The sequence below is a fragment of the Pipistrellus hanaki genome (assembly GCF_964339955.1).
Source record: "Pipistrellus hanaki genome assembly, chromosome: 12".
Lineage (NCBI taxonomy): Eukaryota > Metazoa > Chordata > Mammalia > Chiroptera > Vespertilionidae > Pipistrellus > Pipistrellus hanaki.
The window spans coordinates 40,425,276-40,476,255 of record NC_140514.1 but is presented as its reverse complement, the minus strand read 5'-3'; the positions used below and the strand labels follow the sequence as shown (position 1 = coordinate 40,476,255).

Genomic DNA, 50,980 nt, shown 5'->3' with positions numbered 1-50,980 from the left:
TCACTCATTGGCTACCTCCTGCATGCCCCCTACTGGGGATCAAGCCTACAACCTGGGCTTGTGCCCTTGACCAGAATTGAATGCAGGACCCTTTAGTCCACAGGCTGATGCTCTATCCACTGAGCCAAACAAGCCAGAGTTACATTTTTTTCTTATAGGCCAAGGGTACAGAACCAACATAGGACTTTCCTTGTGGCTCTCACTCCAGTATCCTAGTGATATAATATCTCGGTGGTTTTTCCACATGGCTGTCTTGTAAAAGTGTTTGGGAAAGTATCCACCGACACTCTATCCACTGAGCCAAACCGGTTTCAGCATATCTTGCTTCTTCTTCTTCTTTTTTTTTTTTTTTTTTTAACAAAAAAGGAAAGTTAAGCAGAAACCGGGTTGGCTCAGTGGTAGAGCATCGGTCTGCGGACTGAAAGGTCCCAGGTTTGATTCCAGTCAAGGGCATGTACCTTGGTTGTGGGCACATCCCCGGTGGGGGGTGTGCATGAGGCAGCTAGTCAATGTTTCTCTCTCATCGACATTTCTAGCTCTCTATACCTCTCTCCTCCTCTCTGTAAAAAATCAATAAAATATATTTTAAAAAATAAAATAAAAAAGGAAAATTAAAAAAGAATATAAGTATTTGCTTACTAGAATAAAGTTGGAAATTTAGAAAAATAGAAGAGAACATAAACTACAAAGGACAGGAAGGCAATTCACATGTTGATGAAAAAAAGCAAATATTTGGTAAATAATTGTTTTCTGAGACATCTTTAACAATGGGACATAGAAAGGAAGTTGATTAGTGAACCCTGATAGGTTCTTTCCTGTCTGTCAGGCTTAATTCATATTAAACTATAGTTATATATGACAATAGGTTCCTTTCTGGAGCAGGTTCTCTCAAAATTCTTTTAGGGGAGTTGGGGTAAGGTTAAAGGTTCTTTCTGAGTCTTCTGTTCCTCGAAAATAACCCGCTTAAAATGATCAATATCTCAAAAGGCATATTTTGGGGGCCAGTGTAGACATGTTCTACAGAAAAAGAGTCACATTATTCTTTTTTTAAATTTTTAAAAATTAAATTATTATCTTTGTACATATACCACACATTATTGTTAATAGTGAAAATGTGGAAATGGAAATATCCACCAACAGATGGATGGATAAACGAAGTAAGGTATATTCATGCAATGGAATATTACTCATCTGTAAAGAGGAATGAAATGCTGGCACATACTACAACATAAAGATGCATCTTGGAAACCATTGTGCTAAGCAGAAGAAGCCAGTTATAAAAAGAGCACATGATTCCATGAATATCACATGTCCCGATTATGCAAATGTATATAAAAAGAAGGTGGACTAGTTGCAGCCAGGGCTTGAGACTAATGGGTACGGGTTTCTTCATGCGGTGACAAAAATATTCTAGAATAGTGTGGATGGTTGCACAGCTCCCTGAATATATATTTTAAAAGAGTGACTTTTATGCTCTATGCATTATACCTCAATAAAATGAAAACTTTTAGAGGCCCCCACGCTATCTAGGGAACTTAAACCAACAGCAACAAGCTGGGCCAAACACACAAGGCCAGCCGCTCTCCGCGGAACCAGGACCGCAATGTGACCACGCCTCCCAGGAAAGGAAGTCCTGGCCTGGGGGCTGGTGATTGGGTGATCTGCAAAGAGGGCGGGGCCGTGCGCCGCTTGGCTCGGGGCGGGGCGGGGCAGGGAGCAGGCTATTCTCGCGAGATTATGCTGGTTCCGCATTTCCTCTCCGCTAGGTGGGGGCGGCGGGTGAGGTGGGCACCGCGGCTCGTACCCGCTTACACTGGCCCGACCCCGGCTCGGAGCAGCGGCTGCCAGTCCTTCCGCTGTCGGCGGACCGAGGCCTCTCTGCTGCCTCCCAGCTCCCGAGCGAGCTCCGAGCCTCGACTGCGACAGGGGCCCGCGGCCCCTCCCCTCCCCTCTGAGGACAGAAGATGAGCTTCCTCTTGTGAGTGCGGCCGGGCCGAGGGCCCGGGGCGGAGGGCGGAGGGCGGAGGGCGGCTGAGGGGTGAGGGGCGCCTGAGGTGGGGGCCGGCCCTGGGGCCCGGGTGGTGGGCGCTTGGTTTGCTCCGGTTTGGGCTCACGGGAGAGGCTAAGAGGACGTGGGCCGAGGCAGGCGGAGATGAAAAGTCGACGCAGAGGAAGCGGAGCGGAGAGACTTGGGGAGTAGAAAGGCCCCGGGGCCGTAGCGCCTCCAAACTTTTCCGCCCGAGCGGCCCTGAGGGCGAGGGGGGGACCCGGGGGCGGAGCCCGGCCCCCCCCCTCCGCATCCCCCCACGGGCTCCCAGTTTCTCTCCAGTCTGGAGCCTTCTCCTGAGGATCCTTGCTGACTTAGCCTTTTCCTCCACCGTTTACATTACCGTCAGTATTGGGTTACCCCGGGGAAAAACGCCGCCCCAGGAAAACGGCGAGTGAGTGCTGCGGGGAGAGAAGCATTGCGCTATAGCATCTTGTTGATTACTCTCAGGTGGCTCCCTCTAACGTAGTACATTGCTTACGTGTGTGTTGTCTGAAGGAATAAATACCCATTTTTGGTTTCAGACATTACCCACATACTTGACGTTTTTATTTATTTTATTATTCTCTTTAAAATACATTTTATTAATTTTTCACAGAGAGGAAGGAAGAGGGATAGAGAGCTAGAAACATCCATGAGAGAGAAACATCGACCAGCTGCCTCCTGCACACCCCCCACCGGGGATGTGCCTGCAACCAACGTACATGCACTTGACCGGAATCGAACCTGGGACCTTTCAGTCCGCAGATCGACGCTCTATCCACTGAGCCAAACCGGTTTCAGCTTGACATTTTTATTAAAATTCAAAACTGCATGGTGTTTCATAACCAGCGTTAATCTAACTAGCTCCTTACCGTCAGAAATTTGGATTCATTTCGCTATTTATAAAATAGGACGACAGAGCATACCTTAGTCCGGTTCGCTTTCCCCTCTTGATTATTTTGTTAAGGGTCTAGTCGTCAAAAGTATGATTGTCAGGTCAAGAAATCTGTATGATTTAGATTTTAATGGCAGATTTCTGTATTGCTAGAACACTTTCTTCCATCCCTCCTCCTCTAGGTCTCTTTCATATGAGTTAATGTTTATTTAGTGGTTTGTTTGTGTGTGCACGTTGCTTAGTTGCTTTTGGATGTAAATGTGAGGCTTTGTATTTCTTCTGAACTTTGTTTTGTTGATGGATATTTGGGTTTCCACCTTTTGGGTTTTACGAATAATGCTATGAACTTTTACGTGCTGTACACATTTTTGTATCCGTGTGTTCATTTCTCCTGGGTATTATACCTGAGCCAGGAATGAGGTACATGGCAATTATGTTTAATCTTTTGGGTAACTGCCAAACTTTTTCAAAGCACTGCACCATTTTGCGTTTCCAACATTGATGTATGAGTCTCATTTTCCCCACTCTCGCTAGTATTGGTCTTTTTTTTTTTTTTTTTTTTTTTTTTATAACCACCCTAAGTGGGTGTGAAATGTGATTTTAATTTGCATTTCCCTAATGACTAAGAAGGTTCAGCATCCTTTCCTGTGCTTATTGGCCATTTGTATATTTTTGTTTGGAGAAATGTCTATTCAAATCTTCTGACCATTTTTAAAAAAATTAGTTTTATTATAGTTGACAACTTTTGGCCATTTTTTAAAATTGGGTTTTCTTTTAGTTTTTGAGTTGTAAGAATTCTTTATCTTTGATACAAGTCACTTATCACATCTATGATTTGCAGGTATTTTCTCCCATTTTGTGGATTCTTTTCACTATCTTGGGTGTCATATGAATCACAATTTAGATGATGATAATATTTGAATATTGAGCCATCATTCTATGCCTTCCAAATTTAGTTTTCTGTTATTCACAGCTTTCTAGATGTAAAAGGCAATTCCTTGTAATTTAGTACTTCCCTAATAAATGTAGGTGTTTACCACGTTGAAAAACTTTCCATATTTGAATTTGTGTTTTTATAATTCATTTAATGTCTTTGTGTGTGTTTTTAAAATCAATTTTACTTATTAATTTTATTTAAAATTCAAATTACTGGGGTAAAATGAAAGCCCACAGTTTATTCTTTTCTTTGTAGAAGTAATTAATCACCACTATCAATTTGATTTGTATCCTTTCCATACATTTACAAAATGGGCAATACTACATTTACATGGAGTATTGTGTTGTTCTTAACTACAACGCAATACTCCATGGCACAGATGTGTCATAGTTTGTTTATTAAATCTTCTAATTAGCCTTGTTGTGTTTTAGATCAGCGAGCTGGACAAGACACCTTAATCAGCCAATTAGTTAGGAATCATCTTTATTGAGCAGATTACCTCTGTCAAATTCTGAACAAACACAGGAGGGAGTATTTCCTTTTTATATGCTTTTAATTCTTTGTGTAAGACAGCTTGTAACCTTGAATACATATCGTATCTAACACCTGTCATATCTATACAGACAACTTATAACTTTGAGTACACATATCTCTATAGACACCTGTAATCTTGGATGAACAAACCACTTGGCAGAATATGTGAATTAATATCAGTTATCAGTGTATCAGCTCCTTTAGATGGCTGCTTGCAAGGTCAGACAGTTAAGTTTATCTTTTCTATTATTCAAGCTAAAAAGAAAGTTGTATTTTATAGAATAAGATACTATCTAAAAATAGTAGAGTAGTTCAAACAGCAGTTTTAAACAGCAGTTTTCCAAAGGAGGGATCACCATGCTTCAGCCTTAGGATTGTTTCCAGATTTTTCACTATTAAAAACGCATCCTTACATATCTATCTAAGAGAGATACTTAGTGGAAGGGATAGATTGAGGAACATTTCAGTGTTAACATATACAGTACTGCCATGTTGCCCTCCCAAAAACACTTTGCCCTCTCACCAATGCTGTATTAAAGCACTAATTTGTCTATACCACACTTAAGGTAATTGTTTTCACTTTTGACACTCAGTTTAAGGAAATATTTTAATTAAATAGTTTTTCAGATGTTCTTTGGTCATCGTAGTTTTCCTTCTGAATCTGTCTCCTTAGCCCATTTCTCTAAAGGAACGGTTTCTTACCTTTTTCTTAACAGATTATGGAAGCCCATTATTAATCCAGTTTATCTTTTGTAATCCATATTGCAAGTACTTTTTTTGGTTACTTGTCTTCTTGCTCTGTTACTGAAGTTTTAATTATTATAATTTGAAACTCATCCATTTAAGGTTTCTGGGGTTTTTTGTGATATGTTTGGAAGACCTTCCTTGTGGATGGTGTGAGATAGGAATAAAAATGTATTTCCCCCACAATAATTAGTTTACTTTTACTTTTTCTGCTTAAAACTTCAAAAAATGTGTTGCTTCCCCTATGGTTTACTTTGATGGCATCCCAAATATATATAGAAACTTTTTCTGTTTTTGTTTGTTTTTTTAGCTATTAGACCCTTAGGGCCGCTTCCCTTGCAGCACCATTTTGGGTAGGTGGAAATTGAGGCCAAAAGGAGGTTAGGTTTCTTTTCTTTCTTCTTTTTTTTTTTAAATATATTTTATTGATTTTTTACAGAGAGGAAGGGAGAGAGACAGAGCTAGAAACGTCGATGAGAGAGTAACATCGACCATCCGCCTCCTGCACACCCCCCACCGGGGATGTGCCCGCAACCAAGGTACATGCCCTTGACGGGAATCGAACCCGGGACCTTTCAGTCCGCAGACTGACGCTCTACCACTGAGCCAAACCGGTTTCAGCAAGGTTAGGTTTCTTAAGCACCCACAGAGATAGTGGCAGATCAAGGACTAGTATTCAGGTTTTTTCTTTTTTTGTTCAAGTGCCTTTTCTATTACACCAGACTGCTTCAGGAGGCATAGTTAAATTGCTTTCTGTGTGACATTGTGCTGCTAATACTGTTTCTACATGAGAAAAAAAAAAATAATGCATTCTTTTATTGTGATCATCACCCCCTACCCCCAAATCCTGGCACTTTTCAGGGATTGTTTTTTTATTTATTTCACAGTTTATATTATGCCATTAAAATTCTGCCTCTTTCTAGTCCTAAAAATGTATATACTTTTTCTTTTAACCTAACAGCAGCAGCCGCTCTTCTAAAACATTCAAACCAAAGAAAAATATCCCTGAAGGGTCTCATCAATATGAACTCTTAAAACATGCAGAAGCAACTCTAGGAAGTGGGAATCTGAGACAAGCTGTTATGTTGCCAGAGGGAGAGGATCTCAATGAATGGATTGCTGTTAACAGTAAGTTTTTAATAACATTCTACTTTGCTGGTTTATAGGAATGCTTTGCTAAAATATTTTTGTTAATGAGTTTTATTTTACAGCTATGTGTAGGTTGTAATATAATAGACTATCTGTAAAGAAACACATAAATGCATATATAATAAAAGAGTAAAATGCATATATAATAAAAGAGTAATATACACATCAGTCAATCAGAGTGAGTATGCAAATAAACCCAACCAAGATGGCTACAGCCACAGAGAGCAGTAGAGAGGTTTGGGTTTCCCCAGCAACAGAGGAAGCCAAGCTTTCTGCCTGCCCTTGCTGGCCTAGACCTCCACTCGAGGCTACAAAGTTTCAATTATAAAAGGTAAACAAATCCAAACAGAAATGGCTGCAGGCCACTGAGCGAGCAGGAGGCTTGGCTCCACTCCAGACTACAAAGTTTCAATTGTAGAAGGTAAGTAAATTCCAGGTACCAGGGCCTCCCCTTGGGTCGCCAGAAGAAGTGACCGGCCTGCAAACCACCACAGGCCCCTTGTCCAGGCTGCCCCATGCCCCAAGGGAAGCCCCACTCTGATCCAGGACACTCTTCAGGGAAAACCAGTTGGCCCCCACCCATGCACCAGGCCTCTATCCTATCTAATAAAATAGTAATATGCAGATTGACCATCACTCCAACACACAAGATGGTTGCCACCATGTGGTCAAAGATCCTGCCCCCTTGTGGACACAAGATGGTCACCACAGGATGGCCAGCAGAGGAGGGCAGTTGGAAGAGATCAACCCTGCAGGGGAGGACAGTTAGGGGTGACCAGGCCGGCAGAGGAGGGAAGTTGGGGGCAAAAAGGCTGTCAGGGCAGCAGTTATACATCAATCAGGCTGGCAGGGGAGTGGTTAGGAGGTGATCCAGCTGGCAGGCAGAGCTGTTAGGGGCAATCAGGAAGGCAGGCAGGCAGGCAGGCAGGCAGGGGAGCAGTTGGGAGCCAGCAGTCCTGGATTGTGAGAGGGATGTTCAACTGCTGGTCTAAACAGGCAGTTGGACATCCCTCGAGGGGTCCCAGATTGGAGAGGGTGCAGGCTGGGCTGAGGGACACACCCACCACCACCCCCATCCCCGGGCCTCTAGTAAATACATATAAATTAAAAACTGTAGTGTTCTCTTCAGAGTACTTGGTTGTAGCTTTTGTGGTTGAGAAAAGAGACCTAAGAAGGAATGAGTGCTTGGGAGAATGCAGCTGAGTTAACTTAGGTAAAAGATTGATAAATGCAAAGATTCTACTTGTGGTGGACCGTGACTTTGTAGGGAATCCCATCTGTATAATTGTGTTCCCAATCCTAGCAGCTCTAATTTGCCTACTATGTATACAGAAAAGCCAATTGCTATTTAAAGCTTTTATCACTTATTTGTTGTGACTTGAGTAGTCATAGGAAATTTGAGAGTTTGGGGGGAAATGGTGGAATCTATAAGCTGAAAGTCACTCTTGGAATTCAAGAAAGTGAGGGCATGACATGGAAGATTATGCTGATCAGGACTAGAGATTTGAATATTAAGGTTATATCTGCCGAGACCTGTTTGGCTCAGTGGATAGAGCGTCGGCTTAGGGACTGAAAGGTCCCGGGTTCGATTCCGGTCAAGGGCATGTACCTTGGTTGTGGGCACCTTCCCAGTAGGGGGTGTGCAAGAGGCAGCTGATCCATGATTCTCTCTCATTGATGTTTCTAACTCTCTATCTCTCTCTCTTCCTCTCTGTATAAAAAATCAATAAAATATATTTAAAAAAAATGAATATTAAGGTTATATCACTTCTGAGATAAGATCAGCTCTGGGTGATAAGCTTTAAGTCTATTAAAAATTTCCGATGTTTTAGGAATTTGGGAACACAACTATACAGATGGATTTCCTTGTGCTCAGTGGTTGAGTATCAACCTATGAACCAGGAGGTCATGGTTTAATTCCTGGACAGGGATTGGGAACACAACTATATAGATGGGTTCCCTGTGTTCAGTGGTTGGGTGTCAACCTATGAACTAGGAGGTCATGGCTCAATTCCTGGTCAGGGTACATGCTCTGGTTGTGCGTTTGATCCCCAATGTGGGGTGTGCAGGAGGTAGCTAGCTGATCAGTGATTCTCTCTCATCATTGATATTTCTATCTTTCTCCCTTTCTCCCTGAAATCAATAAAAATATATTAAAAATAAGTAAATAAATTATTTAATGGAAAATTTCAAACATACAAAAGTAAAGAAACTAGCATGGTGAATTCCCGGGTAACCGTTATCCAGCTTTAACAATGATCAGATCATGGCCAATTCATGACTCTTCTGTGTATCTCACCGTGATTATTATTATTATTTTTTAAAAAAATATATTTTATTGATTTTTGTACAGAGAGAAAGGGAGAGAGATAGAGAGTTCGAAACATCAATGAGAAAGAGTCATCGATCAGCTGCCTCTTGCACACCCCCTACTGGGGATATGCCCGCAACCAAGGTACATGCCCTTGACCAGAATCGAACCCGGGACCTTTCAGTCCCCAAGCCGACGCTCTATCCATTGAGCCAAACCAGTCCCAGCATCACCGTGATTATTTTGAAGTAAATCCCAGACATATTATTTCATCTATAAAGATTTCAATATCTCTAAAAGACAACTCTCTTTTTAAAGATAATGACAATACCACCATTCCTTTATGGTATCAAATATGCAATCAGTGCTCACATTTCTATTGATTGTCCTATAAATGTTTCTTTAAAAAAAAAGTATGATTGCCCTGGCCAGTGTCACTCAGCTGGTTGGGTGTTATTCCATGTACCAAAAGTTTGCCAGTACTATTCTCAGCCCCAGGTTGTGGGCTCAGTCCCCAGTAGGGGGCATGCAGAAGACCACTGATCAATCTTTCTCTCCTCCCTCTCCCCTCTCCCCTCTCCCCTCTCCCCTCTCCCCTCTCCCCTCTCCTCTCTCCCCTCTCCTCTCTCCTCTCCTCTCCTCTTCCCTTCTCTCCTCTCTCCTCCTCTTTCCCTCTCCCTCCCTTCCTCTCTTTCTAAAATCAATTTAAAAAATATATTTACAAAAAATGTATAGCTGGCAGACCGAATGGTCCCAGAAAGGTATATACCTCAGTTGCAGGTTCCTCTCCAGCCTGAACCCCAGCCTAGTCCCTCAGCCTGCCTGGCCTGATGTGTTTCTTTCACATCAATATTTCTCTCTGTCTTTTCCTCTCTCTCCCACTCTCTCTGAAAAATCAATGGAAAAATATCCTTGGGTGAGGATTAAAATAAATAAGTAAATAATAATAATAATAAAAAAAAATGTATGGTTGGTTTAAATTAGGATCCAGGAAGGCCCGTTTTTTTTCCTTCTTTTTTAAAATTTTAAAAATACATTTATTGGGGTCACAGTTAATAAAATTATATAGAGATGTTTTACACTTTTATACACTTTTATAATACATCATGTGTATATTGCCTTGTGTACTCACCACTCAAAAGTCAGATCTCCTTCTGAAATCATACATTTGACCCCTGGTGGTCATTGCACATCGTAGCTACTGGTCAGATGGTCACTTAGGCTTTTATATCTGTCTTCTATGTGCATAAAAGGCTAATATGCGAAGTGTCCCCTCGGGAGTTTGACCAGGAGACTGGGAGTTTGCTCACTATGACGTGCATTGACCACCAGGGGGAGGTGTGGCCCGAAGGAAGGTCCTGGCCAGTGGCTGGCAGCTGGGGAAGGAAGGCCCTGGCCGGCAGCCAGGGAAGGAAGGCCCCGATTGGCGTTGATCCCCCGCCGGGCCTAAGGACCCTACCCTTACATGACTTTCGTGCACTGGGCTTCTAGTATATAGATAGATGAGTGAAATCATATGGTTCTTGACTTTTTCCATCGGACTGACTTTGCTTAGCATGATATTCACAAGATCCATCCATATTGTTGTAAATGGCAATATTTTATCTTTTCTTATGGCTGAGTAGTATTCCATTGTATATATGTACATGTTTCCCCTCTTTATAGTCTTTTCTCTTTTGCTGTTTTGTTGTTCTTAAAGACATTAGTTCATTTGTTCTCCACAGTGTGAATTTTACTGATCATCCCAAGACACCAATTATGTTCTGTTCCTCCTTTTATTTCCTGTAACTGTTAGATCTAGAGCAACACTGTCCAGTAGTACTTCCTGTGATGATGTAAGTGTTCTATATCTGCACTGTGGCCACTTGAAATGTGGCTAATGTGACTAAAACTGAATCTTAAATTTCACTTAATTTAATGTAAGTGGCTACCATGTTAGCACAGATTTGGAGCTTGGATTAGTCAGACTTGATTTTGTTTGTAAGGGTACTTTATAGATGCTAATTTTATCTAATAAAGAGGAAATATGCTAATTGATCCTCATGCTGTTGCAAAGATGTTGGCGCCCCCAGACACAAGATGGCGGTGCCCAGTCCCCTCTGCCCCTCTGGGGTGGCAGGCATGGCAGTGCTGGGCCTGCCCCACGCGCCTGCCTCCAGAGTCTCCCAGTCCCATAATCCCCCAGCCGACCAGGGGTGGCCCTAGGCGCAGGCAAGCCTCAGATGGTGACTGCCCAGCCGCCCAGAGCCTATCTGAGGTCAGGTAGCCAGGGTCGGCCAAGGCTTGTGCTGCTGGCAGTGGCAGCAGCAGAGGTGTGGTGGGGCGTCGCCTTTCCCTGGTCGCCAGGTCGCCTCCTGACCCTGAGGGCTTCCGGACTATGAGAGGGGGGCATGCTGGGCTGAGGGCCCCTTCCTCCAGTGCATGAATTTTCATGCACCGGGCCTCTAGTGCTACTATATGCTTTTAATGATTTAGTGACTTCCATAGTTTTTAGTTGCCTTTATGTGGTATATTATTAATCAGCTGTTGATAACTGTTGTCTTGATCAGCACATCTGATAGAAATATAATGTAAGATCCAAATTTAATATAAAATTTTCTAATAGCCACATAAGAAAAATGTTGCTTTTTTTTCAACTCTCTTAAAAAGCCATTATTTATATCACTAAGAGAAAAAAACAAGGTGCAGCCCTGGCCAGGTAGCTCAGTTGGTTAGAGCATCATTCTGAAATGCCAGGGTTGCAGGTTCAATCCCCAGTCAGGTCACATACAAGAATCAACCAATGAATGCATAAATAGGTGTTCCTCTCTCTTTTTTTAAAAAAAATATATTTTATTGATATTTTACAGAGAGGAAGAAAGAGGGATAGAGAGTTAGAAACATCGATAAGAGAGAAACATCTGATCAGCTTGCACACCCTCCACTGGGGATGTTCCCGCAACCAAGGCACATGCCCTTGACCAGAATCGAACCTGTGACCTTTCAGTCCGCAGGCTGACACTCTATCCACTGAGCCAAACCGGTTTCAGCAATTTCTCTCTTTTTTTCTAATAACAAACTTCTCTCTGACAATAAACTAATTGCTAAAATTCTGCGGCAGAGCAAAAAATTTATTTTTGCCTGACCAAAAACAAAACAAAACAAAAAAAATAGGTGTAATTTTGAGTCATTCACACCAGACAGCTATTGAGTTGACTATTGTCATTTTTTAATTTTATAATTTAAGGGGAAAAAAGGTCAGTGCCCCTGACTAGTCAGGTATTGCATGTTTTAAAATTTCTTGCAGCACACTGGTTTGAAAATTGCTGCTTTAGACTTATAAACTAAACTAGCATACCATCTGAGCATACTTTTGTTTTGAATGAATATTGAGTGCCTAAGTATTGCTTTCTTAGAAACATGACTAAAAGTAAGGTTTGTAAGTGAGGGAGTTTTGTACAAACTTCCTTAAATATGTTTTTAAGAAACTTGAAAAAACCCAAGTGGATTTTTAGGTACTGCTTTAGACAGGGAAAGAAACCATTTTTAAAAAACTTGAGTGGTTTTAAGGCTTATGTGGTTTGCTTTGTACAGAGGGTAATATGCTTCACTCAGTTGTTTCACTCTCCTTCCTGTTCCATTTTTTTTTTCTTTGCAGATCTAGCTGAAGCTCCTTGACAAGTACTCCCTGACGACTTCAACTCTTTAATATGTTACCTTTTCTCTGAACTCTCACAGTTATTGTTGGCCTTTGTATAACTATCTTCTTCTTCTTTTTTTTTTTAAATATATTTTATTGATTTTGTACAGAGAGGAAGGGAGAGAGATAGAGAGTTAGAGACATCGATGAGAGAGAGTCATCGATCAGCTGCCTCTTGCACACCCCCTACTGGGGATGTGCCCGCAACCAAGGTATATACATGCCCTTGACCGGAATCGAACCCGGGACCTTTCAGTCCCCAAGCCAACGCTCTATCCACTGAGCCAAACCGGTCTCGGCACTAACTATCTTCTTATATTGTATTATTCATCTCTTGTAAATTTGCCCCTTCTGGGAGAATTCAGGGTAAGGGACATTGTCCTGTGTATTTTTTTTTTTAATGTCTTCAATATGTATAGCCTCAATTTTTAAGAAATATATATTTTTATTTATTTCAGAGAGGAAGGGAGAGGGAGAGAGATAGAAACATCAATGATGAGAGAGAATTATTGATCGACTGCCTCCTGCATGGCTCCTCCTGGGGATCAAGCCCACAGCCCTTGTGCCCTTGACTGAATCGAACCTGGGACCCTTCAGTCTTCAGGCCGATACTCTTATCTACTTAGCCAAACCAGCTAGAGCTAGCCTCAAATTTGTTATGATGAATTGGACTTTTTTAATGACTGTTCATAACTGCCAGTACACCTCCCTTACAGTGTATTTCATAATACTCTTCTGATGCAAATGATAATTGTCTGGTCCAGCTGAATAGAAGCTATGTTTTTTTTCATTCCCTTGGATGTATAGTCACCATTAAGTTAGAATTATCTCTGATTTTTATTTTTCTGCTGTTACATGCTGGTTAAAAGCTTAGTATATTAAAAATGAATGTAAATTAAAAGTTAACTTTACTTAGGTGTGACAACTTACAAAGGAAAGAGAATTTACAGTATCCTTGGATCGTTGAATTTCCCAAGGATTCAGCCAAGAATTTGTCTACTTTTCTTTCATCTGAGAGGTCTGATGGTGGTGTGTTTACATAGATATTTTAACACAATTCTGTTATATTTCTAGCTGTGGATTTCTTCAATCAGATCAACATGTTATATGGAACTATTACAGAATTCTGCACTGAAGCAAGCTGTCCAGTCATGTCTGCAGGTCCAAGGTACATATTACTGCATTTTATATAGGAGTACTAAGTAAAGGTAATCACTAGTTGATAGAAATGAAATAATGAAGACTTTTTTCTTAGCTCTGTAAAAGCAGTTCGATTTTATGGATTCTTGAATACTTACCTATAAGCTTTTAGTTATTAAATACTTTGGCATTTGGTACTTAGTGCTTGATTTTGTAATTGCATTAAAGTAAGGAGTTGTAAAAGGAAAAGAAATTTAGAACTCTGTTAACATTATGATTTTTTAAATTAGTTCTTGAAATCGAATTTTTAGTTAACTTTTTAATATTTGATTCCTTTTTCTGTGCTTATTTAGTGTTAATTACTTCAAACTGTGCTGTGTTATTTGGCTTAAAGATGCTAGATTTTTTAAAAATTGACTATAATAAATTTCAAGAAATACTGAGAAAGAGATGGAACTCTGTTATCAAAGTTTGATGGTGTGTGATTTAGGTGTTTCCTTCTAGTCTTTTCTAGATAGTATGAATTTATGTCATGGTAGTTGGTGTCAAGGTATTTATTCACCTCTTGGGGGGAAAAATTGTCTTTTCTGAATTTTCTACAGGTGTAAAGGATAGATCCCCAGGCAGTTGGTAATCCTATCTTCTATACTAATAAAAGCCCTCACCCTGTCACAATCCATCACCAGGGTGGGCGGGGCTTGGCACCGCGTGTGCACGTGGGGGTGGTTCCCGCCTGCACACACCTGCTGTGGAGGCGGGAACCCGGCTCCGGCCTACCTCTTTGCGGCAATCCATCAAGGAGCCCTGATGGGTGGGCGGGGCCTACCTCTTTGGGGCTATTGATCACAGGGCTCCCGCACTGTGAGAGGGCACAGGCCAGGCTAGGGGACTCTCTCCCCCTCCCTGAGTGCACGAATTTTGTGTACTGGGCCACTAGTTTTTATTATGGTATTTTAGGAATATCTTTAAAAAATACATTTTTATTGACTTCAGAAAGGAAGGGAGAGGGAGAGAGGGAGAGAGAGAAACATCAATGATGAGAGAGACTCATTGATTGGCTGCCTCCTGCACGATCCCTACAGGGGATTGAGCCCACAACCCGAGCATGTGACCTTAACCAAATAAAATCTGGGACCCTTCAGTCCACAGGCTCTATCCATTGAGCCAAACCAGCTAGTGCTAAGGATGTTTTTATTTTGTGTTGTTTTAAGTTTTAATTCTCAAGCATCCTTAAATTTAAATAAGAAAATTAAACTATCTATGGCTAAATACTTTATATAGTGAAGTTTCCTGTAAGTCTTTTAATCATTCTAGTTAAGCACACCATCTGAGCATACTTTGTTCTGAATGAATATTGAGTGCCTAAGTATTGCTTTCTAAGAAACATGACTAACTTACACCCTTTCCAAAAAACGGGGTTTTATAATGTTTTTAAAAAATGTTTTTATTGCCCTAATCGGTTTAGCTCAGTGGATAGAGTGTCGGCCTGGGGACTGATGGGTCCCAGGTTCGATTCTGATCAAGGGCATGTGCCTTGGTGTGCAGGAGGCAGCTGATCAATGTTTCTCTCACATTGATGTTTCTAACTCTATCCCTCTCTCTTCCACTCTGTAAAAAATCAATAAAAAATATTTTTAAAAATGTTTTTATTGATTTCAGAGAGGAAGGGGTATGGAAAGAAAGATGAACATCAGTGATGAGAAAGAATCATCCATTAGCTGCCTCTTGCATCTACCCACTGGGGATCAAGCCCACAACCCAGGCATGTGCCCTGAATCAACCATGACCTCCTGGTTCATAGGGCAACACTCAACCACTGAGCCATACTGGCTGGGAAGGGTTTTATGATCTTAACTCTATTGGTGATAACTTGGTGGCCAAGGAACTCAGAATGTGGTGATCCATCAGTCCCTTCCCCAGTCCTCACAGACAGAAATACAGTTCATTTATCTTTCCTAAGGCTATGCTAGAAAATATCCATTCTGGCACTGCCAGCTGCCACATTATCTTCTCTTTTTCTTCTAACTATAACCATCACTTTTCAAAATAATTCAATGGGAAGCTCTCAGTAATCTTAAGTAGAAGTTTAGGTAATTTACTAAAGATATGTTGACAAAATGTGAATCTACTTTGATTATAAGTTGCACATTTGTTAATGTGAAAACTATGAATAAAACCTTTCTCTTCAGATATGAATATCATTGGGCAGATGGTACTAATATTAAAAAGCCAATCAAATGTTCTGCACCAAAATACATTGACTATTTGATGACTTGGGTTCAGGACCAACTTGATGATGAAACCCTTTTTCCTTCTAAAATTGGTGAGTTAATGTTGTAGAACTGCTTTTCTTTTTAAATGATAAATGTGTGCTTTTTAACGCTCTATTTTTTAAAAATGTAACAGACTGTCAAAATTTATCTACAAAAGATTATAAATGTATATTCCTTTCAGAGATGTTTGTGTCTGCCTGTGTTTCTTCACCAATACTGGTTGTTAGTCACTGAAAAAAAAAATTTCTAATTTAGGTAAATAAGTTAGTTTTAAGGTACATTTTTAAGCTGTTTATGAGATTGAGCATTTTTTTCTTGTATTGATCATTCTGTTTTCTCTTTATATTCTTTGTTCATTTATTTATATGTTAAGGATATTAGCTTTTTGTCATAAATGTTGTATGTATTTTTCCCTAGGTTGCCTTTTGTCTTACTGTGTTCATCAAGTGATTTGGCTATATATAACTTTATTTTGTCTTATTAATTTTTTCTTTAATGATGTCTGGGTCTTAATCAATGATTAGAAAGGTTTTCCCTACTTCACTATTATAAAAATATTTATCCATGTTTTCACTTAGTGCTTTTATAGTTTTGTTTTTACATTTAAATTTTTGTTCTGTCAGGAATTTTTTTCTCATTGTTTCCTTCATTTTTTCCTCACTTATAATGGTAGTCAGTTTGTCCAGTACTATTAATCAAATACATGTGTCTTTTCTTCCCTGATCATCAAATTGTCACATATTTTGGAGTCTTTTAATCTCTTTATCTGTTCCTGTAGAAATTCCATACTGTGTTAATTAACCATGGGCATATATCTTTGAGCATCTTATAGGGCTGGTCTCTCTTCCTTGCTCTTCTTTTTCAGAATATTCACGACTATTCTGGGATATTTGTTCTTCCAAAGAACTTAGAATCATTTTGTCAAGGTAAAAAAAAAATATGTCTTTGTGAGATTTTTATTATTTTATTCAATTTGTAGATTAATATAGGGATTCTTGTTCTCTTGACAATCCTGTACCTTCCTATCCTAGAATAAGGTATATTTCTTCATTTACTCATGTCTTTTATTTGCTATATCCTCTTATAAAATTCTATAGTTTATGCTAATCCTTCAAGTTTCTTAAGTTTATTCCTAGGCATTTAATTTTTTTAAAATTAATATTTGGTTTCCAGTGGTTAGTGTTTAATATATAGAAAATCTGTTGATTTTTATATAAATTTTATCATTGACCACCAGATTTTGATTATTCCTGTTGTTTTGGGTTGTTTTTCTTGAGTTTTTAAAAGTATACAATTATATCATACTAATGGTAATTTTGCCTTTTTCTGATAATGTATATTTCTTAACTCTTACCTAATTGTACTTACCAACTAGTACTTCCAGTGCTGATTAATGGTGATGATGGCAGACATCCTTTTCTTGTTTCCTTTTATGAGTGTCTAATATTTTAGCATTAAGCAAGAATCTTGCTTTTGGTTACAGGTGTGTGAATTGTGTTGCTAATGACCATCAAATTTTCTCCATTTTTTTTTTTTTTTTTAATGTTCTCCTAGAAGAGGATTTTTATTTGCTAATATTTTGATTAAGGTTTTGGAATTGGATTTATGAATGAGATTGATTCTTGACATTTTCAGGGTAAAGGTGTCTTATGAACATGTTGGATTCTGTCTTGTTTGTTAAGGCTGTTATAATAATAAAAATGCCAGGAAGTGGATGGCACATAAACAAGAGAAATTTATTTCTCAAAGTTTAAAGGCTGAAAGTCTGAGGTCAGGTGCCAGCATGGCTGGGCTCTGGTGAAAGCCCACTTCAGACTGCGGACTTCTCACCTAGTCCCCCATAGTGGAAGGGCAGCTCTCAAGCCTCTTTATAAGGCCATTCATCCCACCCACGAAAGGCTGGCCCTCGTGACCCAATCACCTCTCCAAAGCTCCACCTGCTAACGCCAGCAACTAGAGCCGTGGTCGGCAAACTGCGGTTCTCGAGCCACATGCGGCTCTTTGGCCCCTTGACTGTGGCTCTTCCACAAAATACCACGGCCTAGGTGAGTCTATTGTGAAGAAGTGGAGTTAGAAGAAGTTTAAGTTTAAAAAATTTGGCTCTCAAAAGAAATTTCAATTGTATTGTTGATATTTGGCTCTGTTGACTAGTAAGTTTGCCAACCACTGAACTAGGGGATAGGACTTCAACATACGGATTTTGCCAGGAGGTAGGAGGAAAACAACACAGACCATAGCAGATTCCTTTTTTGCAGTCTAAAGGTTTTCCAGAAGTTATATCTTGTTACATTTTTCCTGTTTGCTATTGGTCAACTTTTCTATTAAGCATTTTATTTGCTTAATAGCAAATAAAGATTTGTTACTATATAGTGACTCTGCTTGAATGTTTCTGTCAAATTCAACCTGAAAGTGCTTAGATTTAAACAAATAGTTCTTTATTCATTAAAGTTTTCTTAAGAATACTTTTGACTTCATTCTCTTTTCTCAGCTTCCCATTCATCAGTAATTTATCCTAATGTTCTGGCATTCTTTTCCCACTCATTACATTATTACTACATACCACATTTATTTATGCCAATTATCTGCTTAGATGAAATTGTTTATTCACTTTTAAACTAGTATATCCAAGTTATATCTGTTCTTTTTATTAGCAAGGTGCCCATTTATAAATTTTGAAAAGAATTTGACATAAAATCCATCTTTTCAGTACATTTATACAAGACCCATTTCAGAAAAACAGGCCCATAAGCTCCACAATAATGTTTGAAAGGGCAGGTTGTTAGCCAAGACTGCAGGTGGGGAGGGGAATCCCCCCAAAAACCAGCTTATAAGAGCAAAATATACTAAATTTCAAGATAGTAAGAACTATTGAAAAACAAAACAAAATTCAGGGAAGGAAAATGGTTTAAGCTTTTGTTCTTGAAAATTTAAAGAAAATGTTTCAGGAGTAAATGTTCTGGAACAGACGGTTGTGGTTATTTACTGTACTCAGTGCCAATTGTATTGTCTTTCTCCTCTCCCTGCCTTCCAAGAGACTTTGTCTTGTTAATCAAAATTTTCAGGAATGTGACCAGTTGCATCCCTACCTGCGCTGCTTGGAAAGGGATTACCAAACCCTCTCCCTGTTATTTCCTAAGGAGATACTGATTTTCTTGGAAAATAGGGAGCTGCTCTTCCTCTTTTTCAGAAAATATATTCCCTTCTTAGACTATAGAAAAATGAAAATAGCACTTTAATAAAATAAAGTTAATACTCCTAGTTTAAGAAAACTGGCTTTTCAGAGGAATTCAGGAAGATAAAACTATTGTAAAACAGTAGGTTATGATGACCTGAAGGGTGCCTTTTCTTTTTCTTAGGGGAGTTTCCAGTCCTAGTTGAGTGTGTAATTTTTTTTTTTAGTTACAGATTACAAAAAGCAAAAATTTTCTATTTATAGTCAAATGCTTAATATTGTTACATTTTATCTTTTTTTAAAAAGTGTTGGTTTTTAGAGAAGGGAAGGGAGATGGGTAGAGAGAAACACCAGTAGGCTGCATCAGCTCTCCCTATTGAGCCCACAACCTGGGCAAGTGCCCTGACCAGGAATCACACCTGCGACCTCTTGGTTCCTGGGTCGATGCTCAACTGCTAAGGCACACCGGCTGGGCATTCAGTCTTAGGAAGAAACTCTTCAATATTAACCACAAATAGGCTTATTTTAATTTTGATTCAGTAACATTTTGAAACCCGTGCCTGCTATTTTAAGATACAAAATGTGTGGTATATGAGCATACCTCATATGCTTATGTTTGGAATTACTTTTTCATTGTCTTTAAAAAAATGTATATATGGCAGTTGACTTGTATTTGTGAATGTGCATGTTTGTCTTTTGGAGTTAATTATGACTCTATCTAAACTTTCTGCCGTTCAGTTAGATAAAAGACTAATGGATATATGTGTATATTTATTATAGGTGTCCCATTTCCCAAAAACTTTATGTCTGTGGCAAAGACCATCCTGAAGCGTCTGTTCAGGGTTTATGCCCACATTTATCACCAGCACTTTGATTCTGTGATGCAGCTGCAAGAGGAGGCTCACCTCAACACCTCCTTCAAGCACTTTATTTTCTTTGTTCAGGTAAGTTGAACCATGTTGACTTTTGTGTTCTTCGACTTGAACATACTTGGTTTGGTAACTTTAATAAAGAATAATTTATAGAGTTTTATTTATAGATGCAGAGCTAAGAGTAAGCAGTGTTCTCTTTTCTACATTATTTCATTGATGTGTGTAGCAGCATAGAAAGCATCATCTCCATCTGGGTTTCCTGCCTCTGGCTGCCCAGGTCTCTGGTTAGGCTATGACAAGGAACACCAAAAGCTCAAGACCGCTTGTCCACACCTTTCTGATCCATCGCCACTGCTGGTAAAGGGACGCATGAAAAACATCAAGTTGGGTTGTTTCATGAGATGTTTATGCCTGGAAGAGAAATATTTAGAAGAATCTGTTACATGTTATCTTAGGTTAAGTGTCTAGAAGTCCCACATAAGGCCACATGTTTTAGCAGCTAGAATCTTTAAAAATCAAAATAATCACATTGTTTGAAAAATATGTGGAAAAATTGGGACTTAGTCTTGCTTTAGAAATATATAATTCTGTATGCAAAATACAAATGTCTAGATATTTTTTGGTGGAAAACTCAGAAGCTTTATAATAGACTAGAGTCCCAGTGCATAAAGTTTATGCACTGGGGTGGGGGAGTGTCCCTCAGCCTAGTCTGCGCCCTCTCACAGTATGGGAGCCCCGTGATCGATTGCCCCACAGAGGGAGGCCCCGCCCACTCGCCACAGCCCTCCCGTCAGTGGTCTGGGCCTCCCTCTTTGGGACGATCAATTGCAGAAGTTCCCCCTTCCCCTGAAAGATTGCCCCGAAGAGGGAGGCCGACGCTCCCCCCTCCCCCAAGGATTGCCCCACCGGCCAGTGGCCTGGGCCTCCCTCTTTGGGGCCCCCCAACTAATCGTATCACACCTGCCTTGGCTGGCCTGGCGCCAGTGCATGTCATAGTGTGGTCTGGACAGTCGTTCTGCTGTTCAGCTGTTTGGTCAATTTGCGTATTACAATATTATGTATCACACAAAGGATAATGTACTATGCTCTTTACCTTCTGGGGTTGTATGGCATATAGAATCCTATCTAATAAAAGAGAAGCATGCAAATTGACTGTACCTCCACTATGCCCACCAGCGAATCAGGAATGACTATGCAAATTAACCCAACAAATATGGTGGCAGCCACAGAGCTGGAGAGAACAGGAGGCTTGGGTTGCCCCTGGTGATGGAGGAAGCCAAACTTTCTGCCCTCCCTGGCCTCTGCTCAAGGCTACAAAGTTTCAATTATAGAAGATAAGTAAATCCCAGATACCAGGGCCTCCACTTGGGTTGCCGGGGAGCATGGCCGGCCTGCAAATCACTACAGGCCCCTCATCCCGGCCGCCCCATGCCCCTCACCCCAAGGGAACCTCCACCATGATCCAGAACAAACCAGGGCAAACCAGCAGGCCCCATCCATGCACCAGGCCTCTATTCTATCTAATAAAAGAGTAATATGCAAATTGACCATCACTCCAACATAAGATGGCTGCCTCCATGTGGATACAAGATGGCCAGCAGGGGAGGGCAGTTGTGGGTGATCAGGCTGGCAGGGAAGCAGTTAGGCATTAATCAGGCTGGCAGGGGAGTGATTAGGGGGTGATCAGGCTGGCTGGTAGGCAGAAGCCATTAGGAGCAATCAGGAAAGCAGGCAGGCGAACAGTTGGGAACCAGCAGTCCTGGATTGTGAGAGGGATGTCTGACTGCCCTTTTAGATAGGATCCGGCCTAAATGGGCAGTCGGACATCCCTCGAGGGGTCCCAGATTGGAGAGAGGACAGGCTGGGCGATCACAGAGCCTCCCTCCCCTCCCCCACAGATTTCATGCTCTGGGCCTCTAGTCTATAATAATGAGTGTAACATGCAAACGACCAAACCGTAGAACAACCATCCGAATGACCACACTGTGACACGCAATAGTGCCAGGCCAGCCAAGATGGGTGTGTTATTGGTCAGGGGGCCCCGCCATCGTCCCATGATTTCCCCACAGAGGGAGGCCGGGGGCGGGGGGGGGGAGCGGGGGCGTGTTCTGTGATCGCCCCAAAGAGGGAGGCCCAGGCAGGTGGGCTCGGGCTGCAGTGGATGGGTGGGGCCTCCCTCCCTGGGGCTATTGGTCTTGGAGCCCTGTGATTGATCGCCCCAAAGAGAGGAGGCCCAGACTACCAGGCCGGTGGCACTGCAGCGGTGGACAGGGCCTCCCTCTGCGGGGCAATGGATCACAGAGCCCCGGGTGCAGGGAGGCCCAGGGGCTCCCGGGCTGCGAGAGGATGCAGGCCAGGCTGAGGGACACCTCCCCCCAGTGCACAAATTTTGTGCACCAGGCCTCTAGTATAACTATGAAAGGTCTGCTGCCCCTGGCGTGACCACTAGCAAAGGTTCAGCGTAAAGTTTTCAGGTAATTCCTCTGTAAATGTGAACACAACTTTAATTTCAATGTTTTACCCAGTGAGCATCATGCTATTATAATTGCTTGTTTAGTAAGCTCTCCGTATTTTAAACAGGAGTAAAAATTATTGTATTTTAAAATGTTCAGAGATCATTTCATTATTTCAATTTCAGAAAACTAGTGTTGGGAATACTTTCTCTGAATGACATTTACAGAGTTTTAATTTTAGATCTATTTTTAAATTTTATTTTTCTTCTCTTTTTAGGAGTTTAATCTGATTGATAGGCGTGAGTTGGCACCTCTTCAGGAATTGATTGAGAAGCTTGGATCAAAAGACAGATAAATGTTTCTTCTAGTACACGATTACACTCTTGCTTCATCTACTGCTAGAGCTATCTCATTACTATCTGTTATAGACTAGTGATACAGACTTTAAGAAACAGGATAAAAAGACAACTATTGTCTCTGCTGATAAAAATTGTCCCAAAGGTAGGTTTGGCCTAATACCTTCCGAGTAAGAAATTCAGGACACAGCCAGATTTGAGGCACTATGTCATCACCCTTATTGTCACCTGGTCACATTTTTAATGTGATGTTTAATCTGTAGTTTATCAGTTTACATATTCTTTTACTAAAGAAAATGACTTAGTTTGTTTCAGGTTATAGCAGAATGGATATTAAGAATTTGGACCAATAATTTATTAAGTTTCCACCACAAATTTGTTAATATCTCAGTCAGATAGGTTTTATTCTGCTTATAAAAGAGGTTTTTTGTTTTTTTTTTTAAGTTTCCTTAAGGTTTAGAACAATTTGTCATTTTGGATAAACATGTTGTTTGAAGTTATATACTAGTGTTTTTATAGATAACACATAATATGTATATTTTTTCAAAATCCATGATTGCCATTTAAATCATATGACATATGTGAGAGTAACCAAAGTTATTTCTAAAATGACTTTGCTTTTTAATCTTAATTTGGATTTTATTCACATATGAACCTCAATGTTTAGTAGTGTGTGCATATTAGAAATAATTGTTTTAAGGCATCTAAGGTGGTCTTGTAGATTTTTTTTTTAATACTTTGTTCAGATTAATTTGAATATATAGCTTTTGGCTGACAAAAAGAAAACTTCCAAAAAATTAAGACAGATTTAGGCCTCAAACCACTATTTTCATTCATGTTGTCTTTCAGAAGGCTTTGAAATTCTGGATAGAATGGAAAATACTCAGATTACTTTATTGTTTTGAATTTCCTTTTTTAAAAATGAATTGTGTGTTTGGGTTTTTGTGTGTGTGGCTTGAGACTTAATAAACTATAGAAATGCATCAACTTTATCACAATAAGGATAAAACTTAAGGAAATCACACACAAAAAAAATCTTGAAAGATGTACACATTTTTTTTTTTTAAAATATATTTTATTGATTTTTTTCAGAGAGGAAGGGAGAGAGATAGAGAGCTAGAAACGTCAATGAGAGAGAAACATCGACCAGCTGCCTCTTGCACACCCCCTGCCGGGGATGTGCCCGCAACCAAGGTACATGCCCTTGACCGGAATCGAACCTGGGACCTTTCAGTCCACAGACCGACGCTCTACCACTGAGCCAAACCAGCTTCGGCAAGATGTACACATTTTATATCAGTTATAAGTTTGATGTTTCCTATTCTTGTGTTTGTGTGTTTAAAGGAGACAGCATGGGAGGAATAAGAAAAATAGATCTTCATTCTGTTAATAGTTAAAGGATGGATTGAGCTCCCCTGGGTTTTTTAAAAATATATATATTTTATTGATTTTTTACAGAGAGGAAGGGAGAGAGATAAGAGAGCTAGAAACATCGATCAGCTGCCTCTTGTACACCCCCTACCGGGGATATGCCCGCAACCAATGTACATGCCCTTGACCAGAATCGAACTCGGGACCTTTCAGTCCGCAGACTGACGCTCTACCACTGAGCCAAACCGGCTTCGGCTCCCCTGGGGGTTTATCCTGTGTTAATTATTGTATCAAAACCCGAATTTATTCTACTTCTATTCAGATAAAAAGGATCTTTAATGAAGAAAATATTTTATTTTCATTAGGCTTCTAGGATTTCATGAATTCTGATGGTTTAAGTGTATTGAGGCACAAATATATTAAAGACTTGCTAGACAGCAGCCACTTTAAGTTCACCAGCATTCTGTTTCAGAGTTGTGACTTTTGCAAAGTACTCACCACCTTCTTGATGGCTTTGGCATAGGTTAGCTTTGATAGTTTTTTTGTGTTGGTTTTTTTTTTTGTTGTTGTTATTTATTTTTATTATTCCACTAGAGTATAAGGAAGAGAATTACTTGGAAACTGTTTTTATAATAACTCAATTTCAATGAATTATTAAATATATTCAGGATTTTAAAGGAAACAAAACATTTAATCTAATTAGTACCTCATTGTTTTAGGAATTAAAGAGTGGGATAATCACCTATGAAAAAAAAGAAAAGCCCTCTATGAGACATTCCATGGTCCACATTTTAAGTTTATTCAAAGGCCCCTGTCAGGCTGTCTATATGTTTATGTTGATCCTTTACAAACAAGAGGGCAGGTTTCTGGATACCTCTGAGAATATTACTGCCTCTCAACTTTAAACCTTATTGGCTTTAAGTCTGCAAGGAATAAAGTTAGATTTTTCAACTAGGGTTGCACTTGCATCATCATTTCTAATATTTCAAATATTCTCAAACAAAAGGGTTCTTGATTTTCACCATCTATTTTCCGTGATAGACATCCTCCCTCTCTTCAAGACTCGGCCCAAAAGGAACCAAAGACTAACGTTAGAATAAGGAGTAAAGGCAGCGTACTAGTACACAAATAAAATTGTTGGTAATTTGAGATTCAGAATGGCCTTTTTATAAATAAAAACATTACCAGGTTCCCATACTAATCTGGTTTAGTCAGCAATGCATTCAAACATCAGTGTTAACATTACTTGTTTATATCCAAGGCCAGGGAGTGGAAGGCAGGATAATCGGAGGAATGGCGGGGAGGAGGCCCCTTCTTGACTTGGCTAAGGGGCCAACTTCTGGTAACAGTTGTTTGACTTCTCTCTCTGTGCCCAGCATGTGCCTGTTGGACAACACTCCCTACCCTGACCCCTCCCGATCACAAGCCATCTCCTGTCAAAGTGACCCACTCATACCTGATAACAATCATGGGGTGAAGGGGGGGTGTTTTATAATATGCAGTTAATCCTTTGGTGCTTTTATTTTCAGGCCTTTAAGAAAATGTGCAGATTTTTATTTAAATATTGAAATTTCCTTGTACTAGTTTTTGTATTGACAGCCAAATGAATCTTTTATTCTTCTCTAGACTGAATAAAGTGATTTTAGAGGGCTTCCAGCCCTTGGCTCATGTAGCTGCCTGCTCAAGAAATGCAAATCTGTAGTCATCATGACTCTGATCTCTGATAACAAAAAAAGAGGAAAGTTTTCCTAGTCATGTGAGGCAAGAGGAGCAATCCTGGTGCTGATTTTAACTTCTGCAAACTTTGTTGAGGTTTCCCGATTATACTGTTGGCCTTTTCTCTGAGCAGTGCGGTTATAGAAGTAGAGCTTCGGAGAAACATTGCCTCACAAGCATAAACAAATCAGGCCCATAGAATATAAGTCCTAGAAGTTTATGAAGCAGCCCCAGTCACAGCGTGGTGTTGCCCCTGTGTGGTGGTGGAGGCCGTCTGCTGTCTGCAGAACTCCAGCCTAAAATACTCTGGCCTGGGACACCAATCTGAGCATCTTCAACAAGGACATTATATCCTCCTGATATTTGTTCAACAAGTGGATTTACTATTTATTGTAGAATTCTGGCAAAGAGGGAAAATGGTAGTCCCTCAGTCTTCCTGTATTTTTACATTGAACCCAGACTATAAAAGGTTTTTGGGGATATTACATGTGATTGTAATTTTACTGAAGCAATTGCATTGAGATTCACTTGTGTTTTCCCTCATCAAATTGTATTCCAAACAAGTATTCTGCAAATCCAAATAGACTGCTGATTTATTATGTTTGGTCTACATCAAAAATAGCTTGTATAAGTTAGTTTTGGTTACCATCTAAAACATTTTTAAATGTTCTTTACATGAAATCTTATGTTGTATTTTTAAATCTTTAGGGGCTTTATCTATTTTTCTAAGTCAGTTAAGTGTACTTTAAAAAAAGTAATTTGTATCTACTTTTGTAACTTCATCAGAATAAAATATATTGAAAGAAAGAAATGACTAAGGTATGTGTCTCAACACCTATTTGTGAAATTTGAGAATTTTTGCAGCCTCTGCTGAAGATTGTCTTTGCTTTCCATTTAGTAGCTAAAATGTTTTCTTAGCTCTTAGAAGAAAGGGTACTGTGTCTAAAGTACATCCCAGAGAAAAAAAACAAGTAGTTTCCTTTCTACCTTGCTAACCCAGATCTACATTCCTGGCTATGAGATTGAGAAAAGGGAATAGGAGAGACTGGACTTCTTAATTTTCTGACCTTGAAATTGAGTACTCAGCATTATCCAAAAGACACCCCCTCCCCCCACCTCAGCCATTTTTCATTATTACAAGAGAATATTATTTTTAGAGGTCCAAATTATAGATACTTAATTTTAGGTCCAGTCAAAATAGTAGTGCTAGAATTGTTTTGACTTTTGTTGAGTAAAGTTAAAAACTTCAATGAATGTGAAATAAAAACTTAATGACTGTGGCTAAATACTGGTAAGTTAGTTTTGGAATTTTTGGACAGTTATATTTTATTAGGCTTAAAATTGACTAAAAATATTAAATATCTAATGGCTAAATTTGAAAGCTGTTTGAAACTTTATAAATGAACTAGAGGCCCAGTGCACAAAATTTGTGCATGGGGGGGGGGGGGGGCCTCAGCCCGACCTGCACCCTCTCTAACGGCAACGGGTAAGCAGGCTGTGCTTTCTGCTGTCTGCTGGGTCCGCTTGTCTGCTCCCCACCGGAGGGACTGAAAGGACTGGGGGACTCTAGCAGAGGCAGTTAGCGCAGCCAGACCTGCCTGGAGGCGATCCAGCTGCACTGCCCACCTGCCGTTCCCCAGGACGGGGGGGATTCCGGCAGGGCTAGGGGACTGGGTGCTACCATCTTGTGGCTATGAGCACCACCATATATGTGATGGAGTGGTGGTCAATTTGCATATTCCCTCTTTATTAAGAGGATACTAGAATAAACCAGATAATCTTTGGCCAGAGTCACTCTTCAAAGTTGCACTGTCAGAAACAATGTCCAAAACACGCCTTAGGCCTTCTCTATCAAATATTTCATTGCTATCTGGCTAGGTATGGACACCTCAACCTGCATCTTTACCACTAACCACCAGATGTCAGTCTCTGAGCTCCCAAAAGCTAAGTGTGTGTGTCCTGACCAGATAAAGAATTTTAGCGGGGAGAACCAAGATGGTGCTTCTGTAAACTCCTGTAGCTGCCACCTCCCACAACCACATCAAGATTACAACTAAAATACAGAATAACCATCATCCAGAACTGCTTGAAAGCTGTCTGAATGGAAGTGCTACAACTAGAGAAGAAGAAAGCACATTGAGACTGGTAGGAGGGGTGGAGATACAGAACACACTGGTCCGGCACACAAGGGTGCTGTATTTTTTTTAAATTAATTGGGAGAGATTGTCTCTGCACAGGCCCCTCATGAAGTCAAGGGGTGCCGGCTCCACACCAGACTCCCAACCCAGGGTCTCAGAGCTGGGAAGAGAAGTTGCTGCGACCACGAGCTATAAAAACCAGTGGGGATTGTGGCTGCGGAACACGGGAGCTGCCGGAGAGCCAGGTGTCCCTAATAAAGGGCAGGTGCACAAACCTACTTGGTCTCAACCCCAATGAGCTCCAGAGCTAGGAGGTGTTGGGGGACCCAGACACATTCAGGGAGGAACTGGATTGTCTGGCATTAGAGCGGGAACTCGGGTGGCTTTCTCCCAGACAGGGGTGCTTGCAGGGGACTTTCCTGTGCTGGGACCTCCCCTGCCACAGGGCTGACTGGCAGCCATATCCGAGTCCCCATCAACCTGGCTCAGCCTGTTTTCTCGGCCCTGGTGATTCCTTGAGACCCTGCCCCATCCTATTTCCAGCCCCACTCAAGTGTTGGCAGCAGCTTTTCCATATGAATGGCCTATCCTGGCTCAGGTTTCAGACTTCGCTAAAATCTCTCAAACAAGCTGCAGCTGGTAATAGCATGTCCCAAATCTATCAATAAAAGGCCCAAGACCTGGCATTAGCACCTACCCGCCTTGCTTCACAGCTGGGGCTGCCCTGGGCACTTCCAAACCCAATACAAATAGAAAGCATCTCCTGCCAGGTGGCCTCAGGCAATGGCTGACTTTGCACCTCCCTGTAGACTCTAGAGCCAGGGCACCCAGTGGACAACTTCAGACCATAGCAGATTACAACTCTACACATTTACAGGTGACACACTCAAGGGGCAGACTCAGCGAGCACCAAAATCCCACTGAAGCAAGCCCTCCATAGGGGTGTTTCCTGTCCAGCAGCTCTCCCACTGTAGTTGAAACTAGTCATCCTGGCCAATTGGCCTGGAGGTCAATTCCTCCCAGTGGCACCAACAGCAATCAAGACTCAACTACGTATGACAAGAGTGCACACAGCCCACACAGTGGGTGGACCTAGAGTACCCAACTCAGGTGACTGAGGAGGCTGAACCACTGGATACCTACTGCACAAGGCCATTCTACCAACTTCAGGAGACATAGCAGCTCTACCTAATACATAGAAACAAACACAGGGAAGCAGCCAAAATGCAGAGACAATGAAGCATGTCACAAATGAAAGAAATAGAAGAAAAACTTCTGGATACAACTGTGGTTTAAAGCCACAGTTGTAAGGTTACTCAAAGATCTTCATGAGAGCGTCAAGGGAGACTTTCAAGGATATTAGTGAGAATGTCAAAAACATGAAAAGGACCACTCAGAAATTAAGCATACACTAACTGAAATACTAATAAAGAACAGTTTACAGGAATTCAACAGTAGAGTCTAAGAAATCAACAACTTGAAATATGAGGAAGCAAAACAACAAAGCAAAACAAAACCCAATCAGAAAAGCATAAAAAAAAAGAACCCCAAAATATGAAGAGAATATAAGGAGCCTTGGGGACAACTTCAAGTGTACCAATATTTCCACTTATGGGGGTGCCAGAAGGAACAGAGAGAGAGAGCAAGATATTGAAAGAAATCATGACAGAAAACTTCCCCCACCTGGTAAAAGCAATAGACTTACAAATCCAGAAAGTGCAGAGAGCTCCAAACAAGAGGAACCCAAAGAGGCCCACAACAAGACACATCATAATAAAAATGCCAAGGATTGCCGAAACTGGTTTGGCTCAATGGATAGTGTGTCGGCTTGGGGACTGAAAGGTCCCGGGTTTGATTCTGGTCAAGGGCATGTACCTTGGTTGCAGGCATATCCTCAGTGGGGGGTGTGCAAGAGGCAGCTGATGGATGACTCTCTCTCATTGATGTTTCTAACTCTCTATCTCTCTCCCTTCCTCTCTGTACAAAATCAATAAAATATATATATATAAAAAATAAATAAAATGCCAAAGATTAAAGCCAAAGATTCTTACAAGCAGCAAGAGAAAAGCAGTTAGTTACCTACAAGGGAGCGCTTATATGACTTGTCAGCTGATTTCTCAACAAAAACTTTGCAGGCCAGACGAGAGTGACAAGAAATATTCAAAGTGATGAATGGCAAGGACCTACAACCACCATTACCCAGCAAAGCTCTCACTGAGAATTGAAGGTCGGATAAAGAGCTTCACAGACATAAAAAGCTAAAGGAGTTTATCACCACCAATCCAGTATTACATAAAGTGTTGAAGGGTATTCTTTAAGAAAAGGAAAAAGAAAAATATCAAATACATGAACAAAATGGCAGTAGATATATACTAGTATCTGTCAACAATTGAATCTAAAAATAAAAATAAAAATGATATCTAGCTGAGACCGGTTTGGCTCAGTGGATAGAGTGTCGGCTTACGGACTGAGGGGTCCTGGGTTTGATTCTGGTCAAGGGCATGTACCTTGGTTGTGGGCACATCCGCAGTAGGGGTGGTGCAAGAGGCAGCTGATCGATGATTCTCTCTCATCGATGTTTCTAACTATCACTCTCTCTTCTTTTCTGTAAAAAATCAATAAAATATATTAAAAAAACACACAAAAAAACAAAAATGATATTTAATGAACAAAAATAACTAGTAAATAAAATAGAATCAGAGGCATGGGAACATGGAAAACCTCAGAGGGAATGTGGGGAGGGGGCGGGGAGAGATTAACCAAAGATCTTACATACATGCATATATGTGTTATCTAGGGACACAGATAATAGTGTGGTGAAGGCCTGGGACTGGGTGGGAACCAGGTGAAGAGGGCTATAGGGGGGAAAAAGAGGGCATCTGGTATCTGTAGTACTCTCAACAATAATTTAAAAAAAAAAAAAAATAGAAGATACAAACAAATGGTGTGTATACCATGCTCATAAATTGGAAGAATTCACATAATTAAAATGTCTATACTACCCAGAGCAATCTACAGCTTCAACACAATCCCTATTAAAATACCAATGACATATTTCACAGAGCTAGAATACTCTAAAAATTTACATGGAACCATAAAAGACTCCATATAGCTGCAGCAATCTTGAGAAAGAAGAACTAAATAAGAGGCATCACAATACTGAATATCAAACTGGTCCACAAAGCCATTGTAACCAAAACAGCCTGGTACTGGCATAAGAACAGGTATAGAGACCAATGGATCAGAACAGAGACGCCAGAAATTGATTCACACCATTACGGTCAATTAATATTTGGCAAAGGAGGCAAGTACATGAAGTAAAGACTTCAACCAATGGTGTGGGAAAACAGGACAGACACATGCAAAAAGATGAAACTAGACCACCAACAAGAATAAACTCAAGCCGAAACCGGTTTAGCTCAGTGGATAGAGCGCCAGTCTGTGGACTGAAAGGTCCCAGGTTCGATTCCGGTCAGGGGCATGTACCTTGGTTGCGGGCACATCCCCAGTAGGGGGTGTGCAGGAGGCAGCTAGCTGGTCAATGTTTCTCTTTCATCGATGTTTCTAGCTCTCTATTCCTCTCTGTAAAAAATCAATAAAATATATATTTTTTAAAAGAATAAACTCAAGATGCATAAAAGACTTAAAAGGCATGAAACCATAAAAATGTTAGAGGAGAAAATCTCAGACATCTCACATAGCAATATGTTTATAGAACATCTAGGGCCGTGGTCGGCAAACTGCAGCTCTCAAGCCATATTTCGGCTCTTTGGCCCCTTGAGTGTGGCTCTTCCACAAAATACCACGGCCTGAGCAAGTCTATTTTGAAGAAGTGGCATTAGAAGAAGTTTAAAAAATTTGGCTCTCAAAAGAAATTTCAATCGTTGTACTGTTGATACTTGGCTCTATTTTTTTTTTTAACTTTAAAAGAAGTTTTTTTTTAATATATATACTAATGTATATGGACTAGAAAGCAAATTCTGAGCAAAACAAGCAATTTTATTTAGTAACATAGTTGCCAATGATTTTAAATATTTTGAAATAACATAATAGACATAGCTTCTAACACACTTGACGTATTTTACTGCATTTAATCCTCACAGTCCTATGAGGTAGATAATATCTCATTTTTATAGATAAGGAAACACAACAATAGGGAGGTTAAGTGATACTTGGCTCTATTGACTAATGAGTTTGCTGACCACTTGTCCTAGGGCAAAGGAAACTAAGGAGGAAATAAACAAATGGGACTACATCAAAATAAAAAGCTTCTGCATAGCAAAAGAAACCACCATCAAATTGAAAAGGGAGCCCACTGTATGGCTTGTCAATGATACATCTGACAAGGGGTTAATATCCAAAATATATAAAAATTCAACAAAAGGAAGACAATCAAATTAAAAAAAAAAAAAAAAAAAAGGAAGACCTGAATAGACTTTTCTCCAAAGAGGATATACAAATGGCCAAGAGACATATGAAAAAGTGCTCAAAGTCACTTATCATCAGAGAAATGCAAATTAAAGCCACAATGAGATGTCACCTCACACCTCTCAGAATGGCTATCATCAACAAAATCAACAAACAACAAGCGCTAATGAGGATGAGGATAAGAGAGAAGCCTAGTTCACTGCTGGTGGGAATGCAGATTGGTACAGCCACTATGGAAAACAGTATGGAGTTTCCTCAAAAAATTAAAAATGGAACCGTTTGACCCAGCAATCCCACTTCTGGGAATATATCCTAAGAAACCCCAAAACTTCAATCAGAGAGAACATATGTACCCATATGTTCATAGCAGTGTTATTTACAATAGCCAAGATCTGGAAACAGCCCAAGGGCCCATCATCAGCAGATGAATGGATTAAAAAGCTGTGGGACATTTACACAATGGAATACTATGCAGCTGTAAAAAAGAGGAATCTCTTACCCTTTAGGACACCATGGAAGGACCTGGAAAAATTATGCTAAGTGAAATAAGCCAAACGGAGGAAGAAACATATCACACAGTCTCATTTATTTGTGGAATCTAATGAACAAAATGAATTGCCCAACAAAATAAGACCTGAAGCATGGAGGCATGGAACAGACTGACACGGTTGAGGGACGAGAAGAGGTAAACCAAAGAACTTACATACTTATATGCATAACCCATGGACATAGGCAATAGGGAAGTGAAGACGGGGTGTAAGGTTGGGGGCGGAGTAGGACTACGAGGAGGGGGAAAGGGTGTGGAATGAGAGATATCTGTAATACTATCAACACTAACAACATATAAAATAATAAAATTAAATTAACATCCCTAGGTTATCTGCACCAATAGAAATGCTTTCCTTCTGCTGTAATTGTTTCCTTTTCCTTTGTCATTAATACCCATTGCTTTTGTCTTCTAATCAAACAACATTTGGACTTCTGCCTAAATGAATGATTCCTGGATACCCATTCTTATTGATCTCAAATCAACACTTGTTTTCCTCTCGCTTTGAAAGGACTTTTTAATTTTAAAAATATTTTATTGATTTTACACAGAGAGGAATTGAGAGGGACAGAGAGTTAGAAATGTCGATGAGAGAGAAACATCGACCAGCTGCCTCTTGCACACCCCCCACTGGGGATGTGCCCGCAACCAAGGTACATGCCCTTGACCGGAATTGAACCCGGGACCTTTCAGTCCACAGGCCAACGCTCTATCCACTGAGCCAAACCGGTCCCGGCAGGACTTTTTAATTTTAATTTTTTTTATTTTTAAATATATTTTATTGATTTTGTACAGAGAGGAAGGGAGAGAGATAGAAAGCTAGAAACATCGATGAGAGAGAGTCATCGATCAGCTGCCTCTTGCACACCCCCTACTGGGGATATGCCCGCAACCAAGGTACATGCCCTTGACCGGAATCGAACCCGGGTCCCTTCAGTCCCCAAGCCGATGCTCTATCCATTGAGCCAAACCGGTCCCGGCAGGACTTTTTAATTTTTAAGTTAACACCAACTAAAATGTCTTTAGTGCTCATTCTGGCACTGCTGGTTTCCAGTTGCACAAGCAATGTCGCACTTGTCTCCTCTCAGCCCTGCTTTCTTCTGTGTGCTTCATTTCCAGAGTGGCTCTGCCTGCATGGTTGCAAAGATAACTGCCCAGAGTACCGGTAGGCTCTCTACCAGCTTAGCAACCAGCTGAAAATGATCTTTTCTCCAATTCCAGAAAAATCATCATTGGTCTGGCTCAGAACATGTGACCAACCTAAGCCAATCCCTAGGTCTAATTGGCCAAACCTGGGTCGGGTTATCTCACTCCTAAAGTGGGGTGGGTCTGCCTCACCTGACCCTGTGGTTTTTGAGTAGCAAAGGCTTGTTCACCACTCCACCAATGGACAAAAGAATGTTGGCAGTTTTAATTATGCCACTGACATCAATGAAGAGAAATGAAAAGTTAGCAAAGTGCCCTTAATCCCATCAACCATACTTTTTTAAGACATTAAGAAATATGAGAGGCTATTGCAGTAACTCAAAGGAGGAATTAATGAGACAAGATGTAGAGTCACTCAATACTGGAATGAATGAGCCCATTTTTAGCTGAGCACTTTAAAGAACAGCTGTCGGTCTGACCAACCCATCCGTTTGAAACGCTGAAGGTTACTGATTGGATAGGCCGGGATGAAATAGCAAAAAGGGCTGGTAAAGGGTAGAGGATATAGCAGACTACGTGCTGCAACCAAACACAGCTGGAGAGAGAAAGGGCTTGGTGGAAGTTTCACCTTCGCTTTCGTCTGATACACTGGGGGCGGGGCAGTTTTTGCTGAAAATCTTACCTCATGGCGTCAGCTTCCACTACATTCTTGGGACCTCATGGTCTGGGGTGCCTAAGCTTCCTGTGGGCCGTGTCCCGCAGGCACCTTCAACTCCGGCAAGTCCAAAGCGGAGTTCGGCGCTCCCCCTTCACGCCCAGTTTGGGCCTCCTCCACCCACATCGTCGTCCAAGCCAGACACCTGGGAGTCATCCCGGACGACTTCCTCTCTCTCACCCCCAATTTAAGTCCCTGCATTGCATTCATCTTCCCCCCAAATCTCAACCCACTCCTGCCCGCCCTGCTGCCGCGGCTCTCGTTCAGGCCTCAGGTCTCACCTGCAATGCATCCACAGCCTCGGAACGTCTGTCCCCAGCTCCAGTTCCAGCCCCCACAGTCCCTCCTCCTCGCAGGAGCCACCGGAACCTTTCTAAAACGCACATCTGAAAACGACACCCCTGTTTTAAAGTCCTTCTCCGGCTCCCCTTTTCTGGAGGAAGGAACCCACGCTCCCCAGCAGGGAAGCCAGCTTGCAGAAGCTGGGGAGAGTGAGGTCTGCCCAGCGCACGAGGAGCCCTGGGATGCGGGAAACACCTGGGCAGTGTTTGCAGGCTGAGGGGGCGGGGCCCGCTGGTGAAACGCGCCGGGATTGGCTGTCGGAGCGCCTGGGTGGGCGGGGCCCAGGGCGGGGGCGTGGCCTGTTCCAGGTGGCACGTCCCGCAGGCACAGACCCGGCGGGGCGGGCGGGGCGGGGCGGGCGGCCGCGGCCTCCGGACAGCAGGGGGCAGCCTCGCTCGCCCCGCTGGCTTTCGCTTCTGGGCTCCTGGCCTTTCTCGGGAGACCCGGCGACCTCGGGCGGCGTGTCGCGTCGGCCGGGCATGGCGGCGTGGAGCCCGGCCGCGGCAGCGCCTCTGCTCCGCCGGATCCGCGGGGTGAGCACGGGCAGGCGGGGGCCAAGTGCTCGCCCCGGGGCGGGAGCTGCGGAGGGGCCGCGGGATCGGGGCAGGGGCTCCCCGTCCTTTCTCTCGTTCGTTCGTTCGTTCATTCATTCTTTCACTCGTTGATGCGTTCAGTGGTCCCGGCAACCGGCGTTCGGAGAAGTGTCAGGACCCGGTGCGCCGGGGGACCCCCAGGCCGGGTGGAGGCCGGGCAGACAGACACCCCAATGCAGCGCACGGGAGGGGGACAGACAGACATCCTAACGGGAGAAGCAGTGTTGACCCATCGAGCCGCCGGCATAGGAGTCCCAGCCCGGAGTCCCCGCGTGGGCGCCGGGCATGTGGCGGCGTCTGGACTGTGGGACCGTCCGCCGGCCTCGCTGACCTTGACCCGCACAAACCCCGCATTCCCGCCGTCCGGCCCAGCAGAGGGCACTCACCGCGCTCTCCCACTTTCCTCTCCCCTTTCTGATCCACCCCTCCCTCGCTTCATCCATCCACCTCTTCCTCCGTCCTCCCTGTACCTCCTTCTCCCCTGCTGGCCTCGGACCTGCTGGCCTCGGACCTGCCACCCCCAGCGGGTCTGCCGGTGCCTGTCAGCGCGGCCCCGCGGCCTCCGGGGGTTTTGTCAGTGGGTTGCCTGTTTAAAGGCCGCTGCCCACAGATCTGCGAAGAAGCAAAGGCTTCTCCTGAGAACTGCAGTGCTGACAACCACCGCACTCCTTAGTGGTCACCCTCTGCCCGCCACCCCCTTGTTCTCTGCCTTTGTCCCCCCTCCTCACCCCACTCTACCTCCAGTGCTTTTCTCAGAAGAGGCTCCATTCCCCCCCCACCCCCCCACCCCCCAGTCTTACCCAGATCAACAACACTAAGTTTCTCTCCCTTCACACAGCACTCAGAGTAAGTCCAGCTCTTTCTCCTGGCCTGCATTTCAGCTGCCTGCTGGACTTCTCTGCGGTTGTCCAGTGGGCATTCCCTGAATTGTGTGGTCCTTTCCCTGCCCATCCCTCCCTCCCTCCCTCCCTCCCTCCCTCCCTCCCTCCCTCCCTCCCTCCTCAGGTCCTCCGAGGGCCTGCCTGGCTCAGCCCTGGAGGGCTGCAGTAACAGGACAGACTCAGGCGTGGCCTTTGAGACCAGGTGGTGAAAGGGCCAGTGCCCAGGCCATTTTAAAGAAGGTGCCCCGAGATTCTCTAACACAGGACCCTGCTCTGGGCCGCCAGGAAAGGCCTGAGGGTGGAGGAGAGGTGCCTGTAGCTCCAGCTCTGAATAAACAGCACCCGTGTTCCCCGCCTGCCGTCCTCCTCCATCGGGGACCCGGGCTGGCGCTGCTCCCTTTGCCTCTTCCCCGGGCGTCTTTCCCGACGAGCTTCAAACACGCTGCTTTGTGCAGGTTGCCTTGGCACCAAGAAGCCTGTCTGAGTCCAAAACCTTCAGCCTGACATTCAAGGCCTGCCATGCCCTATAGGAAGTCTCCCTGTCCAGCATCACCTCAGCCGGGCGGCTGCTGGCCGGGTTTTCTGCGCCTTCCCCCTGAGGACGGAGACATGCTCCCCTCAGCAGCACGGGGTGCCTGTGGCAGCCATGAGGGGCGAGGGCAAATAATCCAAAAGTGTCTCTCCTTCCGGCTGTTTCATAGAATTCTATGTCTCCCCAGGGAGTATTCACGGCTGATTGCACAGTAGGTCACAAGATCACACCACACTGGAGAGACGGGAATATTCACCAGGCCTGCAGGGGAGTGGCCTTTTGGCCCCACCAGCGCCTGGGGCCAGCGGAGCACAATGCCTGGCAGGGGCCCGGTGCTCGCCCGGCTCTGCGTTTTGCCAATGGGTCCAGCCGTGGGCATATTGCTTAACGCCAGCTTCCTCACCTGTAAAACTGGCGTCATGATCATCTCTCTCCCGGCATTATCATGGCAAAGCCAGACATCTGTTGCATTAGGTTTGGGGCCTTGTCTCTGGAGTCCAAGTGAGTTATTTACAATCACCCCCACCCCAGGACAGTTGGTTCTGCATCCCAGGGAGCTTAGGTGATCTAGCCCATGGCCTGCCGGCCCCTCAGGGCGGGGTGGGGGGAGGTGGCGGTGGGCTGCACAGTGGCCCAGCCGAGGCGGCGTCATCCCGCTCAGCCGGGCCTCCTCTCTCTCTCTGTCTGTGACAGCTTCCTCTTCGCTGCACCCGGCGGACGTTCGCCTCGCAGACCGAGGGGGAGCTCAAAGTAACCCAGATCCTCAAAGAAAGCTTCCCTCGAGCTACAACCATCAAAGTGACTGACATTTCAGGTAAGGGCTCCTCCCCCTCCCCCAGAGGGTGTTCTCTGGAGGGGCAGAGGGGAGGGGGGCGGTGGCACTTGGCTGCTCCATCTGTGTGGCTTCGGGGCAGATGCGGAAGAGGAGCAACTCATTCACCCCGGGCTCTGGCCCGGTCTTTAATCTGACTGCCAGAGGGGCCTTACAGAAATCCCCCCCCATTCTTCCCATGCGGACCAGGGGCAGTTTGTCCCTTTAAGGAGAGCAGCTGCCTCACGTTCCCACGAAGAGACGCGCCCAGGGAGGCCAGGAGCCTGCCCAGCCCCTCACAGGCAGGAGGTGGCCGGACCAGGACCCAGGGCAGACTCTGGCCCGAGCCAGTTTCCTGCCCCAGCCAGACCGTGCCTGTCTCAGTGGCCACTGGCACCCATAACTCAGGCCGGCTGTGTGGCTGACTGGGCAACCCCCTCCTGCACCCACAGGACCACAGGACAGGGAAGATAGGCCTTCTGCCAGACACAGCCATGGAGGTGGCGGGGTGGCAGGGGTGGGGGTGGGGAGCTGGGCAGTGGGCGGGCACCTGACTCCCACACCCAGACTGGGTCTTTGCCGCTCTGCACGGCCACAGCGGCCCACGGGCTTTTCTGAGAACGTAACATGGGGAGAAGGTTTAGAAGAAAAGTTTTGTCCTGGAAACTAGAGATGCATCAATCTGAAGATCCTCAGGAATGGGGGGTGGGGTGGGGTACGCACTCTGCAGGGGTCTCAGCAGTCACCAGCCCTGCACCCGCCCAGGCCCAAGGAGGGCAGAGCCGGGCCTCGGCCTCCTGTCTGGCTCTGCCCGGCCCTGGACCGGGTACAGAGAGGGAACTGAGGCCGGCAGCCTTGGTTAACCAAAGCTTGGACGCAGAGCTCATACGAGAAGCTACAGAGCACTTTGCACACAGGGGCCTGGTGTAACAGCCCGCGGGAAGTTCTCTTTCTCGCCCGGGCCGTTCCACGCTAGAGCAGCGTGCTTTCTCATCAGCCCCCGCACTAGCTGCCCAGCCCCGGGGAGACAGAGCGTGGTCAGGGTGTGGATGAGGCCACCACAGGCTCTGCCTGGAGCACCTCACCAGAAAGCGGCTCCCTCCCTGCAGAAGCCCGGGCTGAAACGCTCAGCTCAGCGCTGCTCACTGAGCAGGAGGGGCTGGAGAGAGACCCCCGTCCGCAGCTTTGTTGTTATGCTTTGGTTAATCCTCACCCGAGGAGATTTTTTCCACTGACTTTAGAGAGAGTGTAAGGGAGGGACAGAGAGAAAGAGAGAAGCTTCGAAATGAGAGATTGGTTGCCTCCCCAGGTACGTGTCCTTGATTGGGAATCAAACCCGTGACCCTTCTGTTGCTGGGCCAACGCTCTAACCATTTGGCAACACCGGCCGGGGCTGCCACTCCTATGTCCCTGTGTCTCTTGCAAATCCTTGTCTTTTCTTTTCTTTTGGGTAGTAGGTATTACAGTTTTCAAACCAAATTTTAGTGTATTTTTGCACTAAAAAAAGCGATTGCTGGTATATGTATTTTGAAGGTGGAACACCTCTTCCATGGCATTTGTTGGCTTAATAAAGGAACTACCAGGACAGCCTACATCTGTGCCTTATCTTTCCTGTCCCACACGTGATAATCCTAGGAGGTGCCCCTGCTTACTGAGGGAGGAACACATTTTGGACGGGGGCAGCCTGCCAGGAGGGGCACGTGGTCAGATGCTGAGCTGTGACCTGTTTGTAACCGTCTTAGCGACTTCCTGCTGAACAGTGGTATCCAGAGCTTGAGACTGTGCGGGACTTCAAGGCCCTGCCGGACCGTGGCTGCCCTCCCTTAATAACCGAAACGCTTTCAAATTGCACTTATTTCAGGAGGCTGTGGGGCGATGTATGAAATCCAGATCGAGTCAGACGAATTTAAGGAGAAGAGGACTGTCCAGCAGCACCAGATGGTAAATCAGGTCAGAGAGGAACCGCGCCCCTTGGCCCCTCCCCCCGCCCCCTACCTCCAGGAGGGCCTGCCGGCGGCCATGGCATTGGCCTGGCAGCCTTAGGAAGGAATAATGCAAACAGGACCCAGGACCCGAGAAAATGTAACCGGGAACTATCTGGAATCCATTGCGGAAATTATGGCTTCTATTCAAAACGGAAAACAAGCCACCCAATAGTTTGGTCTTGTTTCTGAATGAGCCAGAGTGTACGGTTGCTGTCACATACGAACAGTTTTGGTGAATGTAGGAGTGCCACAAGATACGGTTTTATAGGTTTGAAGTGTTTTTAGCCTCTCTTTAGGACTGCTCCACAGATCGGGGCACAGCACGACTGAGAATTGCTCCAGCTGCCCAGACCCAGTGACAGACGCCACAGGGCAGTGAGGCTCCGTGGGGGCAGAAGGCATCTCATGGCACAAAACCGATCACACCTCTCTCACCAGGGACCCAGGCCATCGTGTTCGGCCTTTATTCTAGGCCAGTGGTCGGCAGACTCATCAGTCAACGGAGCCAAGTATCAACAGGACAATGATTGAAATTTCTTTTGAGAGCCACATTTTTTTTTTTAAACTTCTTCTAACGCCACTTCTTCAAAATAGACTCGCCCAGGCCGTGGTATTTTGTGGGAGAGCCACAGTCAAGGGACCAAAGAGCCGCATGTGGCTCTCGAGCCGCAGTTTGCTGACCACTGCCATAGGGGCCTGAAACATCAGCTTTAACCAGACAAGGCCACGTTTACTTATCATCTGCGCTTATTTTACTTGGGATTAATTCAAGCCTTGGCCCTAGGGTGTGTCTGTAAACTCGCCGCCGTCGGCAGGTCTTGAACATTGTGAACTAGTGTAATGTTTGTAAAGCACTGCTTTGGTCGTGAGAGCCCCTCTGTGGCTCCTTCTGCGTGAAGTTCCGGTGTCCCAGGCTGCTGTTCCAGGCCCTCCCCCCACCTGTCTCGGCCCACACCCTCCCTTGGCCCCTGCCCCGCGGTCTCTGTGCATGAGCTTCGCCCAGATCCGATGTCCTGCAGAGTTCCCTCCCTCCCTCCTCTGCCCAGCTCAGGCGCCGCCTCCCTCCCTGCCTGCAGGGCCGAATGCCTCCACGCTTTGCCTCCAGCATCGTCTGCCCTGCACTCTGGGCACTAATGCCCCTTGGCCCGTCAGCCCCGTGTGGGCTGGTTCCCTTCTAAATCTGTCTCTGGATCACCGTGGAGCCCAGCCCTTCACGCGCACGTGGACCCCTGCGGCCCGGAGGTGCCAGGGTCTGCCGGGCAGCGGGGATGGAACAGCAGCCACTTTGCCCTTCCAGATGGTCTCTGCTCGGCTCCCTGTGGACGGGGTGGCCCTGCCACTACCGCTCACGCTCCTGCCCTTTTCCATCCGTGTCCCCAGAGGAAAGCCTGGGTCACACCTGAACCAGTCAGGCTGGGTCCGGGGTGCACGGCTCCCTCAGTCCCGGGCCAGTTGGTAGTCCCAGCAGCGGTGCACAGCGTGGACAGCAGCTGTTCCCCAGGAGAAGGGAGGCCGCTGGGCAGACTGGGGGGTGGGGAGTGGGGAGGAATGTCCACCCCACTGATGGTCACATTTGGGCCTAATGGAAAGGATTTTGGCTCTTCTGCATTGACTCTACACCCCTGTGGTCCACACCGCCCTGGGGTCCGGTAGCTTTTCTGTTGACCCGCCAGAGAAATAATATCTATTTGACTGTGGTGACTCATTCAGGTTTGTGCCCTGAAGCTGAGTCTCATATTTTACAACTTTATTTTTCAAGTAAAAGTGGGCTGTTTGTGCTAAATAGTGTGGCTTTAGAACAGCTGCTCGTTTGAAATAGCAAAACACAAAAAGCAGCCTAATAGTTCCTCATGATGGGCGGGGCTGGAAAGTTAGGCCAGAGCCACACCCGGCGCTGGTGCCGGACACAGACAGCTCTGCAGTGGGGAGGGGACAGCAAAGTGCTACCGTTCTGTTTTAAAAGGCAGTGTGGGGAGGACTGTGTATTTATATTAGCTTCACTGCAATTTTGATCCTCACATAGGAACTAACAGCAGTTCTCTATTGGCGGACAGAGGTGGGAACGGGGGGCGGGGGGGGGGGGGGAGAGAAGAGGGCAGGTGTGGGAAGGAGATGACACTGTATGCCTTTTTAGGTCTAATTTTTTGAGCCAGGTTAGATTCTGATTTTAAAAAAGAAATTGTTTAAAAAAAAAAAAAAAAAAGAGGAAAAAGTGCTGAAAGAAGGTGCTCAGTGTCTTACAGAGCTGTATGAAGATGCTGGCTGAGGGACTTATTGCAGTCAGTGCCGTATACAAAAGAAATGATGACGCTCTTTTCCTTCCTTAGGCCCTAAAGGAGGAAATCAAAGGAATGCACGGATTGCGGATATTCACCTCTGTCCCCAAACACTGACCACGCCCCGGCTGCGGAGATGCTGCTGCTTAAAACCTTGGATGAACTTGACCATTCTTTCCTAGGCATTTGCCAAAAAATGTATCTATTTTGTTCATAGACATTTCCATGTTATAATTATAGAAGAATATGTTCTCTATTTAGATGTTAATTAAAGGCAACAGATAACTGAGTCTTTTGAGGAGTCATTCATAACGCTTCCAGGTCCTTTATTTCAGGAGCAATGTCCTTTTGTCCAGCGTGGCCCTGTCCTTGGGCAGGCGGGATGGAGTGCCAGCTACTTCTGTCTTGTCATGAGACCTCCTGGTCTGTCATCTATGAAATGGCTCAGGCTCCTAATCTTATCAAACAGAAAAGAAAAGCCCTAGATGGTTTGGCTCGGTGGATAGAGTGTCACTCTGCGGACTGAAGGATCCCAGATTCGATTCTGGTCAAGGGCACATGCTCAGATTGTGGGCTCAATCCCCAGTAGGGGGCGTGCAGGAGGCAGCCAATCAGTGATTCTCATCATTGATGTTTTTTTTTGTTTTTGTTTTTAATATATTTTATTGATTTTGTACAGAAAGGAAGGGAGAGAGATAGTTAGAAGCATCGATGAGAGAGAGTCATCGATCAGCTGCCTCTTGCACACCCCCTACTGGGGATATGCCCGCAACCAAGGTACATGCCCTTGACCGGAATCTAACACGGGTCCCTTCAGTCCCCAAACTGACGCTCTATCCATTGAGCTAAACCGGTTTCGGCTCATCATTGATGTTTCTATTTCTCTTCCTTTCCCTTCCTTTTCTGAAATCATTAAAAATATAGTAAGAAAAGAAAAGATCCTTTGGTTTTGCTCTTCCCATAGTTTACCACTCTTTCCTTCCCCTCCTAACTTTTTTTAAAAAAATATATTTTATTGATTTTTTTATAGAGAGGAAGAGAGAGGGATAGAGAGTTAGAGACATCGATGAGAGAATCATCAGTCAGCTGCCTTCTGCACACCCCCTACTGGGGATGTGCCCGCAACCAAGGTACATGCTCTTGACCGGAATCGAACCTGGGACCTTTCAGTCCACAGGCTGACGCACTATCCACTGAGCCAAACCGGTTTCGGCCCCTCTTCTTATGAGAATGATTTTGGACCCTCGTTTTCTTACTCCTTGGAGTAGACTCAGGATTTGGGCTGCCTGGGTCAGGACCTCTGTCCTGTGTGAAGATCCCCTCCCTTTGCATCCTGGGGGAGGTGGAGCCCGCCTCTCCGACAGGAGCTGAAAGACTCGCTTTCCTAGCTCTCTTAAAAGGAAGGCCAAGCAGATGATGCAGACTCAGCCAATCAGACAGATCTGCCCAGGACTTTGAACTGGGAGCAGGTGACGCCAGGAAGCAGGGGCGGTGGGGCATGGATTCTGGCCATGACAGGTAACTGACACACCTGTGTGCTCCTGGGAGGACTGAGGCATTTCACATGCTGAAGTAAGGGTTGGTGAGCCAAACAGCAGAAAGGATAAGGGTACAGCTAAACGCGAGGCACACAGTGCCACCAGGCCTTTGCATCTGCTGTCTGCTTCTATGTATTATTTTTTTAATTTTAAATTCTCACCCAAGGATGTTTTAAATTGATTTTGAGAGAGAGAAGAAGAAGAGAGAGAGAGAAAAACAACGATCGGTTGCCTCCCACATGCTCCCTGACTGGGGAACCCAACCCACAAGCTAGGTAAGTGCCCTGACTGGGAATTGAATCTGCAACCTTTTGGTGCATGGACGATGCTCCAGCCATCTGAGCCAGGGCAGATCAGCATTATTGTCTCACTCTGCATTGGTTATATTACTAGTAGCCATATATATATATATATATATATATATATATATATATACACACACATATATATATATGTACATATATATACATATATATGTACATATATATATATTGATATATTTAAATTTTATTTTTCAATTATAGTTTCCATTCAATATTTTGTATTAGTTCCAGGTGTACAGCATAGTGCTTAGACAATCGTATGCTTTACGAAGTGATCCCCTGATATTCCCAGCACCCACCTGGCACCATACATTAATTTTTATATCTTAAATGTTGCCCAGCAAGCATGGCTCAGTGGTTGAACATCAACCTATGAACCAGGAGGTCATGGTCACATGCCCGGGTTGCAGGCTCAATCCCCAGTGTGGGGTGTGCAGGAGGCAGCTGATCAGTGATTCTCATCATTGATGTTTCTATCCCTTCCTTTCAATAAAAATATGTTTTTAAAAAGATATCCAGGTCGGGAGAAGGGCATACTCTCCTTCCAAGTTCAGTTCAAAGGCTCCAGGGAAGGCCTCTGATCTGCCCCTCCTGAATCAGGAGCCACCCTGGACCAATCAGCTGGAGTCTGACAATCATGTCTGTAGGCTGGAGAGAAGGAGGGAGCAGTTGCCAGAAGAAGCAGGGCTTCTGTTCTCACAGAAGAGGCGGAACAGAGCAGCAGGTGTTCTCCGCTGGAGGAAAAGGTACTGTGGCCCCGCAAGCCTCCTCGGATCTGGGGGTGCCAGAGAAACTCGCCTCTCCTCGGCTTCACCCACCACCCGCTCGGCTTCACCCACGCCAAGGCCCGGGGACGTGTGTCAATTCTACCAGCTCTGTGTGTCTGCGTCCAAATCTGGCAACGAGAAGTTTCTAAAGTAGCCCTCCCACGTTGTTCTTCCCCCAAGTTAAAAGGAAAATTGGAAGAGGAATCACAGGGTGGGTTTTTTTGTTTTTGTTTTTTTTTGTTTTTTTGTTGTTGATTAAAAAAGACAAAATTGTTCATTTTAGTAGCCAGAGGCATCTAAACATGGCATCTGACACAGTCAACTCCTAGCTTTTTGATTAAGTGCTCTGTGGAAACTGCTGAGTTATGAAAGATGATATGTTTTCTGAGCTAAGTGTCTTTAAAAACAGCGTCTTTAAAAACGGTTTTCCAGTGGAAAATTCAGTGCCCTGCCCTCGCCGGTTTGGCTCGGTAGAGTGTCAGCCTGTGGGCTGAAGGATCCCGGGTTTGAATGCAAGGGCACCTGCCTCAGTTGTAGACTTGATACCTGGCCCCGGTTAGGCATGTGCAGGAGGCAACCAATTGATCTATCTCACATTGATGTTTCTCTCTCAATCTCTCCTCTTCCACTCTCTAAAAATGTATGGAAAATATCCTTGGGTGAGGATTAACAACAGCAACAACAAAAGAAAATGCAGAATCCTAAGGTAGGTGCTTGCTGATGATGCAGGTCACTCTAAAGGGAACTGGCCACAGCCCTCCCCCAGGCCGGTGTGTTCCAGGGGTTCCTGAAGGCCCCTCTCACCCCTGACTAGACCACCCAGCTAGCCGTCATGGGGTCAGCTGGCCCGCAACCTGGGAGAGGACCTGGGGCCACACAGCCCCACCCAACACTCATCGTGGCAATGAGTCCATAGATCCAATTCCCTGTCTTGGGAACCACACTGGAAAGGGTGACCCAGGGCCCGCCAGGCCACTGACCTTCCAGGGGCTGGAGCAAAGCTCGGGGCAGACGCAGCTGGGCATTCACCTCAGGAGAATCAGTCAGGTCAGGAGCAAAGGGCCCGGGGATGTGTCAGGGGTACCGGAAGTCCAGGTGAAGAGAAGAGGGCGCTATTAGGTAGCGTGATTCTCAGTGGCTGTGAATGAGAACCCCCTGGGGCACTGACAATGCTCCCACCTGGGTCCCTCCCAGGCCTCGGAGGCTGGCCAGTGATGGTGGGAGAGTAGACACGCAGAGACCAGGTGGTCAAAGTTAGACTCGGAGCCGGAGGAGTCAGGCTCCCTCCCTCTGTCCCTCTACCCCTGGAAGGCCTGCCCAGCGCCCCCTCTTGTCCCTCCAGGGAGCTTCTGTGGACGCCTCAGTTTGCCTGCTTCCCTCCACCCATCACCCATCTCTGGGAGCTGCCCCACGCCCTGAATCCCCACAGGGTAAAAGGCGGCCCCGCATCAGTGCCCGCAGAGCCGCGCAGGGCCCTGGCCTCACCTGGGCGGGATGCAGCTGCAGATCCGCGGGAAAGACACGCACTGTGCTGTCTCCCCGGAGGGAGCACCGGGAGCAGAGCGGCCCGGTCCAGCCGCCCAGGCTTCCTCCCCGGGGCTTCCTGCAGAGGACTCTGTAAGACACGGGGCACACACCTGAACCCCTGGCCTGCGTCCCAAAGAGCCCCAGACCACATCTCCTAGCTCTTCCCCTGGGACCCGCTGGAGGGCGCCTCCGCTGCTTAGGCATGAACCGACTTCTGACACCTTTTATGGCTGCATTTGCTCTAATAATGCCGGCAGGATTCAGTACGTTAGGCCCCTCATTTCAGGAGACTGGTCTCATAGGTTGTTGTAAGATACCTGCCACTGGGAATTTAAAAGTGCATTTGTTCACTTCCATGTATTTTGAGGAAAACATGTTTATTAGAGAGGCAGATAAAAGGGTACAACTAAAAGATGCCAGATATATTATTTTCTTTTAGAGTAAGAATAAAAAGAAACAATCATGATGGCCTTTACTCAAACACAATTTATTCAGAACCCAGGTGTCCTTAGTCCGTTCCTGGGTAGCATCCAGCAGGCACCTCTCCAGCAGTTATAAAAACGAAAGGTTTGGCTCAGTGGCTAGAGCGTCAGCCGGCTGAGCGAAGGGTCCCGGGTTCCACTCTGGTCAAGGGCATGTACCTTGGCTGCAGACTCGATCCCCAGTAGGGGGCATGTAGGAGACAGCTCATCCATGTTTCTATCTCTCTTCCTTCCTTTCTCTCAAATCAATGATATATACACTGAGTGGCCAGATTATTATGATCTCTGAAAGCATAATAATCTGGCCACTCGTGTGTGTGCGTGTGTGTGTGTGTGTGTGTGTGTGTATAAAAAAAAAACACTAAAGATCTTCAAGCAGAATAAGCAGCTAAGCAAATGGAAAAAAGAGTAAAAAGTTAAAACAACTGAAGTTCAAGTAATAACTTTAGTTTTTATTTTTAAACTATTTTTAGGACACTTTATACAACTTTCTGGAACAATTTACAGAAAAATTGAGAAGATAGTACAGAGATTCTTTACACCCCACACCCAGTTTCCTCTCTTAAAGGCTTGCTTTTGTTACAGTTAATGAACCAGCATTTGTTCAGGATTGCAAAGTAAAGCCCATAGTTTATTCCGATTTCCTTCGTTTTTCCCTAAGGTCTTTGCCAGCTCTGCCCTCCCCGGCACCACATCCCATCAGTGATCACGGCTCCTTAGGCTCCTCTTGGCCATGACCATTTCTCAGAATGTTCTTGTTTTTGATGCCCTTTTAGTTCTTATATGTATTTTATTTTAAAATATATTTTTATTGATTTCAGAGAGAAAGAGGGAGAGGGAGAGGGAAAGAGAGAGATTAAAACATCAATGATGAGAGAGAATCCTTGATTGGCTGCCTCCTGCAAACCCCGTACTGGGGATGGAGCCTGCAACCCAGGCATGTGCCCTTGACCAGAATCGAACCTGGGACCCTTCAGTCCACAGGCTAACATTCTATCCATTGAGCCAAACCGGATAGGGCAACCCTTTAGTTTTTAAATACCAGTACATACAATTATATTCTGTATGGAAGCGTTTGACAAAAAGCAATTTTGAGAAAAAAATCAAGAGCACAAAAGAAGTCATAATCCAGTGGCCGATTGAAAATGTTTACACTCCTCTGAACATGTTGGCAAATGTGAAATAATCATGTGTTAGACACCACCCAAAGAAGTGCACTGGTGTTATTAAAAATCAAACAACTGCCTGAGGTATGGACATCAGGAAACAGCAGCTTCGCCCAAGCAGGCTGAGTGCAAGGAGGGCATTGCCCGGTGAGGTTTGGTAGATTTATAAACAAGGTGAGGGAGGAAAGGCTTCTACACACACATTACTGGTCTGTAAGCATGTCACTATCAACCTTCGGAGTAAAGAAAGAAAACTTTATGCAGAGATTTTCCGTCTTTTATTTAACAGAGAACTGTTGGAAGAAAACAAAGACTGCTTTGGGTGGAAATGGAAATTCCTGACGCTTTGGAAATGGTTTCAATCTTTTTTTTATAATACTTCAGACATTGACTGGAGGAACTGAAATGATAAAATATCTTGAACTGGCCCTAGCTGGTTTGGCTTAGTGGGTAGAGTGGACTGAAAGGTCCAGGGTTCAATTCTGGTCAAGGGCACATGCCTGGGTTGCAAGCTCGATCCTTAGGAGGGGGCATTCAGGAGGCAGCCGATTAGTGATTTTCTCTTATCATTGATGTTTCTTTCTCTCCCTCTTCCTTCCTCTCTGAAATCAATAAAATGTTTATCCTACATAACAAAAGGCTAATATGCAAATAGACCAAACAGCCGAACAATCAGAATAACCAACAACTGGTCACTATGATGTGTGCTGACCACCAGGGGACTGTGTGGAACAGGGTGGGCGTTGGTTGCGGTGGGATGGTGGAGCAGGTGAGCGAGGGCACCAGACCAAGGTGGGGTCACTGTCACTGGGGTGAGCCTCTGGTGATTACTGAACATTATTTGCTTCCATGCACTGCAGTCCTGCCCAGAGCTTGCACCTGCTGCCTGTGCTGGCCCTGCTCACATTGCTGCTGGTGCTGGAGTCTCTGCTCTCACCTGCTGCCAGTGCCTGGCACCGGTCCCAATCACTCAGTGCCATCAGCAGGTGTGAGCAGCAGCAGTCAGCCATGATTGCCCCTGAAGGCTTCTCCACCTGCCCCTGCTCCTGAGGGGCAATCAGAGCAGCAGCCACTGCTTACACCCACTGCTGGCACTGGCCCCAATCGCTCCACACTGTAAGAGGGTGTGAGTGGGGCTGGTGCTGTCAGTGCATGGGAGTGGCAGTGGCAGGAGCAGGGCTGCTGGCAGACAGAGGACCGTAGCCACAGTGGGGTGGGAGGAGCCGGACGGGAGCACAGAAGGTGGGCCGAGACCTGCCCCTGTGCCTACTGCAGCCTTGCAGCCCACAGTTCCTTTCAAGGTGCATGAATTTATGCACTGAGTCCCTAGTGTGTGTGTGTGTGTGTGTGTGTGTGTGTGTGTGTATGTATGTATGTATATAGAGGCCCGGTACACGAATTTGTGCACAAGTGGGGGGGCTGATCCCTGTCAGGCATGTGGGAAGTAACCAATCAATGGGTCTCTTTCACATTGATGTTTCTCTCTCCCTCCCTCCCTTTCACTCTTTCTAAAAATGAATGGAACAACAAAAAATCAACAGGTTAATTGACCAAACTTTTCCAACTTTCAATTGGTTGTGTGAGATCAAATAGACATGATAGGATAACCATGATATAGTACCCGGGATCTTAACAACATTTAAAGAAAAAATGCAAATGTTTAGTATACATATGTTCTTCTTTACTTCTTTACTCAAGCGGGGTGAGCCCTGGCTAATGTGGCTTAGTTGGTTGGGCAACAGGTGGGTGATTCCTGGATTGCAGGCTCTGGTTGTGGGATGTACAGGAGGCGGCTAATCACATGGATGTTTCTCTCTCTCTCCCTTCCTCTCTCTAAAAATCAGTAAAAATATTTTTTAACAAAAGAGGGGTGAGATTTTATCTTCATAATTTCCTCTAAATAAATAATGGTAAGATTTAATAAACTAGCATAGTTCAATTTATTTAAAAGTTACAGATGTAAAATCCTAATATTTCAATGTATCTACACTATCTACACTAATAAAAGAGAAACGTGCAAATTAACCATCACTCTGCTATGCTCACCAGCCAATCAGAGCAAGTATGCAAATTAACCCAACAAACATGGTTGTTAATTTGCATATGCAGGCCAGACCAAAGACTGAGGACAGGGTACAAGGAAGAGGGAGGGAAAGCAGAAAGTGGAAAGCAGGGCGGTGGTGGTGGCAGCAGGAGGGAAACCCAACGTGGCAGGCTTCGCTCCCTTCTCTGCTTTGCTCAGGCCACAGGAAGCCCTATTCTTGCAGGAATTTTCCTGCAATGGGCCTCTAGACTTAGTGTCTGTCAATTGTCCATCCAACCAGTAGCTATGAAGTACACTGACCACCAGGGGGAAGATGCTCATTGCAGGAGCTGCCATGATGTGCACTGGCCATTTAAAAATTAATGGCACAACAGACCTGGTGCTGGCAAGCCAACACTCAGTTTTCCAAGTGGGAGACAGGCTCCGCCACCTCCCTGAAGCGACACTCCACCAAATCGCAGCCAATGCGGTTCACAGCTCAGCCCAGTCCAGAAATGTTGGCTGTGAGTGCTGGGTAATGATGTCACATAGCAATGCCCAGCTTCCTCTCCTGTGACTAGCCTCCTTGCAGTTTCTCCAGCCCAGGAACCCAACTTGGTTTATAGCCAGGTGCAAACATTTTACAGTTTAACCAAATGTCTTTGAAGTGTTTTCCTGTGCCTGTGCCTTATTCATTTGATCCTCACGGAAGTCCTGGAGTAGGTAGATATGAGACTCGGTGGAATCTTATTTTTCTCTTCATTAGCAAGACATGAATAGCAATATTAAAATATTTCTTCTAATTAATTTCCTTTCAATATGCACAAATCCACGCACTGGAACATTAGTATTTACATAAGAGAGCTGAAGTCTTCCCTACTCCCATTATGCTATATTTTTTATTCAGATATAATGCTTAGAAGGTAGAATCTAACTCTTTGTTGTTGTTATTTATAGATGCTGCAAAAGAAAAAAAAGTTAATTAGATGTCAAATGGCACAGCTGTAAACTGGCAGTTGGCAGCTTGCAATGTAAAACTTCATCTTAGCAAGAGGAACTTGATTACTCTTTTGAAGACATGAATTTAGGGTTTGGAGATCATTAACTCATTGAAGCCAAGGTCCATTTT

General features: G+C 44.4%; 2 protein-coding genes and 1 long non-coding RNA gene across 5 annotated transcripts; 2 read left to right on the top strand and 1 right to left on the bottom strand.

Annotated features, from left to right (window-relative positions):
• Positions 1 to 1,735: 1,735 nt before the first annotated feature.
• On the top strand, positions 1,736 to 26,442 carry MOB1A (MOB kinase activator 1A). 2 transcript variants are annotated; one of them, XM_084900864.1, is made up of 6 exons: positions 1,736 to 1,978; positions 6,104 to 6,267; positions 13,353 to 13,446; positions 15,608 to 15,741; positions 19,644 to 19,807; positions 22,466 to 26,442. In XM_084900864.1, exons 1-6 carry the CDS (start codon positions 1,965 to 1,967, stop codon positions 22,541 to 22,543), a joined length of 648 nt encoding a protein of 215 aa, XP_084756990.1. In that variant the 5' UTR covers positions 1,736 to 1,964; the 3' UTR covers positions 22,544 to 26,442. The 2 variants fall into 2 exon arrangements, with proteins under 2 accessions (XP_084756990.1, XP_084756989.1); XM_084900863.1 differs by having other exon boundaries at positions 1,737 to 1,978; positions 6,101 to 6,267.
• LOC311631058 lies at positions 19,962 to 35,170 on the bottom strand. Its single transcript, XR_014796504.1, has 2 exons — positions 34,887 to 35,170; positions 19,962 to 20,146 (listed from the first exon to the last, which is right to left on the bottom strand). It is a non-coding gene; the product is annotated as an uncharacterized lncRNA (long non-coding RNA).
• Positions 35,171 to 35,298: 128 nt separating this feature from the next.
• BOLA3 (bolA family member 3) lies at positions 35,299 to 42,314 on the top strand. 2 transcript variants are annotated; one of them, XM_084900867.1, is made up of 4 exons: positions 35,299 to 35,480; positions 37,647 to 37,767; positions 39,626 to 39,714; positions 42,077 to 42,314. In XM_084900867.1, the coding sequence occupies exons 1-4, from the start codon at positions 35,427 to 35,429 to the stop codon at positions 42,140 to 42,142; spliced, it is 330 nt and encodes a 109-aa protein (XP_084756993.1). In that variant the 5' UTR covers positions 35,299 to 35,426; the 3' UTR covers positions 42,143 to 42,314. The 2 variants fall into 2 exon arrangements, with proteins under 2 accessions (XP_084756993.1, XP_084756994.1); XM_084900868.1 differs by lacking the exon at positions 39,626 to 39,714 and having other exon boundaries at positions 35,326 to 35,480.
• Positions 42,315 to 50,980: the final 8,666 nt, after the last annotated feature.

Excerpts from the sequence above, each read along its gene's own strand:
- MOB1A (XM_084900863.1), top strand. Across the intron at positions 6,268-13,352 it reads TGAATGGATTGCTGTTAACA|CTGTGGATTTCTTCAATCAG; the intron begins GTAAGTTTTTAA and ends TTATATTTCTAG. Across the intron at positions 13,447-15,607 it reads GTCATGTCTGCAGGTCCAAG|ATATGAATATCATTGGGCAG; the intron begins GTACATATTACT and ends CTTTCTCTTCAG.
- BOLA3 (XM_084900867.1), top strand. The coding sequence starts at position 35,427 with ATGGCGGCGTGGAGCCCGGCCGCGGCAGCGCCTCTGCTCCGCCGGATC. Across the intron at positions 37,768-39,625 it reads CAAAGTGACTGACATTTCAG|GAGGCTGTGGGGCGATGTAT; the intron begins GTAAGGGCTCCT and ends CACTTATTTCAG. Across the intron at positions 39,715-42,076 it reads AGCACCAGATGGTAAATCAG|GCCCTAAAGGAGGAAATCAA; the intron begins GTCAGAGAGGAA and ends TTCCTTCCTTAG.